This window comes from Capsicum annuum, chromosome 6 (genome assembly GCF_002878395.1).
Source record: "Capsicum annuum cultivar UCD-10X-F1 chromosome 6, UCD10Xv1.1, whole genome shotgun sequence".
NCBI lineage: Eukaryota > Viridiplantae > Streptophyta > Magnoliopsida > Solanales > Solanaceae > Capsicum > Capsicum annuum.
This window is the reverse complement of record NC_061116.1, coordinates 104,739,074-104,811,162: the sequence shown is the minus strand read 5'-3', so window position 1 is coordinate 104,811,162 and position 72,089 is coordinate 104,739,074. Positions and strand designations below refer to the sequence as shown.

At 36.0% G+C, this 72,089-nt stretch overlaps 2 protein-coding genes across 5 annotated transcripts; both read right to left on the bottom strand.

Moving 5' to 3' along the window:
- Window positions 1-18,020: 18,020 nt before the first annotated feature.
- LOC107873263 (delta-1-pyrroline-5-carboxylate synthase) lies at window positions 18,021-31,043 on the bottom strand. 4 transcript variants are annotated; one of them, XM_047414834.1, is made up of 21 exons: window positions 30,730-31,038; window positions 30,133-30,204; window positions 29,938-30,041; window positions 29,146-29,248; window positions 28,852-29,013; window positions 28,086-28,363; window positions 25,895-26,045; window positions 25,642-25,806; window positions 25,459-25,536; window positions 24,638-24,727; window positions 24,261-24,347; window positions 24,050-24,136; window positions 23,877-23,973; window positions 23,664-23,767; window positions 23,496-23,571; window positions 19,777-19,927; window positions 19,577-19,645; window positions 19,296-19,362; window positions 19,139-19,209; window positions 18,432-18,521; window positions 18,021-18,304 (listed from the first exon to the last, which is right to left on the bottom strand). In XM_047414834.1, the coding sequence occupies exons 1-20, from the start codon at window positions 30,946-30,948 to the stop codon at window positions 18,440-18,442; spliced, it is 2,313 nt and encodes a 770-aa protein (XP_047270790.1). In that variant the 5' UTR covers window positions 30,949-31,038; the 3' UTR covers window positions 18,021-18,304; window positions 18,432-18,439. The 4 variants fall into 4 exon arrangements, with proteins under 4 accessions (XP_047270790.1, XP_047270787.1, XP_047270788.1 ...); XM_047414831.1 differs by having other exon boundaries at window positions 28,086-28,375; window positions 30,730-31,036; XM_047414832.1 differs by having other exon boundaries at window positions 18,021-18,521; window positions 30,730-31,043.
- Window positions 31,044-32,616: 1,573 nt separating this feature from the next.
- On the bottom strand, window positions 32,617-37,108 carry LOC124899508 (glycine-rich RNA-binding protein 10-like). Its single transcript, XM_047414408.1, has 2 exons — window positions 37,040-37,108; window positions 32,617-32,940 (listed from the first exon to the last, which is right to left on the bottom strand). Exons 1-2 carry the CDS (start codon window positions 37,106-37,108, stop codon window positions 32,617-32,619), a joined length of 393 nt encoding a protein of 130 aa, XP_047270364.1.
- Between the last annotated feature and the right edge of the window lie 34,981 nt (window positions 37,109-72,089).

Genomic DNA, 72,089 nt, shown 5'->3' with positions numbered 1-72,089 from the left:
TACTTCATCTCAAAAAATACAAAAGTGAATAAACATAAACTTTTAATTATCTTATTTTGTCTAAGTTCTAATTAATTAAAATTCAAACGATCCCTAATAGTAATAGAAGAGGGAGTGAAAGGAGTTACAATTCATTGTCTCTCTTTTCAACTAAATACATTCATACAAGTGTAAACTATAAAATAGAAATACAAATAGAATTGCATTAATGAATAGAAAAATATAAATGATAGTGCGAATACTAATACAATAGTGATTGTGTTATTTTCATTATCATTCATGATTTATGCTCGACGTAATATTTTTAAAAAATACAAAAAAAAACATAAAATAGAACAAAAAAAGAAGAAAGAAAGAAAAAATTTAAAAAGAAAAAAATTCAAAAAAATTCAAAAAAAAAAAGGAGCTAGAGAAAAAAAAAAGAAAAAAGGAAAAAAAAAAAAACGAAAATAGGAAAAAGAAAGAAAAAACAAAAAGAAGGAAAAACACACAAAAGAAAAAAAAACTGAGGAAAAAGTACCAAAAAAAAGTTTTTTTTTTAAAAAAAAAGAAAAATGCGAAAAAGAAAAAAAAGAGCAAAAAGTACCTAAAAAAAAAAAAAAAAATTAAAAAAAAAAAGAAAAGAAAGAGAAATAAAAGTTAGAGATAAAAGAAAGTGAAAAAACGAAAAGAAAAAAGAAAACGAAAACAGAAAGGATAAAAAAATTGAAAAAATTTGCATGTAACTGCTCTCATTGTATTTATATTTTATATCAAATAAAATCGGTTGAGGCATTTACTACATATGATAATTTTGAAGTTAGATTATGGGTTCCTCCAATTTGCTAAAAGTTAGGCTATTTTTCGGAAGTTTTTCACCCTGAAAATATACATAAAAGTGAATTAAGTTATTAGAAGTTAATAATTGTGTTGACTAAAAATTTAAAATATTTTTATATATTTTCGCTAAAATATATATTAATAATTTGTCAAAATTAAACTCAAAAGGAAATTTCAAAGCTAATATCTTTTTAAAAAAATTTCACTTAATCTCATGAAAATAATTTTTTAAAATATACATAAGAGTGAAGTTAAGTTATTCGAAGTTAACAATAGTGTGAACTAAAACCTTAAAGTATTTCTCATATTATTTCACTGAAGTTTTTTAAACAGTTGATCAAAATTAAACTTAAAAAATTATCAAGTCAATTATTATTATTATTACTAATTGTTGTTGTTGTTGTTGTTGTTGTTGTTGTTGTTGTTGTTGTTGTTGTTGCTGCTGCTGCTGCTTATTCAAAATAAATTTAAGAAGTGAAAGTGAAATTGAGTTACAAGAAGTGCGAATTATAAAATATAAATACATAGACAAATTATAGCATACAAATACAAGTGAAAACTATAAAATGCAAATATAAATGCGAAATATAACATATAGATACAAGTGTGAACTATCATTTGTATTTTTTAATTATTGAAAAGGAACGATTGATTTTCTTTTTACAAATATTTATTTGTATTTATTTATTCGAGTTATATTTATTGATACAAATAAATACAATTTAAATTTTTATAAAAATACAATATGTATTTATATTTTTAGAATTGTTGGTTTCATTTGTTTGTAATTGTATTTGTATCAAGTGATATTTATTTACAAGTACGAATAATAATTTTGATATACAAATATAAAACAGTACATTTATATCAAATGATACATTGCATATTTATATATTTTAAAATCAAGAAAATATAATTAATGCATTTACTTGTTTGTATAGAAATACAAATGATAAATTGTACGTAATCACGGCTAAATACAATATGCAATCAACTTACAAATACAAATACAAAATAATTCTTTAAAAATAAAAAGACATCGACGAAAATAGAATACAAATACAAATATAATCTAAATATACAAATACAATAAAATCATAATACAAATATAATCCAATATAATATACAGTCAATTATAAAATACAAATACAAAACAGTTCTTTAAAATACTAGTGCGAATTATATAAAATACAAATGATGGTGCAAACTAACAAATACAAATACAAGTGCGAACTATAAAATACAAATATAAATGTGAACTACAAAATACAAATATAAGCGCGAACTTTAAAATACAAATACAAATATAGTTGTATTAATGAATACAAAAATATAAATGACGGTATGTTATGGTATTTACGTTATCATCAATGACTTGTGCTCGAGTAGTTATACTTTTTAAAAATACAAAAAATATAAAATAGAACAAAAAAATGATAAAGAAAATAAGTACAAGAAACAAAGAGAGAGAGATAGAAGAGAGAAAAAAAAATATAAAAAAATGAAAAAATAAAAATAGGAAAAATTAGAAAAAAGAAGAAGAAAAAATGAGGAAAACACGAAAAGAAGAAATATATAAAAAAAATAAAAAAAATGGGAATGTTTTTTACAAGACTAAATATGTAGTGTATTTATATTTTTATGAATACAAACCACTAAGTAAAAGTGAATACAACGGTTGTGCATCGAATACAACAGCTAAATGGTATTGTATTTATATTTTATATGAATACAAACTATTGATAAAATCGAATATAACGGACGTAAATTGAATACAACGGCTATAAATGATAATTATATAAAATATGGCTATAAAAGGTGAGTTTTCCAGTAAAATATATCTATTTTTGAAAACTCCCCTATTATTAAACTCCTACGATGAAATAAGCTGATTTTTGTGGCCCCAGTTTCACCAACTCCAGTTTTTGCCTTCCATCTGTTATCTTTTTTTTTGTTGATTAATTAATTATCGTTCTTTCATGATAAAGAGTAATTAACAAAATCAACAAAAGAAATAAAAGAAATAAAATAGCTTGTAAAGTATAAGTTGCATTACTTTATAGGAGTAATATGGTAAAAAAATTCTTAAAATATTATTAAAATTTAGATAATTTGAATCTCGAAAAAAATAATATGAGAGATATTTTAGGATAGAAATTAATACTACAATAATAACATATTTAGTGAATTTCCATAAAGTGGCATGAAAAAGGTAACGTGTGCACAGTCCATATCACTACCTCAGATGAGTGAAAAAATTACTTTCGATATGTACAGAAAATAATATTAAATGTACAACATTGAAAGAATATATATATGTGTGTGGAAAAATATGTTCTAATGACAAATTTGGAGATTAGTTAATTACGCACCTGAGAATATATCTTTAAAAATTACCTAATTATATATGATAGGAAGAACCACTTAAGTTCTTTCATTTTCAGTAACCAATTCCTAAAAATCAATGAGAAGTATGTTAGAGCATGCAAATTAGATCAATACGTACAAATAAAACCTTTATAATGCCTCGATTTATAAGATAATAATATAAAATAATATTAAATGTTACGAACATGACAATTAATAAATTAGAAGTATTGTCATGAGTGAAAATAAAGACTCATTAATTTTTATATTAAATAAATGAAAAAGTAGTAGTTGACACACCCATTTTTATATAATAATAAAAAATAGATAAATAAAAAAAATTATTAAATTTTTTTTAAAATATATAAATAGAAATCCTTTAAAAAAAAAGGTGTTACATCACTTTTTATTTAATCTAACTTTATTATTATCATATATAAATTTCTATAATTCAAAATAAAGCATTTTCATCTAAAACAAATGAAAAGATTATTATATGTGAATATTTCACACTATAACCAAAGGTCTTGCAATAAAAAGTAACAAAAAATAATGCACCAATTACTCAACAATACCTATTGTAAACATATAATTTTATTCGCCCCAAAAATTAATATTTCCACATTTATCTCTCCCTACCCTATCGCTACCTACCCCTATCCTACCCTATCTATTCCCTACTCCACCTAGCATCATCCAATCCTACCAACTAAACTTACACATCCACGTGCCCACTCCACTTTTTTCCAACAGCAAAACACAATTAACAATAGACTATACACTCTCATAATTTTTGGACAAACCATTACACACGAAAAAGGCTCTCCATTTTTTTTCTCCACAATACACAACAGAGAACTCACGCACACACAGATAATTCTCCATTTTTCCTTCCTCCATACACCCACACAACACACAAAAATCTCACCTATACACACACATATCTTTCCATCCAATTCACACACAACAATATTCACGTACACACAAACACACACAGACCTCTATTTCTGGGATTTTTCCATGGATTAAGCGCGCACACACACGTCTGAACAGTGAAGAAGACCAAGAAAAATCAGTGAGAGAACAAACGCAGGCGAGAGAGATTGAAATCGAGGAGTGAGGTGGCCGGAGAAAACACGAATCGAGAGAGTGAGACAGATCGGAGAGAGAGAGTGAAAACAAGGAGAGAAAGAGGGAAAACAGGTGGTGGTTGACTGTTCCGGCGATGTCTCACCGGAAAAACGTTACTGCCGCTCGGAATCTGATCTAATTCTTCCTTTTCTGTTCTTTTTGAGATCGTCGGAGTTCCATTAGCTCCGTCCCATTTTGAAAAATGCTGAAACGATGACAGTTACTCCGATTCCGGCGAGATTCATACAAGGTTAGTTGGAAATCGATGATTTGGAGTTCGAATTTGAGATCTTGTGTTGTGTTTGATTTCTATTCGGGTTTGCGGGTCGTTCATTGTGAGGTTTTTCGTCGTTTTCCAAATCTGTCCGGTTGAATTCGATATCGAGTTTGGAGTTGTTGGTTATCGAGGTTCAAATTGAGGCATTTCGGATGCGGTTCTATCTCCGATATATTGAAATCGACACTTGAGTTCCAATCCTTTTGACTCCCTCTTTTTGCTTTGTTTCGATTTAGGGCATTGATGTTATGATTGTGTGTTTTTGGTTATGATTGGATGATCTTGTTGATGTTCTATATTATTTATTCGTGAATAATTAATCATGGTATGAATTTGATGTTAGCATGAATTTGGATAATTGCTTTGTGTGAAAATTGACGTATAAGAGGAAATTCGGGGCAGAATTGAGAAATTGATAAAAAGGGTGAATTTGGATGAATTAAGATTCATTGATTTTGGTTTAATTTGGTTTAAGCATGAATGTTGTTGGAATGTGATAGTATTATGATAGGATGAAATTGGCATGTAAATGGTATGCTGGGTAGGCAAATTTAAGAATAACAATTTGTTGAGTGTTTGAATATGTGTGTGAATGATTTGTTCTATTTTATCGTTCAAAAATTGAAATTGTACTAATTTGATCGGGGAATGCCTTGAGGGATTTGTATTAATCTATTCGGGGAATGTCCCGAAGTATCATGTATGCGGAGGAGGCTCGTAATCTAGGCCCGAGACATCGGGTAAGGCATTGGGACATAGTTTTAGGATTAGCTTAGAATAGGATTTATATTTTTTGCATTTTTTTATTTTTGGACTGTATAATTGGACTGGACACAATATTTTGGATTTTTTTTGTGTGTTTGATTGATTGTTTATGTGTTTTTGCATGGTTTATACAGTTGTAATATCAAATTAGCCGATACGCTCCACCAAGCGATCGTGATCGAACCACGGGATCGAGGGGTGCCTAACACCTTCCCCTCGGTCAAAGAATTCTTTTAGCTGGAATCTCTGTTCGCAAACCAGTTTAAAAGAGAAATCATTTTGAAAAGGATTTTTCAAAGTGACTTGGCACACTGGATTATGCCAAGTGACGATTTTGAATAAAAAAATGTAAATAATCTTTTTTCTAAACAAATTTTATCTTTTGTCACTTTGATAATTAAAAACCCTTTCAAGCTTAAATATTATCTTTTTGGTTTAAAATGGGTGTGATAGTTTGCGAATCTGCTGGGAACATTTCAGAATTCGAGGTTATTTTTTGGAGTTGTATCGGCCTAGTTTGACATCATGGGTGTATAGATATTGTTTGTGTTATTATTCGTACCATTGTTGAGTGCCTACTTGCTACGTGTTTACAAATTTTCTTTATATGTTTTCGCTTTATATCTAGCATCATGTGCATAACCCGAGTCATTCTTTCTACAGCAAGTTCGTAGTATACATGCTGTACACGATCTCTAGTTGAGTCATCCTTATTTTAGAAGGGGGAGCCGTCAATGTTATGGAGTTGGTGGAAAGCTCTCGCAACCATTATTGACCATACGCTCCCCAAACAGCCTTGTTAGTGAAACCCAATGTAGGTCAATCTTTAGGACATGTTTATCTGCAATATATTAAAACATAGTGGAATCCATGTGGCCCTTTATAGGAGACTCACCTTTAAAGCATCCTTATGTGCTAATTGTTGTATTTTTAAGGGTCATTTGACAGATTGATTTGGGGAAAATATGTGTTAGAAGTAAAGTGTGTAGACAAAAAAAACTCAAAAAAAAAAAGAGAAAGAAAAAGTGAGTAGAAAAAAAAAAGAGTTTTGTAATTTTTGGAGTTCTTTATGACTTTAATTTTTTAAATTTCAAGATTCAAAAAGATCTTTTATGTTTTGCGCTCATTTTTTTTTTAAATCAAAAACACCAAAAGGTTTTCCTTTGTCTCATTTAGCAAGCATTCACAGTTCGAAAATTTTAAAAATATTTCTTTTTTAAATAGGAGATTTTTATAAAAGAAAATTCAAAAAAGATTGTTGAAGTTTTGTACAATTCATATAATGAAAATATCAAAAAGATTTTTCTTTCATAGTTGTTGATGTTGATTTTATGTGAAGTGTCTGAATAGAACCCCAAAAAGATTTTTTTCGTCTATCTTTGGTCGTGTCTCTTAAGTTACGGTTAATCTGTCAGTTAATCGTTAATTGTTCAATCTGGACGAACTATGCACCTTTGATTCTCCTCTCTCGGGGAATGAGATACGTAGGTAGCTTATTGTGGGTTCGGGGATCTTATTTGAAAAATCCAAAAAGATTTTTCACTCCTTATTAGAGTAGGTGTCATATACATTTCTAAAAGAAAATCATAAAAAGATTTTCCTTTAATAGCTTCAAGTCTCAGTTTGGTATGAAATTAAAAATCAAAAAACCCAAAAAGATTTTTCTTTGGTAATCATACGTTTCATTTTGTCTAGGGAGTTTAAACCTGAAAAATTCAAAAAGATTTTCGTTAATTTTTTTGATAGTTTATTATTTTCTTTTCTTCTTAAAGTTTCAAGAAAAAGAAAGAGAAAAAAGAAAAGAAAGAGAGTTTGATCGGCCATGTTATGCCAAAATTTCATGAACTACGCACACTTGATTCTCCTCTTTCGGGAGTGAGATACGTAGGTGCCCTTCTTGGGTTCAGTCAGAAAATCCCAAAGAGAAAAAGAGTCAACAAAAGAAGAAAAAAAGAAATTAGAATTAAGCAAAAAAAAATGAGTTGTTAGAACTACGCGTGACCTGATTCTCCTCTCTTGGGGTTGAGATACGTAGGCTGCCTTACTCCGAGCTCGGTCCAACCAAATAAACAATTTAGAATTGTCCAGTCAAAAGAAACAGGGGCATGAGTTAATTTTTATTATTTAAGTCGATTTCAAAAGTTGTAAGTCTCACCTTACTTCAAGTGTTGTTTGCGTCTCATGCCGTTCTTTTTTTCTAACCATATCCAAAAGTCAAGTTACAACCGAAGAAAGATCTTCAGATCAATCTTTGGAAATGTTAAGGCTAAGTATGCAATGGATGTGATGATACATTTGGGTACTACTTATCTTCTGCAGCACAAGGACCAGGAGAGAAATAAAAATGAGAGAGTATTATTGGTGAAAACCCTCATGGGCACCGTAAGACGACTATGAGTTGAGAAAAATGAAAATAAGAGAATCTCATTGGTGAAAAACCTCTCGATACCATAAGGCAATAGGGAGGTAATAAAAGAAAATGAGAGTCTTGTTGGCGAAAACCCTTTAAGCTGCCACTAGCTGAATGAGGTCTTCGAATGCAATTGGCCCAAGGAAGCAACTCAGTTTCAGGGTCATTAACTCAACAACAATTTGTGAGAGTTTTTGATGGAAATATCAGGCAGTTTAATTCGATATGCATGTCATAATCATTAGAGTTGACTGTCATTTTCAGATAAACTTTTCTTTCACTTTTTTCATAGGGGACATTCATTGTCATTTCTTTATTCTCAATAGTTATATTTTTATTTTCTTAGTCAGTTATCCAAATAAAACAAAAATTGTTGTAATTTTTCTCTAATCTTTGAGTCCAGTTCATGTCAAAACAAGTGGGAAATGATTTCAAAACTGGCTACCAGCTTCTTAACTTGCACAAAGCAAGACAAAAGGCTAGCACATGAAAGACACATGATCCTGAGCTGAAATAAGGCATGCAAAAGTTTTGTCAACAGATAAGTTTGAGAATTCAGGGAAATACCAAGGTTTAAAGGGTTCACTCAAGAAGCATGGCAAAGCAGAGATATTATGTTTATTTCAGAGTCACTATTAATAATCTGAGTTTGGGTCAATAACAACGGCAAAGTAGGGACAAGTGCTAGCAATCTGAAACAAAATGAAGGGAATGAACATTGGAGCAGGTGTCGGGATAGCCAAGTGCTGCAAGCCACCACTAAGTTTTTAGTTGACAAATTTTCTTTGTTGAAACAGGGGCAAATTTGTTTCACTTAATTCAGCGACCATTGGAAAAGCACATTCGTGAGAAATTTACTTTATGTTCAAGACCCTATTGGAAAATAGAAATTTACTTTATGTTCAGGATCCTCTTTGAAAATGGAAATTTACCTTATGTTCAGGACCCTCCTAAAAAATGGGAATTTACCTTATGTTCAGGACCCTCCTGAAAATTGAAAATTTACATTATGTTCAGAATCCTCCAGGAAAATGGGAATTTAATTTATGTTCAGAATCCTCCTGGAAAATGGGAATTTACTTTATGTTCAGGATCCTCCTGAAAAATGAGAATTTATTTTATGTTCAGGACCCTTATGAAAAATGAAAATTTACTTATGTTTAGGAGGGGGAAAATGAAAATTTATTTTATGTTCAGGACCCTCCTGAAAAATGAGAATTTACTTTAGTTCAGGACCTTTCTGAAAAATGAAAATTTACTTTATGTTCAGGATCCTCCTGGAAAATAAAAATTTATTTTATGTTCAGGACCCTCTTGAAAAATGAAAATTTACTTTATGTTCAGGACCCTCCTGGAAAATAGAAATTTACTTTATGTTCAAACCCTCCTGGAGAATGAGAATTTGTTTTATATTCAAGACTCTCCTGGAGAATGAGAATTTATTTTATGTTCAGGACTCTCTTGGAGAATGGGAATTTATTTTATGTTCAAGACCTCCTGGAGAATGAGAATTTATTTTATGTTCAGGACCCTCTTGGAAAATGGGATTTTACTTTGTGTTCAGTACCCTTCTGAAAAATGGAAATTTACTTCAGTTCAGGACTCTCCTGGAAAATGGGAATTTACTTTAGTTCAGGACCCTCCTGAAAAATGAGAATTTATTTTATGTTCAGGACTCTTCTGAAAAATGAGAATTTGCTTTATGTTCAGGACCCTACTGAAAAATGGGAATTTACTTCAGTTCAGGACCCTCTTGGAAAATGGGAATTTACTTTATGTTCAGAACCCTCCTGAAAAATGAAAATTTACTTTACGTTCAGGACCCTTCTAAAAAATGAGGCTTTATTTTCAGAAACGTTGAATCTTTCTTTGTCATAATCTTTGTTTGGTATAAATTTGTTCTAGTTTTGTTTTTGATATTAGGAGACCGCTTGAAGAACAGGATGACGAAACTGAAAGTCAGAAGCCTGCTTGAAGAATAAGGTAACAAAATTCCAAGTCAGGAGCCTGCTTGGAGAATAGGGTGAAAATTTTAAATTTAGGTTCAAGATCAGAAATACCACTAGCAGAACGTGGTCAGTTTTGAGTTCATCTCCAACACCAAATTTTGTATGGAGAAAAAATCTATTTCAAGTTCAATCGAAAGAAGATCGGATCTTTTGTCACTTTTGATAGCATCGTAGACCCGAGACAAGAATTGAGAGATGTTGTATAGATAAGCCTTTTGTAATTTCATTTATCTTTTTAACTTGTAATTTCATTTTGACGTAATGACAGGGCCGCAGATTGAAACCTCAGCGGGACCTTATTTGACTTTCCAAGTCGGTATAGTCCATCTCTTTTTTAACCCTGGAACTACATATGACTTGACTCTCTCATAACTTGGGATAGGTAGAATAGTCAAATCAAGACTCGGTTACCCTCTTTCATTGTGTTTCTTTTTTCTGAATAATGGTCGGTCAAAATTTTATCTTGTTATCTACTTCTTTGTCTGAAAACACTTTGTGTATACAAAGTGTATACATTCAAAGAGAGGCGTAACGTAGATACATAATTTTGTCCGCCCTAAACATTAATATGTACTCATTTATCTCTCTCTACCTTACCCTCCTACCTACCCCCTACCCTACCCCTACCTACCTCCTACTTTACCCCTACCTATTCCCTACTCCAGCTAACATCACCTATTCCTACCAACTAAACTTACACACTCACGAGCCCACTCCACTTTTCCAATAGCAACAACTCAATTAACAATAGACTACTGTCACGGGCCTAATTTTAGCCACGTGCGGACAGCTTAACACTCACAATATCGAGGCTAAACTTCAGTCCTAAACCGCCCTAAATTCGTCCCAAGAACTTTCGAACACTCACACGAACTCACGAGGAAATAGTAAGAAAGACACTCGGTTTTTGGGAGGCCCGAAGAGCCAATTTTCAGATTGTATTTCTTGAATATTTGAAGTGAATGATCTGCCCAAGAGGGCCTTTACAAGCTATATATAATGCCCCTTAGTCAAGGGATACAATTAATGCTAGTCAACATTACCCTATTTGGGCATACAAGCCATGAACAATTAGAAAGGGCTTTGTCTAGTATGCTGATTTTGTAGAGCAGTCACTGCTCAGCTGATCAAGGCTTCAAAACCCAATAAATGTTGACCCGAGCTTGTATTTTGACTTCCCAAAGATGCCCCCACGTTGGCCTTGTCCCGAGACGTTGAGGGAGCCCCGTCGGGTTCCGAAATGTGCCCAAAACGCACGGAATTGTGCCCAAAACGGGATGAATTTAATGGGTAGTGACGCGGTGCGTCACACTACACTCTCATAATTTTTGGACAAACCATTACACACGAAAAAGGCTCTCCATTTTTTTCTCCACAATACACAACAGAGAACACACGCACACAGATAATTCTCCATTTTTCCTTCTTCCATACACCCACACATCTTTCCATCCAATTCACACACAATAATATTCACGTACACAAACACACACAGACCTCCATTTCTGGGATTTTTCCATGGATTAAGCGCACACGCACACGTCTGAACAGTGACGAAGACTAAAAAAAATCAGTGAGAGAGACAAACGAAGGAGAGGGAGATTAAAATCGAGAATTAAGGTGGCAAGAGAAAACACGAAGAGAGAGAGAGATAAATCGGAGAGAAAGAGAGTAAAAACAAGGAGAGAAAGAGGAAAACATGGTGGTGGTTGACTGCTCCGGTGATGCCTCACCGGAAAAACGTTACTGCCGCTCAGAATCTGATTTAATTCTTTTTTTTTCTGTTCTTTTTTTAGCTCGTCGAAGTTTCATTAGTTCCGTCCCATTTCGAAAAATGTCAAAACGATGACAGTTACTTTGATTTCGGCGAGATTCATACAAGGTTGGTTGGAAATCGGTGATTTGGGGTTCGAATTTGAGATCTTGGGTTGTGTTTGATTTTTATTCGGGTTTGCGGGTCATTCATTGTGAGGCTTTTTGTCATTTTTCAAATTTATCCGATTGAATTCGATATTGAGTTTGGAGTTGTTGGTTATCGAGGTTCAAATTAAGGCATTTTGGACGTGCTTCTATCTCCGATATATTGAAATTAATACTTGAGGTCCAATCCTTTGACTCTCTCTTTTCGCTTTGTTTCGATTTGGTACATTGATGTTATGATTGTGTGTTGTTGGTTATAATTGGATGATCTTGTTGATGTTCAATATTGTTTATCCGTGAATAATTAATCATGGTATGAATTTGATGTTAGCATGGGTTTGGATAGTTGCTTTGTGTGAAAATTGACTTATAAGAGGAAATTCGGGGCGGAATTGAGAAATTGATAATAAGGGTGAATTTGGATGAATTAAGATTTATTGATTTTGGTTTAATTTGATTTTTGTATGATGTTGTTGGAACGTAATAGTATCATGATCGGATGAAATTGGTAGGCAAACGGTAGTCTGGGTAGGCAAATTTAAGAATAACAATTTGTTGAGTGTTTGAATATGTGTGTGAATGATTTGTTCTATTTTATCGCACAAAAATTGAAATTGTACTCATTTGGACGAGGAATGCCCCGAGGGATTTGTATTGATTTATCCGGGGAATGTCCTGAAGTATCTTGTACGCGGAGGAGGCTCGTGATCAAGGCCGAGGCATCGGATAAGGCATTGGGGTGTAGTTTTAGGCTTAGCTTAGAATAAGATTTATATTTTTTTGTATTTTTTCTATTTTTAGATTGTATAATTGAACTGGACACTATATTTTGAATTTGTTTTGTTTTGTTTTGTGTGTTTGATTGATTATTTTATGTGTTTTTGTGTGGTTTATACATTCGTAATATCAAATTAGTCGATATGCTCTACCAAGCGACTGTGGTCTAACCACGGAATCAAGGGGTGCCTAACACCTTTTCCTCGATCAACAGAATTCCTTAGCTGGAATCTCTGTTCGCAAATCTATTTAAAAGAGTCGAACCGTTTTGAAAAGAATTTTTTAGAAGTGACTTGGTACACAGAATTATGCCATAATCCTTTTTCTAAATAAATTTCATCTTTTGTCACTTTGATAATTAAAAACCCTTTCAAGCTGAAATATTATCTTTTTGGTTAAACATGGGAGTGACACCTATTTTGTAGTCTGCCTTCTCACCTCTTCTTCTTGTGTCACTATATTAACTTGTAGAAACTTCCAATACGTTCTATAACTTATTGTTATTATAATAATATATTTCTAAGTACTACTCACGGATAATATCTTATAGAGTTATAATATTCTCATCTTCCCCACTCCCTAAATAATGAACATTTTATTTAAAAAAAGTAATTGCGTAACAAAAATAACAAATATGACAAAAACAATAGTAATTAGGGAAAAGGCTAAACAAAAAGAAAAAGAAGAAAGAAACAACTGCGTACAAAGAAGAAGAGGAAAAAAATTCGTGCAGTGAAAAAATTGTTCTTTAATATCTATATTTTATAGTGATCCATATAATTTGTGACTTACATTGAACAATTAGAATTTAAAAAGTTAGATTGTAATTGTTATAAAATTGATATTGAGTGTTATTGAGAATTCACTAAGTCTTTTCATTTGTCAATTATTAAGCACAATAATTAAGTTATAATTAAGTAGAGAATGCAAATAGGTGGAGGTTTTTTTTTTTTTTATAATTATGAGATATAATTAGATATAATAATTATATGGTGAAGTCAACTAATTATGTTGACTATAGTCGTGACAAATTAAAATCCAATTTAATTATAACATAGATTGAACCAACATTTCTCAATTAGAAGTTAACTATTGTAATAACTAAAGTCGTGATAATTTGAGACTCAATTTATTTTTTATTAATTTGCAAGACTTAATTTAGTTGTGGATTTTTTAAAATGTTAAAAATATGAATCTATACCAAATTAACTATATAAATAGTCATAATGCTCCACATTATTAGAGTACTCCCTCCCCCTCCCCTTCTTTATATATTATTATATATAACAAGAGGGAGTTAACTCAGGCAACAGGTCAACATGTCTGTTTTTGTTATCTGCTTTAGTTGTTTCAATCATAATTTTAATAATATTTAATAAAAAATAAAATAGATATTTATGATGTGCCTACTTTAGCTGCTTTAACCTTAATTTTACTATATCGCCCCCAATTAATTCTAAATGTCATCTAAATATTAAAAACTAGTAATATTTAATAGAAAAATAAAATAGAAATAAAATAATAAATTAACTCTTGATATTTAAATTAACTTGACGTCTTATATGAGATCCACTTACTTTCTTTCACAAGTATGTTTTATGATAATTTTGCTATATCATTTCTAATTAGTTATTATAAGTCATTTAAGACTTGTTTGTTTCGCTGCTTCAATCGTTATTTTACTATATCACCCATAAGTAATTATTATGGTCGTTTAAGCCTTAAAATATATAAAATAATTCGAAACAATATAAAATAGACACAAATGATATGTCAACATAAAAAATTTGATTGACTGTTGAAATTATATTAGTGCACATAAATTGGGATGAAAGAGAGGAAGACATAAGAAGAGCCAACTTCAACATAGCTGCTTCTTGGAATTTAATGAAAAGTTGAGGGCACTTTAGTCTTTTTACAAGAAAAATCTGCTTAAAGAATTTGTCTTTTGTGCTATGTTAGTTGTATCTTATTAATAACTTTAAAAAATTCCACAATCTTCTATTTAACTACAGACCATGCCCTTAAAAATTTCACCTTATTCTATTTATTTACAAGTTTCCCCTCCAAGCTACATTTAAGTAGGTGGCCCCATAGTACTTTCCAACTTTTCATAGATTCAATTTAAATTATTTAAATTTAAATAATTTAATAATATAATAATTTTATCTTAATTAGTTGCAACTAAATATTTAAAGTAAATTAATTTTATTATTTTAATTGACTTTTATATTTAAAATTAATTTTTTTTACTTATTTATTTTAGTAAATTTAAATTTTAAAATTATTTTTCTTATATAGAAATACTATTATTTTAACTTAACTTTAAATTTTTAAAGTACAAAATTAATAAATTTAATTTAATTAAATAAATTCCTAATGAATATTTTCTTAAGATTTGTATTGAGTCAATATCTATCAAGTAAAAAAGAAAGAAAGAAAAATATATAATAAATTTTATTATTGTGAGAGATAAACATAATGCACTATTCAATAATGTTTAATAATATCATATTTTGTCTATGCAAAATATAGCATTTCGTATTTAATTAATATATTACACCGGTGAATTATCGATGATTACTATTGAATATAAAAAAAATTATGTTAATTTTTATAGGAGTAACATAATCAATCGCTCTTAATTAATTATTCTGAGTCATCTAAATATTAAAACAATTAATGATATTTAATAAAAAGATAAAATAGACATAAAATTCAAAATTAACTCTTGATGTTTTAAATTAAATTGTCGTCCTTGAAATGATGATCTATACCACCCATTATTATAAGTCATTTATGTATTAGAAAATTAAGAATAACAAAATGATATGCCAATATAAAAAATTTAATTGACTATCAAAATTATATTTGTGTCATATAAATTGGGACGGGACAGAGGAAGATATAAAACAACATATATTATTTGAAAATGAAATAAAAAGTACCGTAAATAACAGTAATTAATAAAATATTTAAAAAATTGAATGATTGCCAAAATTTTGTTTGTGCCGCATAAATTGAAACGAAGAGAGTATTCGTATTTTATTGAAAAAATTATGTAAAAAATATTATAAATCACATAATTAAAAATTTTAAAAATTAAAAAATATAAAATATTTGGCTGTCTCTCGAAATTATGTCATTGTCACTTAAATTGAAATAGAATAAAAAGTATTATAAATCACAATAATTAAAAACTTAAATTATGTTAATGATTAATTATCTAAATTCTATTTACGTCACGTAAATTGAAATAAAAAATATATATATTGGGCTCATGCTAGCACAGACTGTGCATATCTAGTTTATAAAAGAACAGTTAGAAATAGGCAAAGTATACAATAAAATTATAAAATACGAAGATCGCTGAATTATATGACTAGTAAACCAAGATCCACGTGGAGGTTCATTCCTTATTAGAAATTATACTAGTCTTTGTACCCGCGCTATGAGTTGTTCGTGTTAAAAAAATAATTATAAATAGGATTCCAACTCAATTTTTGTTTAATTCAAATTTAAAAATCACACCAGATAATAAGTGATAAGGATTAAAATTTAATTTTTCAAAATAAATAAATAAAAGAAATGATTTGAATATCATATTTATCATTATATTATAATATAAACATACTATTTTATTTATTGATTTAATTTGTTAAGAATTCAAAAAATAAAATCAAATTATATGTATTAATAATTAACCTAGCGGTGCTCGTGTGATTTTATAGGTTAGTTTTATTTATTATTCTTTTTGTCTTTTTTGTTTGTTGCAGATTTAAGAATTTTGTAGGTTAGTTTTTATTTAAATTTCATTATTTTATTTAAATTTTGTTTAAAATTTATTAAAATTTTATTCTCATGTAAATTTTATTAATTTCATTTACAATTTCTCGTGTAAATAAAAACTTTAAATTACATATGCAGTTAAAATAAAGTTAAGGCCTTTTAAAATTTAGATTTATTTAAATAATAAAATTCTTTAATTAAATTTTATTTTTTCATAATGGCATTTAATAGTTTTTGAAAAGTTATTTAAATTTTTAATAATGACAGTTAATACTTTTTAAAACGTTATTTTAATTTTAATTTTAAACTTATTAATACTGTTTTTTTATGGTGCTGACACGTGGCACTTTTTACTTCTCTTATTAGATATAAATACATTTTTTATCAAAAATAAAATGCAACTAGCAATCAGCATATGTATGAACACCAAAAATTACTTTATTTTCTTACTGAAAAAGGGTCAAAAATATCCTTAAACTATTTGAAATGGATCAATAATACCCTCCGTTTGTTTTTTGGCTCAAACTTTATTGATTTTTTAATCTCAAAAATACCCCTCCGTTAATTTTTTTGGCTTAAAAATATCCTTATCTCTAATGAAATGCCACCAAACATGCCACGTGGATTAAAAAGGTAACTTAGTCAATCTATGTCAGCATACATGTGAAAAATTACTCCATTTAATCCATCTAACCATCAACCCAAGTTTGTCTATTTAAAATATCCAACCTCCCCCATACTAAAAAAAAAAGCGATAGGAAAAAATTGAAGAATTTGATTACTTATTTTTCATGTGATGGGTTCAGATATTCTGGATCGATCAAGGCAAAAGATGAGGAAATAATCAGGTCCTCAAATTGTTACTCAAAAGAATCGGGTCAATCCTAGACAATTGGATCCTCAAATAGTCGGTCCAATTTTCAAGAGCTCGGATTGCTACTGGATTTCTTATCTGAATCTGTCTAATGAGGAAACTGATTGTAGTGAGAGGAATGATGATTCGAAGGCAAAATTGAATTGTCGAGAGAGGAAGTTTAGTGTCAATGTAGGAAAATCACAAGTTGATAAGGTCAAGAATTACTAGAGTGAGTCTCATAACTTTGAAAATGTTAATAATAGAATGGAAGGCCGTGACAGAGATGATCTGAGGAAAAAAATTGAAGAATTGAATTTTGCCTTTTGGATCGTGTTGAATTTTTAAATAGAATAAAAATGATGGTTAAATGAATTAAATGGAGTGATTTTTCATGTGTACGCCAACGTGGACTGATTAAATGATTTTTTTATTCACATGGCGTGCTTCATGGAATTCCGCTAGAGAGAAGGGTATTTTTAAGTCAAAAAAGCAACGAGGGGCATTTTTGAGCCCAAAAAAAATAAACACATGGATATTTATGAGCCAAAAAACTAACAAGGGGTATTTTTGATTCATTTTCAATAGTTTTAAGGATATTTTTGATTCTTTTCCGAATTAATTTTGAGGTATTAGTAATACACACCTCAATAGACAATAGAGTGTATAACTAATGCAAGCGTCAGTTATACATAAGGTAAAAAAAATATACCAAACAAAATAATACTAATACACATTAAACTAATGCATGTATTAACTTTCCAATACACTCTACCAAACGATATGTTTTTTTTAAAGGTTGCTAGTGCACGCTAATTACTTTACAAATAACCTGACAATGCTGAAATAGTTTAACATTGTCGGTGCACATAAATTAACTCTTGAGATTACAAAGTGGAAATATGAAAGATGATAACATCATAAAGAACTAGTATTAAATTTCGCCAACATAATGAAACTCAACATATTTATTCTTGGGATGCAGATTTCTAAGTTTTAATAATAACTAACCGGAAGCACTTAATGAGACAAATTTGGCAGCTAATTCACTAGAGCACCCAAGTCATAATGATCTACTAAACCAACTTCATTAACGTCTGCTAATTACAAAAATTATTTCGCCCAGCAGTAAGTTGTCCTCCTGCCGCTGGTTCCTCTTTCTTGCCATTATAAATCAATATCCACAGCTGAAACACTTGTAATCCCAGGATAAGCATCAAAAAGCGCTTTACCAAATCCAAGTGTACATAACGCATCTTTATCCAGATCCAGAGGAGGAGGATAATAATAACAAAAATAATAATACTTGCATACATTTACCCTCAAGCCTCCAGATTAAGGTCTTTGTGAGTGTAGACAATTTCTTTATCACCATCAACAACTTGTCCAGAACCCCTTGCAAGCCTACAGAAAAAAGGGAATATATCATTGCGTCAGTGTACCGAATAGAACTTCAGTTCAAAAGTGAATCAGAAAATGGTAATATCAGTTTAGCTTCCAGTCTTAAAATACCAAGCAGAAACTAAAATTTTGCATCTCCATATTCCTACAAACCTATTAAAACCAGCTTAAGTATAACTCAAGTAGCTATATAATTGGACCTATAGATTGCTTTGGAATAAACTCGGACTAAACTCAAAGAGCTATATGATCGGACCAATCGATTGCTTTGGACTAAACTCCAATAGCTATATAATCAGACCTAGCGATCGTTCCCATCAATCAATCATAAGACTTACAGTAATACAACCAAGTAGCCAAACCTTCAGTGAGGAATCCTATCAAGAACGAATCAAAAAAATGGTGCTCAAAAAACCAATGCGTACTGACTATTCAGTTACCTTCGTCAAAAAAAAAAAAAAAATGCGTACTGACTATTTATTTCTAGTAAAAGTACACAATGTTTTTCTCAAGGCAAATGTCTCAAGAGGAGTTCACAGATATAACTTGTATTTAAAACAGCATAACTGCCAGAAAGAGAAGTAATTTGACTCAAATTCAGATAATTATTAGCATGATACCATCTAGTTGTCAGCAATCCCTCGACTCCAACTGGACCACGAGCATGAATGCGACTTGTACTAATCCCCACCTATTCAGCCAAAAACAATCAAGTTATGTTGCACTGCGAAACAAAGATAGCAAACATACAATCTGGATCTATAGATCATCTTATACCTCTGCACCAAGTCCAAAGCGGAACCCATCACTAAATCTTGTGCTTGCATTATGAAGTACAGCAGCACTGAAAATTGAACAAAACGTTAAGAAGATCAAATATCATATAAAATGTTTCTCACATTAACAGCTCAAGTGAGTAGCAATACGTATGGTTTCGGAAACTTGTGAAATCCTAGACGTCAAGTATACAATGTTTCAAGAAACTACAAGTTCAGGAGGTTGAACAAAAACATGCAGAGCAATATCAAAATAAAGCAGGCAGTGGCATGTATGTATACCTGTCAACTTGACGTAAAAACAGTTCAGCAACTTCTTTGTCTTCAGTAATGATACTATCAGTGTGAGCACTGTCAATGATTGAGGTAGAACCACATAAGCATTTTGCAATCGCATAAAAGAGATTCAAATAAAATAAATTGAAATTGACATATACAACAGCCTTAATAATTGAATAGTTTTGAGAAATGTAATAACTTGCCTGCCATGACGATGTATGTGATCTATTGCAGCATTCACATCTTCAACAATTTCCACAGTACAAGCCAGTGCACCATATTCATGATGGAAGGAATTTGCTTCAGGAATATTAAGCACACAGCTAGCTTTAGGTCCACCAAACAAAGAAACACCTGCAAATGATGCAGACATCATTTTACATATCTTTGTATCTATAAAATGTGCTTTCAGGCAAAACAATTGGACAAAATACTAGCATTTGGTAGATTTGTAAAGAGTTAACACCTGAGTTATAACTTTTCACGAGTTTCATATCCCAACTATCAGTTATTCCATTTTCCTATTTTAACTATCACCATCTATGTATTAAAATACACCTAGTTGAGAAGATAGTGATAGTTCTGGTGGAACAGGGAACAACTGATAGTTAGCCTAGATAGCTTCGAGGTGTCCTTCAATACATAGATGGTAATAGTTCAGGTTGGAAAAGGAACAACTGATATCTGGAGGGTGAAACTCGCAAAAAAGTGATAGTTCAAGTGTACTTTTGACCATTAACTCATTTTTAAAACACATGACCAACTTGTATGCTGGTGAAAGATACAAGCTTGAATTCATGCTTGTATGTGGTTAAAATCTATATAATCCCTAGCAATTTACAGCTAAAGATTTATAGGAAAATACCATTATCTGAAAAATACTATAAAGAATATACACTATAAGTTCAGTTTACAGTTTCATCTGAGAATGCAAGAACACAAAAGTATAATTATCAAATCCTTCAAAGACCGGTCAAATAAACTGCCAAGAAAATTCTAATTAAAAACAGTAAATAGTAAGTTCAGTAATATATAAATTTCATGTCAAGTTGGTGAAAGTTGGACCGATAGATGATAGCCATATACATGTACAAATCCTAAGTACTTTGAAATCTTTAATTTTACAGTGAGATTTTTTTTGAAATTGAGTTTTACAATGAGATTTAGAGGATCTCTACAACAACATACGCAGTATATTCGCACAAAGTGGGGTATTTAGAGGATCTCTAGATTTATAGAAACCTAATATGTCCAAAAAAGATAAATTACTAGGTATTGGAACGAAATTAACCTTAACAACAACATACCCAATATATTTCCACAAAGTGGGATCTGGGGAGGAAGGGTTAAAGTGTACACACAATAGAAAGATACAAGAAACAAGATACCGATAGATTCATACTATAAACTACAAGAATTACCAACAACACCAAAACACCATGAACGAGAAACTACAAGACGAATGCATAACACTATGACTACAGGCACAACTACACACAAAGCACTCCTCCCTACTAGTAAGGATGCACTCCTCCCCACTAACTCTCTACCCTAATCCGCATCCTCCACACCTTCATATCAAGGATCATGTCTTCCGCAAGCTGCAACTGCTTCATGTCATGACTAATCACCTCCCTCCAATATTTCTTTGGCCTATCTTTACCCCGCATGAAACCATTCATAGCCAGCCCCTCACACCTCTATACTGGGGCATCCTGGCACCTCCTCATCATATGTCTGAACCATCTCAACCTCACTTCCTGCATCTTGTCTTCCCTCGAAGCCACTTCCATCTTCTATCGAATAATCTCATTTCTAAATCTATCTCTCCTAATAAGTTCACATATTCATCGCAACATTCTCATCTCCGCCACCTTCCACTTTTGGATGTGGAAGTTCTTAACTGACCAACACTCCGCTCCATACAACATAGCCAATCAGATTGTCACTGTATAGAACTTATCTTTAAGCTTAGGAGGCACCTTCTTATTACACAAGACTCCCTACACGAGCCTCCACTTCAGCCACCCTGTACCAATACAATGTATGACATCCTCGTCAATCTCCCCATTCCCCTGAATCATAGACCCAAGACCCAAGATACTTGAAACTACATCTTTTCTAAAAGGCCTGAGAATCTAACTTCACTACCACGTCTGCCTTATGTGTCAAATCACTGAACTTATATTTCAAGTACTCCGTCTTGATCCTGATCAACCTAAACCCTTTAGACTCGAGGTCTGTCTCCAAACCTCCAACTTACCATTAACTCCTCCTCAAGTCTCGAAAATTAGCACTACAACATCAACAAATAATATACACCAAGGCACCTCTCCTTAAATGTGTCGTGTCAATACATCCATCACCAAGGCAAATAAAAACAGGACTAAAAGTCAACCCCTGGTACAACCCCATCAAATCAGAAAAGTTCTCTGAATCTCTTCCTACAATCCTCACACACGTCTTCGCTCTATCATACATGTCTTGAATCGACCTAGTGTATGCCACGTGCACAACTCTAGCCTCCAAGCACCACAACATAACCTTACTGGTACTTTGTCGTGGGCTTCTTAAGCTATTGATGAACATCATGTGCAAGTCCTTTCTCTCCCTATACTGCTCCACTAGTCTCCTCATGAGGTGAATGGCCTTTGTAGTCGAGCGGCCAGACATGAAACCGAACTGATTCTCAAAAATTATCACAATCCTCCTTGACTTTAACTCTACCGCCATTTCCCAACCTTCCTAGTATGACTCAACAACTTGATACCTATATAGTTGTTGCAACTCTGTATGTCCGCTTGTTATTATATAATGGAATCATCGTACTCCATCTCCAAGTTTTGGGCATCTTCACCGTTCTAGAAATGATGTTAAACAACCTTGTCAGCACTCCAAACCTGCCCCGTCAGTACTCTTCCAAAAATACACCGAAATTTCGCCTGGCCCAGTGGTTGTACCCCTACGCATCCTACAAATAGCCCCCTTGACCTCCTCAACCTTAATACGCCTACAATAACCATAATCACGACTCCTCTCTGAGTGTTCAAAATCCCCCAACACGAAACCTTTGTCCCCCTCATTATTTAAAAGTTCATGGAAAGAAGATTGTCACCTCCTGTTAGTGAGGGTGTCCTCTACCAACATTTCGTCATCCCCTCCCTTGACAACAACATACCTAGTATATTCCCACATAGTGGGGTCTGGGGAGGGTAAAGTGTGTCCTCCCCTTAAATAAATCAAAATAGGTAAAGATGATTCGTATAGCAGACAGTTCATTAAATTAGCCTCAATAGAGCAGAGTAGAAACACAGGATTCATATATTTGACAGTTCACGTATGAATGACAATCATGAGTGTCTCCAACTATTTTGGGATGAGATGAGTTGATCGATTGAACTGCGAACAATAGAGATCCAAACATCCTAAAGCTAAAAGTTGAAATACTAAAAAGCAAATATGACATGAAACTACATAGAGAACTACAACCAGTGAGAAACACTTTGAAACATAAATGAATGAAGGAAGAAGAGCCTTGATCTGAGATATAAAATAAATAAAGTAATTAATGAAAGTAAAGGATTGGCTCTGGGAGGCACGACAAAGGATGGATTGGTTTTGTATCCACAAAATAAAGGTTAAAACAAAAAAATTAGAAGAATGCTCAAATCATACAGAATAACAAATCAGACGACACAGTGCACATACTGCAAAATACATTCCATAGATGAGATTTAGTAATAACAGCCACTTAAAGTAGAAAAAGAAAAGGAAGAAGTAATAAATTACAGAATAACAATCAAGAAAACATGTCACTACCAAACTTACCTTCAGAATCTTTATTGCTTGCTTAAAGCTAAGAGGCCAAACAGAACTCATTTAGAAGCTTAAATGTACAAGGAGTTTGCAGAAGAAGCATCACCTTTTTCTTGAAGTTCCAGAATCAGGTCATTAAGACCTCCAGTTTGCACCAAATCCTTATGAACGAGAAGTGTTTCCTATAAACAGAAGTAATTAAACAAATGACGTTAAAGATGTGTCTTACAAGATGATACTGGACATTGTATTAGGACAAAATATTACAAATTACCATTGCATTGCAGGCAGCGGGATAATCTGTTTTTGCATCCAAAACAATACGTTTGGCCATATCCAAGTCAGCAGACTTATCAATGAAAACGTGGCAAATACCATCTGGAAGAAAATGTAGCAGCTTCACCATCTTAGCACGCTTTCTAATAAAGAAGCAAATTGTGCATATAGCATGTAAAAATTGTAAATAATTGCAATGAGATATAATTACCAGCATGCCCAAGAACAGGAATTTTTGTTGCAGCTTTTATTTGTGAAACAAGTTTATTGCTACCTCTTGGTATAACAAGATCAATTACATCATCAAGCTGGGGCAGAGGGAAGAAAAAGATCAGAGCCAAACTCACATCTCATGTACACTTCCATTTGATATATAAAATGTACCTTAAGCAATTCAGGGATCTCTTCCCTAGACGTCACTAACCCAATAAGTTTTTCACCAACACTTGGAGGAATAGATGAGGTAATCACCTGATATAAAAGGAGGAAACCAGAAAAGTAAAGTAGAACAGGTTAAAAGATGTATATTACCAAGTGGAAGTTGAAACACCACAGAAAAATGGTCTGAGAAGACATATTATATTCTCGATTGAACCTTGTGTAAAATTGCATTTGATTTTTTGGCCTCCTTCCCTCCTTTCAACAAGAGGCCATTCCCACTTCGGACTGCTAGAGAAGCTATCTGCTCCACAAATAGTGTATAAGGGTTGGTGAACTTGTGAGAAATAAACCAAGGATAGACAATTCAAGCATCTATTGGCTCCAATATAAAATGGACCATAACCTCACCCCCTGGCATGAAGAAAAAGACAAGCTGCTGCACAAGTACCATGAAAATCCAAGCACTCCATTTTCTTTTTCCTTTTTGATAGGATTTTGTAATTTAAAAAAGAACTAAGGGACGCATGTAACTGGCATGCAGTATAACTTCCTGACAACAAAAAAAGTAAAATATTTTCAACCCCTGCTTACCTGTACCAGTGCATCTGGTCGCGACTCAAATATAATCAGGAGAACACCTAGCGGAGATGATGTTTTCTCCAATATTATTCCATCAGCAAGCTAGATAAGACAATAACATTCCAAAAGTCAAGATTACATCCAAGAATGAATTCAAAGATAAATCAGTGATCAAGTTTTCAAGTCATAAATGGATGCACTTTATCAGTATTCCCTAAATTCCAACTTGACCAAGCGTTTCCATGGTTAAAGATACAATAGAGTAAAGAATAATTTGTCTATGCCATTTGATTTCCATAAACAACATTTTTAGCTTTTCAGGTGTACAATTAGTGACAAAGAACCAGAGGACCAAGGAAAATTTAGTTCAATACTAAATTATTTGTAGCTACTTTTAGGCAGCCTTTAAGCAACCAAAATAAGCTTGAGGTGCGTGAAAGCCACTGCCTGGATCCATTCAAAAAGTTTTCGATAAAGAAAATGGGATAGATTGGAAAATGAGACCGATACTATTTTCTATTCACTGCTAGTCTTTGGGTTGTTCTATTCCTGCTCTAAGTCAAAGATAAATATACACTCTCTTAACCCACTCTACGATACAGCTATTATCCTATCCACTATATTGTCTGATCCAACTACGTTGTCCAGGCTTCAGAAAGTTATTTCATAAGAAGCTATTTCAACATAAACCTCTGCAAACTAATCTGTGCTCGTAATTTCAACAAAAGCAATCTTATTATACAAATAATGATATCTGGTTTATTCACCTCGTCATTTCACAAGTCATAATGTTAAAAGTTCACTAGGTAGTGCCCGAAAAGCAAGATTCTTACCTCCGTCCTCTTTAAAATGCGGCCAACTGGCTCATCCATGTTAGCAAGCACACGGACTGAGTTTGCAAGACTTGAAATCTATATATAGTTTCAGCAAGAATACTAAAATAAGTATGTGATCATGCAGTGAAAATAATTTACACGACACTATCTACCATAAGTCATAAGTGAGCAATGTCTTACTTTTCCAGGCTTCAAAGCTAACCGAGATATCAAAGACTTCTCATATCCAGCTTGTTGAGCAGCAGCCACATCAGCTTCATTTTCAGCCAGGATTTCTTCTTCTTTTGCTTCCAGTGCATCAGCTATATCTAGCAAAATTTTACTCCTTTCTTGAGAAGAGAGGGCCTGAAGTTAAAGGAAGAAATAGTTAGAAGCCACATCCATGCAGCTCTACTGCAATTTATTAAATTTAGATGTCCTCTAGATATAATACCTGAAGCCGCCTGGCACATTCCCTTGCAGAAACTGCCATCTCTCGAGCATCAACATCTCCTGTTGATGCCCATTTAATGGCTTCACGATGAAAGAGAGTGCCAACACATTCTCCATCTAGTGCTTTAATGATATTATTGTTGGCGAAGCCACTTGATTCACAGAGAGAGAGAGAGAGAGGCAATCAACAAGAGTTGACATATAGAAAGCAACACAAACAGTGAGCGACCAAAACATTACATCAAATAGGTTGAAGAGAAATGTTTTGCTAAATACAACATGCATCCATCAGTTACTGATTTGTGTTCATTGTCAACTGGACAAATTTTGTGATTACAAGCATCTGGTTCTGCTCTCACCTTTAAAAACTCATTATGCCTATTAATGTAAATAGATAAAGTTCATCATAAAATTGTTAAATTTACTAGCTTATCTTTGTGACGTTTGATGCAGAGGCAGATCTATGATGTTAATTTGGGTTCAATAGCACCCATCATGTTTGGCTTAGACAGTAAGAATATATCTTAATTAGCTCAACATGGCCCACAAATTTTCTGTCAACTCTAAGTTACCTTTCAGGAAAAAAAAAGAAAGAAAAAGAACCTCTCAACTCTATCACTCCCAGAACTAAGGATTGGACTCACAAATTCCAAGAAGTAGATAGATAGATATCCACCCAGGGACAGCAAAGACGGGAACCAGAAAATACTGACTGATAGTTTTACAGAATGAGCATTGAGGAGGTGTTTTTACCACTTCTATAATAAGCAAAATCTGAATACTACGCACACGTCTAGAAGATGAAGGTAGTGGAGATGAGAATGCTCAGATGGATGTGCGGGCATACTAGGAGAGACAGGATTAAGAATAAGTTCGACATGGCTTCCTGGCGGACAAGATGAGGATGCAAAGGGGCATGTGAAGAGGAGGTGCAGAGGCGTGGAAGCTTGGATATAGCAAGTTGTGGGAGCGGTAGAGGTAGGACATAGAAGAACTGAGGGAGGTGATTAGACGGGACATAACACATCTTCAGCTTACTGAGGGCATGACCCTAGAGAGGAATGTTTGGAGGTTGAGGGTTAAGAAAGAAAGGCAGCAGATAGACGTGTGTTGTAAACTTGTGGAACTTATATGAGGAGAGGCAGAGAGCTAGTCTCATCTTCTCCTTATATAGGAGTTGTACCTAGTATTCACATAGTATCTTAGTCTTCAATTTTACTACTACATGTTCCTTCGTTTCATTGCTGATCTTGGTATTTTGTTGTCGTTATTTTTCTTTCTATGCTGAGGGTCTGTCGAAAAGAATCTCTCTTACCTCAAAAGGTATTGGTGTGTTAACACTACCCTCCCCAGACCCCACATGTGGATTGCACTAGGTATGTTAATGTTTTTCTCCTTTCTATCTTGCTTTGATTATGCTTCATTTGAGCTGTGGGTCTATCAGAACAGCTCTCTATCATACAAAGGTAGTGGTAAGGTCTAAGTACATCCTACCCTTCCAGTCTACGCTTGTGGTATCACACACACACACACACACATATACACATGCATATGTGAATCCCAGGAAAGTATATATATTAACTCTTGAACCTATTATTTCTTTTTTTGATAAAGAAAAAGAAAAGAAAATATAGGTTCAATAGTTAATATCTATACTTTTGTAGGATTTTCAAAAACTCATTACTTTGAAGCCACTTCAATCCTTGATCCCACTGATTTGATGGTAGCATCACCTCTTTCATGGAAAAATTGCAGGGGAGAATTTGGTCCACCTTATTAGCAATTAATGCAACCATTATTAAACAAGACCGAGAACAAAGCCATACCATGCCCTCGTGCGAAAGTAATGACGATTGCCATGAAGGACCACTAGGGGCCTGGTTTGTCCTTCATCCAGCAAGAACCCTAACCCATTAATTATTTTATTTTTTTGTCAATACATCAAGCAGAAGCTTCCAATAGTGTAGAACTTCTTAACCACCTCTGCCTGACCAAAAGAGAAATCTCAAAGCTTTCTATCATCAAATTACAACTTTGGATCATGAGTTTTTGGGGTCAATCAATGCAAATCCTTAAAATAACATAATAGCTACCACTCATATGCACAAGCTTCTATACCCTGATTGAAAGCTAAAAGTTCAACTAATGTAAGAGTTTACAATGTCAGAATTTTGTAAGTACTAATATCATACCTAGTTATCACAACAGGAATGCCAGCATAAGCTGCATACACAGCAGCTTTTACCTTGGCAGTCATACCCCCTCTTCCCACTCTAGACTTGTCTCCAAAAGTAATCAATCCCTCGTGCTTCTCCTTAACGTATGTATGAATTAGCTCTGATTGTGGATCGCTTGGAGGGCCAGTGTAAAGACCGTCTACGTCACTCAACAAAACAAGAAGATCAGCTTTTAGCTCCAAAGCCAATAGAGCTGCCAAACTGTCATTATCCCAAAAGATTCCAGAAGAATCCTGCAAGGAGAGCTAAAACTGTCATTATTAAGACAAACATGAACCTAGAAGAACAAAAATGGAAGAATTTCAACACCTATTATCTGTGGACACTTGCTAAAAGTTGAAATCAAATCACATCAAGGCAAAGCTGAAGATCAAACAAAATCAACTTGATATTTTGGACCATAAAGTAAAAGAAACCAATTTATAGAAGGGTACATGTGACGTGAATAATAAAGTAATAAAACAACATCCAAATAAAGAGAATACGTGTAACTCATGGTCTCAGACATATCAATGATCAAGCAGGTTCCAGAGGATCTATACTTGAAAAAGTTGAACAAACATTTCTCAAGATTTGAGAGTTGCACTCTTGGTTAGTAGGTCTTAGACACAAGTTAGCAAGTCTGTTTTATTCTCATAAAATTCATTATTGAACTACTAGCAAAGGAACTCTTATAGAAAGCTCCAGATACAGCAAGTACAGTATTTAAAAAAAATGGTACCTCATAAGGAGCTTTCCGCGTGCTGATAGCATCGTTCTCGTTAAATATAGGTACAACTTTTAGACAGAGCAATGAGTTTACAGTTTCATTGAGTTGTCTCCTAAAGTCTGGATCTCTAAAGTCATTATCAGTCACCATAAGCTGAGCTGAGGTTACATCCAACTGTATAAAGGTGAGAAACAAAGAGGAAGGTCAATATACAACCCTTGAGCAAATAAGGAATGACTCCGACAAACAAAATGAGGTATTACACCGTACAGATATACATAGAAGTTCGAAAAACCAAGCTTTTACCTGACTGAACAACGTATCATACAGAGCCATGAGGCCATTCTGACCTACAGCCGCACAAGCCTTGCCGTCAAGATCACCTTGAGGCTTTTGAAGGTCAGCAAAGCTGAAAATATGGAAACTTTCCAAGGATTAGTAAACATACTTTCAAGGGAACCTAGACCTCAACAAACTGGACTTGACGGACTAGCTGACTTCCCATCCCTATATGGAATTTGTCTAAGGCAAGTTTCACAACGAACTCTTTTCGAGTTCAACCAGCAGCTATCGGATCGGACATTACAAGTCCCAATTAGCTATTCAGTACTTAGAAAATCGCATTTGAAATGCGCATAATGGATCAGACTTGCTTGATATTTTAAAGTAGTATTTTGATAATGCCAAAATGTAAAATATTATCATTTGCTTCTTGACGACAAGGATAATACATACAACAAACAAAATCAGATGTATAACTTTCTGGTCTACTCTTGGTAGAGTTATGTCCATAATTTAGGCAGCTAACACAATATATTTCTTTATCATCAGAACATTTTTAATACAATAGGCAAAGATTATATCAGATGTCTTTTAATGCAGTAGGAAGAGATGATCATCCATGAAATAGACTGCTCTATACATGTTAGCACTTTAGTAAGAGGTCCTCATTCAACCATATCACTTAACATGGGCCATACACAAACTTTTTAATGATACCAAAAGTTGCATTTAACTTAAAAAGGTTGTACAGCTATTTGAATAGGAATTTATAACCCAAAGAGCACATCTTTTCGTCAGTAATAGCAAAGCAGAAACCTGCTATTAATGAGCTTCCTATATCGAAGCCGCTGACGGCCAACACCAACAGCACCTGAGGTCACCAATATAACTTCAAAGCCTTGAGAGGTAAGTTCCCGAATCTGTAAGTAGTTTGTGAGCACACATAGTAACATCTGATACAAAGAAACTATTTAATCCACATAGTGGAAATTGAGCAAATATAAGATCCACCTGCTCACACAGTGACCCCATTCTTCCAAGTGCTAATCTTCCGTCACCTCGAGTCACGACCGCAGTTCCAACCTTTGGAAAAGACATAACACATTCTTACAAAGAGAACTAAATCTATTTAATAACAGAGATTACGAAAAAAAAAAAAGATGGTAAACCAAACATAACATCTTACATCTGACAGCTAGCCGTCAATGATGTGTGCGAAAATCATGGAAAGCCAAGGTCGAAAAACCAGCGAGACGGAAAAATGTTTAGACGATATTTTTACCATCTGATTAAAGCTTAGTGGCCAGGGCGCCCAAGTTGGCAAAGAAACCACAGTTCTCAAAAAAGGAAAAGGGTAACATGAAAAATAGCTAACGAGTGAAACTACTAAGCAAAAAGGAAGGAAATTACGACCTTTTTTTTTCCAAACTAGCAAAGGAAAACGAAGCAGAATAGCCACTATTACTGAACACTAACAATTTTTTTTTAAAAAAGAGGACAATAGGAATTGATAGAGAAATTTTAAATTAGAATTCGTGGGAAAAGAAGGATCAGGGAGAAAAGAACGCGGAATGAGACACCAATACAAAAAAGAAAGAACAAAAGTACCTTGATAATTATTCGTTTGACGTCCTTAACAAATGCCCGAGCAGGATCAGCAGAATCCATAGTAAAAAGATACGATAGAGAAACAAAAGACAGAATAACGGCGTAATGCGGAGAGTCCTTAAACCCGCTAAGCACAAAATGTTGAATCCTCCTAAGTCCTATGTTTCTGGGTTTACCTAGTGCTTTGTAGATTAGAAGAGATGGAAGATATCTACCCATCCATACTTATATATAAACACAAATTGATCCCTCAGGTAGATTGAGGGGTGGAGAAACCGTAGGACACACACATAGGTTAATTTGTCGCCTTTTTTATTTTATTATATATATATATATATATATATATATATATATTGTGTGGCGCTGTCAATAGAGCAATTACGGTATGCCACGTCTAAGGGTAATCCTGGAAATTTGACAGGAACAAATCAGCAGAAAAATATGGTCTTCCCCACGTTCTGGCCTTATTATTCGCTGCTTCAATCAAAACCAAGTCAGGACAAATTAGGTCAGTGACTTGTCTCTTCCTCACGAGTTTTCGCAAATTATTTTTTTCTTTTTTTATTTATTTCATCTCAAGCACAACCATATACAAAATTACAAATTGCATGTGAAAATGAAAGGTAAACAAACAAAAACACTTCATGTGCTTACTGATTGGAGTCATAACCACTCTTATCAATCCAAATACTATTTTCTTAGTCCATCAATTAAACATATTCTTTAACACACACTAAACGTATTGTAATTTTGAAACTGTGATTGCAAAGTTCAATAATTATTAAAATATAGTATATTTTACGTATATACCTTTATTATATCTCGAAAAAATTTTGTTCACTTGAATTGAACATCATAGCAGTCTCATATTCGTTTAATCCACGTAGGTAACTTTGCATCATTTAAAGAATTGGTGATGTCCATTAAAAATATTGATCATATTTTTTTAGAGTTTTTGTAAATGTTAAAAATTTGTAAAAAATATTTTTGAAATTATTTTCCAACAAAATACTTCCTAACAACTTGGCCAACAAAAAGTTTTCCTGAAAAATTGACAAAGTTTTACGGGAGAAATTTTATAACAGTTAGGGGTCGTTCGGTAGAGTGTATAAGATAATACTGAATAGGTTGTATTAGTAATGTTGGGATTAATAGTGCAGAGATTAGTAATACTGAAATTATTTTTTATGCAGTGTTTGATTTGATGTATTGAAAATAATATGTATTGTTATATTTTAAAAAGAATATTGTTTGTTTACAAAAATACCCTTTGACATATTATAACTTTGTGCATTTTCTTTGCAAAACTTTATTATTCTTTTTTAAAAATAAAAATAAAAAGTAAAAATATAACTAATTGTTTACTTTGGAATTTTTTAGATTCAATCATTTACTTACAAATATTTTTTTGTTATCTCTTTTTTATTTGTTCATTATTTTTTTGTTGTTTCCACTTTATGATGTTTTTAAGTTGGAGGGAGATACATGTAATTTTTGAATGAGACAGTAAAATTATTATTAACATAAATTTGTGTTTTGTAAAGTGTTAAAACTAATTAGAAAAATTATTTTTATTTATGAATATCCTATTTACAAAATTAAAGCTTGTATGCAATCATGCAATTTATTTTCAAATTTTGACCAATAAGTCTTTTTTAAGTTAATAGAGTAGTCTTTCTCCCTACCCTCTCTCTCTCGCTCGCCCCGGTCCCCGGCCCCCGTCGCCGTCGCCGTCGCCGACCGTCGGCGCCGACCCGACTCGACCTCCGGTCCCCAGCGCCGACCTCCGGCGCCGCTCTAACGACTCTCTTTCTCTCTCTCCCTACCCTCTCTCCCTCTCTCTCGCCCCGGTCCCCGGCCCCCGTCGCCGTCGCCGACCTTCGGCGCCTACCGCCGGCCCCGACCTCCGGTCCCCGGCGCCGACCCCCGTCGCCGCTCCCCGCCACCCCGACCTCCGGTCCCCGACTCCGGTTCCAAGCTGTTCCCTCCCTCCCGCTGTTCATAGCCCCCCCCCCCCCCCCTTTTCTGTCCATACCCCCCCGGTGGGGTACACCAGCCCCCCCCCCACCTCGGCCTCCAGCCAGCCGCCGCTTGATCTCCAGCCGCCAACTCGGTCTCCAATAGTCGAAGCTCGGTCTTCAGCCGCAGCTCCATCTCAGCACCGGAATCCCCCGGAAGCCGGTCAACACTGGGATTGGTTTCCGGCTTTGTCTACAAGCGTAATCCGGTGACTTCTAACCTTTGTTATTTCGTTATTTCATATTTCATTTTATTTCATTATTTCATATTTTATTCTTCGTATTATGCTAGTAGTAGCCCCTGTACCTTGACTTGTGTGGGATTTGTGGATATTGTCTGTTGTCTGTTGTTGCTGTTGCTGTGGTCGTTTCTTGCACTGCTTTGGACTGGGTTATCGGCTGGGAATCTGTATTTGGGGCTGTGGATGTTGAGTCCAGTGGTGTTTGCCCCCTAATTGAGTATAGTTTTGTTTCGAGAGTATTTCTTTGAATTTGTGTGAGCCTTGTATTTCTTGCTGCTGCTTTGATACTACCATCGTGTATATCTTTATATTTTCTTATACTTTTGTGTAGTTGTGGCTGTGGGCGGTAATGGGTGGATAGGGTCATGTCCGAGGGGGTTGGGGCGTGGGGCCGTTGTGGGGGCGGGGGATGAGGAGAGGGCGGGAGTGGGAGGGAGGCCAAGGTTTGGCCGCGCGGGGGGGGGGGGGGGGGGGGGTAGTGGAGGGCGTGTGGATAGTGACGGTAGGCTGAGGGTTGGGTCTTGGAATATAGGGACCCTTCAGGGTAAGTCCATAGAGCTTGTGAAGATTCTTAGGAAGAGTAGGATCAACATTGCGTGTGTTCAAGAGACCAAGTGGGTAGGGTCTAAGGCTAGAGATGTGGATGGTTACAAGCTGTGGTACTCTGGGAGCGAGAGGCGTAGGAATGGAGTTGACATCTTAGTAGATGAAGAGCTTAGAGGTCAGGTAGTAGAGGTGAAGAGGATCAACGATAGGTTGATGACTATTAAGTTGGTCATTCGGGGGTTTACCCTGAACGTGTGTAGTGCTTATGCGCCGCAAGTGGGATAGGAGGGGGAGGAGAAGATGCGGTTTTGGGAGGCTTTGGAGGAGGTGGTGAAAGGCGTGCCTAGTTCGGAGAAGATTGTTGTAGCAGGGGATTTCAATGGGCACATCGGGGCGTTACCGGGAGGCTTTGGTGATGTGCACGGTGGTTTTGGTTTTGGGGAGAGAAATGAAGAGGGGGCTACCCTATTGGAGTTTGCGAGGTCCTTTGGGCTGGTGGTGGTGAACTCGGGCTTCCCGAAGAAGGACGAGTACCTGATCACCTTTCGAAGCGCGATAGCCAAGACCCAGATTGACTTTTTGTTGCTTAGGAAAGGGGATAGGGCGTTGTGTAAGGACTGTAAAGTCATCCCGAGTGAGAATCTTTCGACCCAACATAGGCTCTTGGATATGGATTTGGGTATAAAGAAGAATAGAAAGAGGAGGAGTAAGGAGTGTAGACCTAGAATTAAGTGGGGCGACCTGACGCCAGTAAATGCGTGGGAGATAGGGGAGAGGTTGGCGGGAATGGGGGTGTGGGAGTGTAGGGGGGACGTGGATAGTATGTGGGACAGAGCGGCAAGGTGTATCAGGGAGAATGCAAGTGAGGTGTTGGGTGTTTCTAGGGGCCGGGCCGGGCACCATCGGGGGGATTGGTGGTGGAATGAAGAGGTGGAGAAGAAAGTGGGGACCAAGAAAGGGGCGTATGCTAAGTTGGTGGAGAGTAAGGACGAAGAGGAGAAGCGGGTAAACAGGAAAGAGTACAAGCTAGCGAGAAAGGAGGCTAAGTCAGCAGTCACGGTAGCTAAGACGGCCGCTTTTGAGAGCTTGTATGTAGGGTTACAGGGGAGAGGAGGGGAGAAAAAGTTGTTTAGACTCGCTAAGGCTAGGGAGAGGAAGGGTCGTGACCTCGATCAGGTGAGGTGCATTAAGGGGGAGGGCGGTGGAGTGTTGGTGGAGGACGGCCACATTAAGAATAGATGGCAGTCGTACTTTCATAGGCTCTTGAATGACGAAGGGGATAGAGCTATTGTGTTAGGGGAACTGGAGCACTCAGAGGAGTGTCGGGATTTTAGCTATTGTAGACGTTTTAAGGTAGAAGAGGTTAGACAGGCTGTTCGCAGGATGTGAAGGGGTAGGGCGACGGGGCCGGATGAGATACCGGTGGAGTTTTGGAAGTTCGTTGAAGAGGCTGGTGTAAGGTGGTTGACTGGATTGTTTAATGAAATCTCCAGGACGGCAAAGATGCCCGAGGCTTGGAGGTGGAGTACCATGATCCCTCTCTATAAGAATAAGGGGGACATTCAGAGTTGCAATAACTATAGGGGGATTAAGTTATTGAGTCACTCTATGAAGATCTGGGAGAGAGTGGTCGAGGTGAGGCTGAGACGGATAGTGTCTATTTCGGAAAACCAGTTTGGATTTATGCCCGTCCGCTCGACGACGGAGGCAATCCACCTGGTACGGAGGTTGGTGGAGCAGTATAGGAAAAGGAAGAAGGATCTGCACATGGTGTTTATCGACCTGGAAAAGGCTTACGACAAAGTCCCCGGGGAGGTGCTTTGGAGATGCTTGGAGGTGAGTGGAGTACCTCTGGCATATATCAGAGCAATTAAGGATATGTATGATGGGGCGAAAACCCAGGTGAGGACGGCGGGAGGAGACTCAGAGCATTTCACTGTCCTGACAGGATTGCATCAGAGATCTACTCTTAGTTCCTTTTTGTTTGCGTTGGTGATGGATGTGTTGACGCGGCGTATTCAAGGGAAGGTGCCGTGGTGTATGCTTTTTGCAGACGATGTAGTTCTGATAGATGAGACTCGAGGGGGTGTGAATGACAAATTAGAGGTGTGGAGGCAAACTCTTAAGTCTAAAGGGTTCAGGGTGAGCAGAAGTAAGACAGAGTATGTGGAATACAAGTTTAATGATGTGAGGCGGGAGAATGAGGTAGTAGTGAAGCTGGAAGCACAGGAGGTATGTAAGAGGGATAATTTCAAGTATCTTGGGTCCGTGATCCAGAGTAACGGTGAGATTGACGAGGATGTCTCGCACCGTATTGGGGCGGGATGGATGAAGTGGAAGTTCGCGTCGGGGGTGCTGTGTGATAAGAAGGTGCCGCCCAAGCTTAAAGGCAAATTCTACAGGGTGGTAGTCCGTCCGGCCTTGTTGTATGGAGCGGAGTGTTGGCCAGTTAAGAACTCCCACATCCAAAAAATGAAGGTGGCAGAAATGCGGATGTTGCGCTGGATGTGTGGGCTGACTAGAGGGGATAAAGTTCGGAATGAGACTATCAGGGAGAAGGTTGGTGTGACTTCAGTGGAGTGCAAGATGCGGGAAGCCCGATTGAGATGGTTCGGACACGTGAAGAGGAGGGGCATGGATGCCCCGGTCCGTAGGTGTGAGAGGTTACCGTTGGATGGTTTTAGGCGGGGTAGGGGTAGGCCGAAGAAGTACTGGGGTGAGGTGATTAGGTAGGACATGGAGCAGTTACAGCTCACCGAGGACATGACCCTGGATAGGAAGGTCTGGAGGACGCGAATTAGGGCAGAGGACTAGGGCCAGTTTGGGTCGCTAGTGTAGGGAATTACTTGGTGGGGGTTTTATTCCTGTTATGATTCCGTGTTCCGTGTTCCATGTTTTATTACGAATCTGTGTGCTTTTCTCTGCTTTCCTCTGTTTTATATTACTTATGGGTGCCGTATTTATGTTATGTAATCTGCTTCTGTGCTTTACTATGTGTTTGTCTGGTATCTCGTGCCTTGAGCCGGGGGTCTATTGGAAATAGCCTTTCTACTTCTTTAGAGGTAGAGGTATGGACTGCGTACATCTTACCCCCCCCAGACCCCACTAGGTGGGAATACACTGGGTTTGTTGTTGTTGTTGTTGTAGAGTAGTTTTTTGTGACTAAAATTATTTGGAGGGATATTATTATCTTGATAAATTGAAAAGAAATAACTCACATTGAATAAATTGAAAAAATTTAGAAAAAAAATTAAAGAAATTTGAGGGCGTTTTTATCTTGACACATATTTATCCATAGATTGTAATCCATGATTTACTAATCTCACCAAATTGGGTGTATTAGTTATACACCCTATAATATTATGTATGATGTATAACTAATTCATGTATTAGTTATACATAGCTTCAAAATTACTACCAAACAATGTATTAAGTAATCCCACCATTTAATTCATTGATTGTGAAAATAATCCACCTACCAAACGGGTCCTTATGGAAACTAACAAATGCACCACTGAATTTTTCACCATTTTCCTCCCTATTCTCCATTGGTACTTCTCCTTTCTTTTTCATTTTTTTATTCCCTACAGCCAATTTTCTGCAAATTGAAATTTGGTTTTCATCAGATTATCACTTTACTCTAACATTTCATGGGATCCTTTTTTTAGGCTTTCTGCCAGTTTAATTCCTATACCAAAAAGTAGTTGCTCATTATGTAATTTTTCTGAATTAAATAATTTTTTGCAAATATATTTATTGTTAAATATTTTCGAGGCTTGACAATTTTTCCTAAAAGCTTGTATGACATCAAAACTATGAATCTTTTGCATAAAGACATGAGGTTGTAATCTTTACAGATCTGATCTATGAATATTCATTACTGTTTTAAAATTAAGCAAAAAGAGTAATAGTATGATGCAAGAAAATGAACAAGAAATGAGAGAGACATAAGACGAGAGCTTATCTTATTCTTTCAAGTGTTTTTGTGTATAAAATATAAAATTCTATGCCTCTATTTATAATCTTCATAGAATCATACAAAATATTGCCATAACATAACATAAATAAAAATATTATAAGGAAAGTTAAAGGGTGTGAGAGTTAGTGTGAAGTAATGGAGGATTAGCTACATATCATGAAGAAGATGAGTGAAAATGACTTAATTCCTAAGAGTTATATAACATTTTATATTATCACACTTCCTCTTAATGTTCATAGAAAATGTTTCTCGTTAAAATCTAATTAAAAAAATCCTAGTAAAAGAAAAAAAGTACACACATCTTTAATACGCATAATTTGTTGCCTTATTAAAAACCTTGCCAGGAAAATTCAGTAGGATAAAACCTTGATTAAGAAAAAAGAGTACAACACATTTTATACTCCTTTGATTAAAACATCACTTAATTCTATAATAATTTCGTGCAATCTCATATGTTAGCTTTATCGATACCGATATTGACAGTGTATCACTATGATCAAATCACATTCATGAAGATATTGCATTCTTGAACTCATCCTGATATATTCTTGATAATCACTTTGTTCGCTACCTTATTGTCGGAAGCAAATTGCTCATTCAGCTTGTTCCTAGCAATTTTCAAGTTGCGGACACTTTCATTTGCATGATAATAAATTGACTATCTTGTAGAATAACATGATATGATATGATATGATATGATAATGTTTCTACATGCAAACGGATTACTTTCTTCAGATCAAGCTTCATATAAATCATATAATTTTTCTGCACTTTCATGATCAACATTCCCTTGACAATATTGATTAGAAATAATAAATTCATATTAATATTTGATTTCATCCAAATCCATATAAAAATGAAATTATGTCTTTTTTACACATTAAAAAAATATTATCTCATGTCAGGATACATATGTGCACCAACTGCACCAATACATGGTACTTTCTAACCACTTTATAAGATCGAAACAGATCTTTCTTTATGATAAGTGATCTCTCAATCATTGGGATATTCAATAGACCGAATCTCCTTTAAATCCTTAATGGATTTTTCTATAACATTTATCGTTTATCTAGATATGACAGTCATTAGTTATACGCATTTAAGTTTTCCATATATTGCCAGATTTTTTTTAAAAAACTTATTGTATTCACCATAGGAGGACACATCTCCAAACATTAATGCTAGGACTTTTGCAAATAACCATTATGCCTCAAGGCACAAGTCGTACTTTATATCTTACGATTTTACTATTCGCACAATCACTTATTTGTACCTTATTGACATTATACCTTAGTGTATGGACAAATTCAAAACATCACTTTTTAAGTGAAATATAATATACCTGAATTGTGTATTTTATCTATCCACACTATTTGACAGATTTAAATTCAAGATTCTCATTACTATTTATAATGGTAAGCGCTACATTATACCAAAAATACTTTGACGGTTATTTGATATATGTTTCAATAAGACATAACTTATTGAGATCTCTTTGTTTTATTAGTTCCAGGTACCTGTCACGACACGAACCAGGGCCTGTCCGTGACGAGCATTTCGAACCATGAAGGCCCGAAACACCCCTATCTGTCTGGTCATCATGCACCTAATTCATATGATCAAAGTAATGCGGAAGAAGCACAATAATTCGGAAACATGGTCATAAATATGAAAAGAAACAATAACAGGGAAATAAGGTTTCCCCTAACATCAATCAACCTCTAAACAACCGTCTGCGAAAATCTCTAACAAATGACTGAGTCAAGTAACCATATATAAACTGGGACAAGGCCCCTAGTAGACCCCAAAACTGAATATAAGATAAAAAGAATACAGGACATAAGACCTTTTGAAATATAGAAGGCTCACCACTTGTCTCTGCAACTCTGTCTGAATGATCTACTGATTCTCTTGACCCCTAGACCGGGCCTCTGAACCTGAGAGGTTGAATAGGGGAGGGGGTCAGCACAAAAGTACTGGCACGCAAAGATATCAAAACAAAACATAATATTTTTACAAAATATAGTTGAGAGCCATTATAAAGCAATTTCGTATCAAATCATTTGAAAACACATGGGCGTAATGCAATAGTTTCTCAACAACAATGAAATGCAACTGAGCTAGGTGGAATACCCTACATAATTTACACCAACTGTCTAACCTCGGTTGCCGCCGAGATTAGAGTATAAGTGAGGGAGAGACACACAAGATCACGTAGCATATTGTCTCGACCCAATGGTAGTGCCCAAGATCACTTAGCCCGGGCTCCTACCTATAGTCCCAATTTGGAAATGACATAAAGTCAAGTACATAAGATCACTTAGCCTGGTACCAAATCTCCGTGTCGGCAAACACATTTTCCAACGATGAGTTCTTACACTTAAACGCCTTCTTCGGGCATCCACCTATCTCATGTAAAATCAATACATTCGAATTTTATCTGATTCAGTCACATATCATATTCTATAGGGTATCGTCATACCCGACTTGCAAGTCATCAATATCACTTCCACATATGCATTATCATGTAAAAACCAAGGTGTTTCTTCATTTACAAGTGGTAAACAATATTTATTTCAAATTCATGCTCTCTTTTGTTGGTCACAATATGATATGGGGTATCAAGACATTATCATAGGAATTTGAAAGCAATTTATCATTCATATTTATCAAACTTCCATGGAAAATCTCAAATCACATATGCATGGTTTCAACCATTGAAGTATATAGGCAAACAATTCCCATGACATAAAAAAAAACGACTTAGAAATCATATTGAAAGCAAGTTATTAGAATTTGATTGAAAACCCCCATTTAAAAGCATGCATGTTCATAAAAATACACCCATGAGATTTTAGGATAACACCACGTACCTTTATTTCCAAGGATAATAGATGTTTCTTGAAGCTTGCGGATTGGTGATTCCAAATATATAATTATCTTTGAAAATCTACGATCGAATCTTGAACTATTTGGGTTTTTATTTTGAAACCCTAAGGAGAATCTTTGAGCACTTTTGATGAATGGAGGTGTATTTTGGGGTCCTTGGAACTGAATTTCGTGTTTTCGGGCTAAGTAAGGGTGGAAAAGGACCACTTTGTCCCCAAAACGGAGTGTTTAAGTCACTTGAATTCTTTACATAGGCGCCGCCCATCGCATTGCCTATATTTACATAGGCACCGCCCAGGCTATCACCTATGTTTACATAGGCGCCGCCTAGGCTATTGCCTATGCTTTCCAGTGGCCATGGGCGATTGGTTAGGCGACGCATATCACTTTGAAAGGCCATAACTTCTTGCTCGGGTGTCGGATTTTAGCAAAATTGGTATCGTTGGAAAGCTAACTCGAATACCTATCATTTTACACATAGTAGGCTTTCTAATTAGACATATACAGAGAGTTATGGTCGATGGAAGCTGACACACTTTACAAAGTCCACTAAAACTTAGTCGATAGAAATAGTTTCAACTCATCCATGAGTTGAAGGACCTCTATGGTCTAAATTCAAGATTGAATGGATTCACATGCTACATAAATAATTAACATGTCGTATTGGCATAGGATTTTATGCTTTGGGATTATCAACGCATCGAAATCATGGTCTATATTGTAGCCTAAAATGCGGGGTGTTACATTATCCCCCCTTAGGATCATTCATCCCTGAATGATGATGCGGGACATAGACAGACACGATTTCAAGCATAATAAAGGACTAGGAAAGATAAGATAGAAATAATACCTTCTGTCTCATCCTCCATCGAAGCAAACAAATTGGGATATCTAATTCTCATGTCATCTTCTGACTCCCAAGTTGCTCATTCGACTTTCTGATTTCTCCATAGTACCTTTACAGAGGCTATCTCTTTGCTCCTCAGCTTTCGAACTTGGCGATCTAAAATTTCAACGGCTCTTCCTCGTAAAACAAGGAGTCTGTCACTTTGATACCCTCTACTGGTAATACCATAAAATGATCTCCAATGCATTTCTTCAACATGGATACATGGAATATCGGATGGACGGAACCCAAACTTGCAAGCAATTCTAGCTCATATACAACTGTACCAATCTTTTTCAGAATCTGATATGGCTCTACATAGCGAGGGTTTAATTTATCCCTTTTCCAAATCGCATAACTCCTTTCATAGGAGAAACCTTGAGAAACACCCAATCTCCAACTTCAAACTCTAGTTCTCTTCTCCGAACATTGGCATAGGACTTCTGATGACTCTGAGTAGTCTTGAGTCATTCTCTAGTGATCTTCACTTTCTCCATCGCCTAATGAACAAGATCAAGCCCATACAACTGAGTCTCACCCACTTCATACCATCCTATCGGAGACCTACATCTTCTCTCATACAAAGCCTCAAAAAGAGCCATCTTGATACTGGCATGGTAATTATTATTGTAAGCAAATTCAATCAGTGGCAGGTGATCTACCCAACTGCCTTTGAAATCAATAACGCATGCCCTCAACATATATTCGAGGGTCTAAATGGTACGCTCAGCTTGCCCATCCATCTGAGGGTGGAAAGCTATGCTCAAATTCACTTGTGTACCTAAAACCTTCTGAAAAAATCTCCAGAACTGAGATGAAAACTGCATACCTCTATCAGATATAATGGACACTGGTGCCCCATGCAATCGAACTATCTCCTTAATGTAAATCTTAGCATAAACCTCTCCTGAATAATTAGTCCTTACAGGCAAAAAGTGGGCTGACTTTGTCAACCGATCTACAATCACCCATCTAGAATCATACTAGTTTCGAGATCTCGAAAGTCCTGTAATAAAGTCCATGTTTATCATCTCCCACTTCCATAAAGGTAGCTCTATCTCTTGGGAAGTACCACCTGGCCTCATATGTTCTACCTTCACTTGTTGACAGTTCAAACGCTTAGATACAAAATCAGCTACATCACGTTTCATGTTATTCCACCAATACAAGGTTTTCAGATCATGGTACATCTTAGTAGATCCTGGGTGAATGACATACCTCAAAGTGTGTGCCTCATTAAGGATTCTTTCCCATAGCCCATCAATATTCAGAACGCACAACCTACCCTGGAATCTCAGAATACCATCACCACCAATTTTAAACGACATAACCTTTTGTTGATCCACATATTTCTTGATTTGCATTAAGATGGGATCTTCAACCTGCTTCTCCTTAACTTCAGCACAAAGGGATGACTTAGCTAACTCATTAATAATCACCCCTCCATCTTTGGAATTTAAGAGTCGCACTCCCAGATTTGCAAGGCGGTGAATATCCTTCACCATCTCTTTCTTTCCTTCTTCTACATGAGAAAGGCTGCCCATAGATAACCTGCTGAGGGCATCGGCTACAACATTTGCCTTGCCCGGATGGTAATGTAGACTTATATCATAGTCTTTCAAAAGCTCCATCCAAAGCCTCTACCTGAGGTTCAATTCTTTCTGTGAGAAAACATACTGCAAACTCTTATGGTTAGTATAAATATCAACATGCACTCCATAGAGATAGTGCCTCCAGATTTTAAGTGCAAACACCACGGCTGCTAACTCCAAGTCATGAGTGGAGTAATTGTGCTCATGCACCTTTAACTGCCTAGATGCATAAGCTATTACCTTACCACGCTGCATCAATACACAACCAAGTCCCACATGGGACGCATCATAATAAACCACAAAATCATCTACACCCTCAGGAAGGGTCAAAATAGGAGCAGTAGTCAGCTTGTTCTTCAACTTCTCAAAACTATTTTCAGACAAGTCAGACCACACAAACTTCATCTTTTTCTAAGTCAGTTTAGTAAGCGGAGCAGCTATGAAAGAAAAACTCTCTATGAACCTTCTGTAATACCCCGCCAAACCCAAGAAACCCAAATATCGGTTGGAGTCATGGGTCTGGGCCATTTTCTCACTGCTTCAACTTTTTGGGGATCCACTCGTATCCCGTCACTGGACACATTATTCCTCAGGAAGGCAATAACATCTAACCAGAATTCACACTTAGAAAATTTGGCATACAGCTGATGATCCTTAAGGGTCTGAAGAATAATTCAAAGGTGATTGGCGTGATCCTCTTTACTCTTAGAATAGATCAGAATATCATCAATAAATACAATGACGAACAAGTCAATAAACTAACGGAACACTCTATTCATAAGATCCATGAAGGCTGCAGGGGCATTAGTCAACTCGAAGGACATGACTAGAAATTCGTAGTGACCATATCGAGTTCGGAAGGTTGTCTTGGGTATGTCTGACTCCCTAACTTTCAACTGATGATAACCCGAACGAAGGTCTATTTTTGAAAAACACTTGGCACCCTGAAGCTGGTCAAAAAGGTCGTCAATCCTAGGAAGAGGATATTTATTTTTAATCGTGACCTTATTCAACTGACGGTAGTCTATGCACATTCGAAGGGACCCATCCTTCTTTTGCACGAAGAGCACGGGTGCACCCCATGGGGAAATACTAGGATGAATAAAACCTTTGTCTAGGAGGTTTGTAAGCTATTCCTTTAACTTCTTTAGTTCTGCGGGAGCCATTCTATATGGCGGAATAGAAATAGGATGAGTGTCTGGCAACACATCAATACCAAAATCTATCTCTCTATCAGGGGGTGTCCCTAGGAGATCTTTGGGAAAGACTTATGGGAATTCATTCACTACAGGGACTAACTGTAAAGGAAGGTTTTCAACTTTTAAATCTTTTACTCGGACTAGATGATACATACAATCTTTGGAGATAAGCTTTCAGGCTCTAAGATAAGAGATAAAGTGACTCTAGGTTCCACAGAACTCCCTGCCCATATAATTGGTGTCTTATTCGGGAAAAAAAACATGACCTTTTGGGTTCTGCAATCAAGGGTGGCATAACACGAATGGAGCCAGTCCATCCAAAGGATAACATCAAAATCTATCATATCCAGTTCTATAAGGTCTGCCACAGTTTACCTACTATGAATAGACATGACACAATTTCTATATACCCTTCTAGCAACAACTGAATCACCTACAGGAGTTGAAACAGAGAAAGGTTGTACAATAACTTCGGGCTCAAACCCAAAACCAACAGCCATATAAGGGGTCACATAAGATAAAGTAGACCCGGGATTAAACAATACATAAACATCAAGAGAAAAGATTTGTAACATACCGGTGACAACATCTGGTGAAGCTTCCAATTCCTGGGGGTTAGTCAAAGAATATAATCGATTGTGACCGCTCCCGACAACTGAAGGGGCACCCTTAGGAAAAGAAGCTGTGGAGGCAGCTTGGGACTTAGCCCCCCTTACCCCCATATTTTCTCCAGCAGAAGGACAATTTCTCTGAAGGTGACCCACTTTGCCACAAGTATAGCAGTTTCTCCCCTCAAACCAGCACTTTTCTAGATGATTCCTTCCGTAAACCTCACACCGCAAATAAGTTCGATGCTGCTGGGATATACTGCCCTGAGACTGTGTGCTTAGAGCTTTGGATCCATGAGGAGTCTGAAAACTCTGAGTTAGTCTGTCTGTTGGTGGTCTGGGTGCTGGGGCGCTGGTTGCTGACTGTGCATTATTCCAAAACTTCTTCTTGTTCGACCACTTATTACCCCAGTTACCACTCTGTAGCTGACTCTGGTGCTGGTCCGCAGGTCTAGCTCTCTTAGCCTGTTTGTCTTTCTATCTAGATTCAACAATCTTTTTCTTCTTCTCTTCCACCTACTGCATATGAATGGTCAGTCGAGAAAAGTCTAACTCCTTATTAAACATAGTCCCCTAGCACTCAAGTACCAGGTTATCAGCAGGGCCAGATGCAAATTTCCTCATCCTGGCTCTCATATTACTAGTCAACTGTGGTGCATAGCAGGCTAGTTTATTAAACTTCAAAGTGTACTCCTGGACACTCATACTGCCCTGCTTCAGATTCATAAACTCTTCTGCTTTGGTCTCCCTCAATTCCATATGATAGAATCAATCAAGAAAAACTTCCACAAATTCGCCCCAAACTGTGGGCTCAGCACTTTCACCTTTTGCATCTTCCTAGTCGGCATACCACTAATTCACAACGTCCTTGAGCTAATAAGTTGCTAGCTCCACCCCTTCAACCTCATCCACATGCATCACCTTAAAGATCTTTTCCATCTCATCCACGAACACCTATGGATCTTCCTCCACCTTGGTGCTAGTGAACTTAGGTGGGTTTATCTTTATGAAATGTCCAACTCTAGTAGCCTCATACATAACAGATGCAGACCCAACATCTTCCAATCGTTGAGCCTGGTTAGCTACCAGCTGTGTCAACATATGAATAGATCATCTAAATTCTGCATTTGAAATATCTTCGTGAGCAGTTGGGGGACAGTTGGCATTAGTCTGCGGAGCTCGAGGTGGACTGGTCAGGACTGGAGGGACTCTGGAGTAGGGACACATTCTGGAGTGTGACCCCTGTTATGGGTCAGCATCCCATGGGTGGGACGGACCTCATCTGCCTGAGTATTCTGATTAATGATACGATGTGGAAACATAACTGTGTTTTTGAAACACAAATGATCATTGATTAGGGGACAGTTCAGACTCTGAAGCACGTACTAAATCACAAAGAAGGGAAATATTTCCTAAAAGCCTAGTAGCCCCCTACTTATAAGTGTGGTGCACTACACACCCATAAATAAGACTCTACCCGACGCGATTTTGCAGACACCCTGGGACCATGAACTGTGCTTTGATACCAAGTTTGTCACGACCCAAAACAGGGCCTGGCCATGATGAGAATTTCAAACCATGAAGGCTCGAAATACCCCTATGTGTCTGGTCATCATGCACCTAATTCATTTGATCAAAGTAATGTGGAAGAAGCATAATAATTCAAAAACATGGTCATAAATATGAAAAGAAACAATTACAGGGAAATAAGGTTTCCCCCAACATCAATCAACCTCTAAATAACTGTCTGCAAAAATATCTAATAAATAACTGAGTCAAGTAACCGTATATAAACTGGAACAAGGACCCTAGTAGACCCCAAAACTGAATATAAGATAAAAAGACTGCAGGACATAAGACCTTCCGAAACATAGAAGGCTCACCACTTGTCTCTGCAACTCTGTCTGAATGATCTACTGATTCTCTTGACCCCTAGACTGGGTCTTTGCACCTAAGAGGTTGAGAGGGGAGGTGGTCAGCACAAAAGTACTGGCATGCAGAGATATCAAAACAAAACATAATATTTTTACAAAATATAGTTGAGATCCATTATAAAGCAATTTCGTATCAAATCATTTGAAAACACATGGGCGTAATGCAATAGTTTCTCAACAACAATGAAATCCAAATGAGCTAGGTGGAATACCCTACATAATTTACACTAACTGTCTAACCTCGATTGCCACCGAGATTAGAGTATAAGTGAGGAAGAGACACACAAGATCATATAGCATGGTGTCTCGACCCAATGGTAGTGCCCAAGATCACTTAGCCCGGGCTCCTACTTATAGTCCCAATTTAGGAATGACATAAAGTTAAGTACACAAGATCACTTAGCCTGGTACCAAATCTCCCTGTTGGCAAAAATGTTTTCCAGCGATGAGCCCTTATACTTAAATGCTTTCTTTGGGCATCCACCTTTCTCATGTAAAATCAATGCATTTAAAATTTTTCTGATTCAATCACATATCATATTCTGTAGGGTATTATCATACCCGACTTGTAAGTCATTAATATCACTTCCACATATGCATTATCATGTAAAAACCAAGGTGTTTCTTCATTTACAAGTGGTGAACAATATTTATTTCAAATTTATGTTCTCTTTTATTGGTCACAATATGATATGGGGTATCAAGACATTATCATGGGAATTTGAAAGAAATTTATCATTCATATTTATCAAACTTCTATGGAAAATCTTAAATCATATATGCATGGTGTCAACCAATGAAGTATACAGGCAAACAATTCCCATGACATAAAAAAACGACTTAGAAATCATATTAAAATCAAGTTATTAGCATTTGATTGAAAACCCCCATTTAAAAGCATGCATGTTCATAAAAATACACCCATGAGATTTTAGGATAACACCACGTACCTCTATTTCCAAGGATAATAGATGTTTCTTGAAGCTTGCGGATTGGTGATTCCAAATATGTAATTATCGTTGAAAACCTACGGTCGAATCTTGAACTATTTGGGTTTTTATTTTGAAACCCTAAGGAGAATTTTTGAGCACTTTTGATGAATGTAGGTGTATTTTGGGGTCCTTGGAACTGAATTTCGTGTTTTAGGGCTAAGTAAGGGTGGAAAAGGACCGCTTTGTCCCCAAAATGGAGTGTTTAAGTCACTTGAATTCTTTACATAGGCACCGCCCATCCCATTGCCTATGTTTACAGAGGTGCCGCCTAAGCTATCGCCTATGTTTACATAGGCGCTGCCTAGGCTATCACCTATGTTTATGTAGGCCCCGCCTAGGCTATTGCCTATGCTTTCTAGTGGCCATGGGCGATTGGTTAGGCAACACATATCACTTTGAAAGGCCATAACTTCTTGCTCGGGTGTCAGATTTTAGTAAAATTGGTATCATTGGAAAGATAACTCGAATACCCATCATTTGACATATAGTAGGCTTTCTAATTCGACATATAAATAGATTTATGGTCGATGGAATCTGACATACTTTACAACGTCCACTAAAACTTAGTCGATAGAAATAGTTTCAACTCGTCCATGAGTTGAAGGACCTCTATGGTCTAAATTCAAGGTTGAATGGATTCACATGCTACACAAATAATTAACATGCCATATTGGCATAGGATTTTATGCTTCGGGATTATCAACGCATTGATATCATTGTCTATATTGTAGCCCAAAATGTGGGGCGTTACAGTACCTGAACCTTTGCTAAGATTTTATGAAATGTTATGTCATGGTGCTCTTTTAAAGCACTTGCCATATCATCAATACCATTTTGATCATTTACTTCTCGTCTTCTTTAAGAAATTTTACCTTTGGAACCAATTGGTCTATCACATTTCAGGAGTGCCATAGACTCTGTCCTTCAAGGATTTTCATTAGAGCATTTATAGTTGAGTTATAACATAGGGTTACTCTGGCAATTAACTTGTAATATTTTGCAAATCATGAATTATATCTTGAACTTCGAGTTCACTATTTTTATATGAGAATCTAGATAATTCATTTCATATATTTCAGTTATAATCATACCTCCCCCTAACGTTAGAAAATTTAACATTACCCCAACCTTATTTTGGAATCTATTTTTTTGTGTGGTAGATGTTGCATATTCAAATTTTTAGATGAATTTATTTGGTTACTGACTATCATAACTCGATTTATGAGTTATGATGGCACCTACTTTATTCCTTCAGTAGGTAAGCCAAACCGTAGCCCAAAGCTATAAGCAATAGTTTGGTGAAAAAATGTCCTAAAAGCAAAAAATTAATAATGAAAGACTTATACTAATAACAAGGCAATGAATATAGTTTAAAAGATAAACAAAGCATCAACTACCGTCTCATGACCTAGTAGTGTCAGTACAAGAGCTACTATAAATGAAATATACTAAAATAGTCAAATACAATATATCTTAAAAATTGAAAAGCTAGACATAGACAATAGAAGGAAAATGGCGTAACTCCGACTCCGAGAGCTCACCTATTTCTAAAATTAACTCAGCATGAATGTCACGTCAGTGGTGGCTACTAGTACTCAAATCCGCATAAAAAATATACAAAAGTGTAGTATGAGTACTAAAACCATGGGTACTCTGTTGGTATCATCAACTGACTGAGTTAAATCATGATATAAATATAATAACATATAAGAGAAAATAAACTAAGTCAAGGTAAGAGGGCAAGTTTGAAAATAAGCACTAACACTGTAAATAAATAGCTGAAACAGATATAATAATGAAAGAAAGTATATTTAATACTACAAAACTAGCCCTCATAAGCCAGCAAGTGAAAAAATAAATGGCCCAACATAGGTCTCTATAAGCTCAGATGATGTAATCAAAGAAAGTAAATAATCAAAGATTTATTACTTTACCAAATATCAGCTATAACCAATCCATACCTTATCATATCATACATAAATCTCAATGCCTGATTTGAATTGAAACTTATATCATCATCATAACATCCTCAATAGTATCAACATCATAACATCATTGGCCGAACATAAATCAGAAGCATTATCAATATCATCATTAATTACCGGACTTGAACCAGAACTTATATTATCAATACCATATTAAATGCTGAACTTTAGCCTAAAATCATATCAATAAACCATATCAATAATCCATATGGTTTTATCCAGATTATCACCAACTCCCAAATACCAAAGTGCTTAATCTCTTCAAAGTTCCAAAATAAGCATTTCAAAGGATATAACATGCATATAAAGGTCTACAAAAGCTAACACAAGTCTTAATCTAAGGTGGATCGGAAGGCCAACTTTTAATCCCTGAAATCCATTTTAGGAAAATTCTATCCTAAACTAGGCTAGGGTATCTAAATTCATTTTAGATGTTAAATAAGACAAGAATAAAAAGGCTATTTGTGATTAGACGTAATATGAAATAGTTACAGTTTACTAAGGACATGACCCTAGATAGAAAGGTATGGAGGATGCGAATTAGGTTAGAATGCTAGTGTGCGTGGATGAGTCATAGCCAGTAGTTAGAAGAGCTTTGGTGTAGCCGGATGATAGTCTTAGGTTTGTGTTCATAGGTTGAAGTTGCTAGTTAGGAGGGTAAGGGGGTGGTCGGTGCCTTTGGTTTGTTAGTGTATGGTATTACTTTATGGGTGTCTTATTTTTGTTATTCCATCTTGTTTCATATTTTATTATGACTTTGTTTACTGTTCTTTGTCTTGAACCGAGAGTTTATCGAAAATAACCTTTCAACTTCTTCAAAGGTAGTGGTATGGACTGCGTACATTTTACCCTTCCCAGATGTAACGCCCCAAGATCCCATCCCAAGACGTTACACGGTGCTTATGACTCCAAAGGACCATAAGCTAACCCTTTACTGATATCTGTACCTGAACACTGCATAATATCTAAAATAAATGTGGAAACTAGCCATAAGGTTCAACACATCTATGAATACTCAAATTACAGAAAACTGAATACTAATACATCTAATATCTTTTTGAAAAGCCTTTAAACTGTCTAAATTGTGGAGTTGATGGGACATATCCCCAACTAACTCCATTTACTGAAATTATAAATAAAGTATGATGCCATAATAGTAAATTAAGATTCGTCCTCGAAAGAAGAGGACTCACCGCTATGACTACTACTGCTGACTGGGATTGAACTATTGAGGAAACTCTGGGTCCTGTGTCTCTGAACCTATGGTGCCAAATAAAATACCATAGCGCAAATACGTCAGTACAGGGATATACTGAGTATGTAGACGGGGTAAGGCTAAATGCAAGGGCTCATGCATGAACAATATCTAAACTGAATAATCATGAAATTGTCACACGAGAACACATACATGAATGCACAAACCATAATTACAATCATCATAACTCTAAATATTGAAAATCGAATACCACTTTACTGCAGACTAAAATCACTACTGACATTGAGATACTGAATCACTGACTCATTTGATACTGATAACTGAGGATTTGAATGCACTTATATCAAGGAATGAATTCTGATCTTTACTGCTGTCGACTGACAAGATTGGAGATCAACCTATCTAACAGATGATTTCAAAAACTATTATTAATGATAAGAAATATAAATATATCTAAATCTGACAACAAGGATACTCAATAAAATGTTAGACTGTGAATCAAGCCTGTCTGGCAGCATATCTTTGAATATGATATCAAAAAATTGTATATGAGACTAAGCCTATCTGACGGGATGGTCCATGAATCAATGAAACTATCTGAGTTCCTCATAATGATAGATGACTCTATTTAACAATCCTGATTTCTGAAGATTGATACTGAAACTAAAACTATCGGAAGTAGTTACTTAACCGACATGCCCCAACCTACCACAGGTGGGGTCCAACCTATAACCCCTGCTGAAAGGGTGTCAATACCGTGCCACGAGTAAATCCCTCTCTCTAGTCAATCCTCTCTAGCGGGTGACCCTTACCAGGCAGTCGACCTAAGGCACTATAATAGTTAAACACTCTCTCTCTAGAGGTGACAACCTTTTCTTGATGATGACTCCTGTATCCTGCGCTGGCTACGCAGTTTTGGATGTCAGGGATTACTACTAATGACTCCAGCCTCTTTCGCTGACAGAAGGAGCTGCCATCCCTTCCTTCGCTCGGTGCTAGTTTCTACTCCCAACTGAAAGACTCTAAACTGAATTCTTAACTAAACAAAACTGAACTGAATCTGATACTGATCATGTTTCTCAAAAGATCTGACTGAGTTATGCTGAGATCATTTGGTTCTATGTCTAATAAAATTCTATTAGATCACGAAATCTGACTGATGATACAGAGCTTGAATAGATTATTCAAATCACTTCTAAGATTAGAATTGAATACTTGAGTACTATTAGATCTGAGCTAATTTCAGGACTGAGGTTAGATTACTAGCGATAAGGAGATTACAGAGATAACTGAGATTACTGAGCTTTCTTAAGTTCTGCAATTGTCTGAGGGTACAGAGTTCGATAGTTCACTGAGTGCTGAGAATCATGGCTCGATTGAAATTATCAAGAGACTGACACGGGCTCTAGACAACAGCTCTATTGTCGGGTATAAATACCCCTAGGACTCGATAACATAAAAGTAAAGCATAACCATTCTTGACTAGTCATCACCACAATCATTCATTCATTATCACAAGCATTTATTCATCATCACAATCATTCATGTATCATCACAACCCTTAAAGCATCTTCATAATCTTTAAAGCATCTCTTCATGTAATTAGGAATCATTTCATATGTTCATTCCCACAATCATTAAGACATCACCTCAAGTATTTAAGGATCACAATGTCTGTTTATCATCACAGTCGCCAAAGGGTCACTTAAAGCATTTCAGAATCATAATCACATAATAACGTAGGGGAAAATATGCTACTAGATCATACTCTATTCAACAAAGTCTTACCCTGATACTTCATACTTATATCAATCTTGACATGTATTTGGATATCACATGGTTCGGGGAAACTTCATAGTATCACATATCAACTCACTTGCTAACTACTTGGCATGTATTAAAAGCTTAGGATATATCAAAGAGCACATAATTGGGGGAATTTACCACTATCTTATCTTAACTTACTCGCTAAGGTCTTTCAATAACCACTAGACATGTACGGTTTTACACCTACTTAGGGATTTCACACTATCATAGAACCATTCATTCATTAAGGCATTTTATCAAACACTAGGCATGCATGGACTAACTCACAACTTGGGGTTTCATCTTCAACATACTATACTAGTCCTTGTACTTCACCTAAGATTTTATCAAACCTATAGGGAACATGATTCACTTATTTAACCATTTCTACACCCAAATGTCATGAACACATCACATAGAAAACAACTTCAAGAGGGTTTATCACAAACATCACATGAATTCCACATACTAGGGTCAAAGCTCATAAATATTATAAACAAATATGAATCAAAACTCAACATCAGCTGGAACATCAATTTCAACTCACATGAATCATTAACAACTCATAAACATAAAATCTTTGAGTTTTAGAAAAGTGTACTTGAGCTTCTTGGATGAAAGGGACCCAAGAATCAACATCTACATACCTGGGAAAACTCTTTCTTGATAGACTTTGGAGATATTCTTGATTTACTCTTGATTTCTTCCTTGATTTTTGTTGAAGAAGAAGAGAGGATTTAATTTTTTTGAAACCCTAGTTTTTGGAGTAGAAGAGAAAAAATGAGGTTGAGATCCCTTAATTGGGTATTTATAGAGGCTAGGGAAAAGGGGAAAAGACCAAAAAATCCTTGGAATTAAGCTGAAAATCCCCAATTTTACATTCTGTTGCGACACACCATAATCGTGCCAGTTAACTGGAATTGGACAATTAGGAAACTGCATGACGGCGCGACGTGGTGGAAATCGCATTGCCCCCTAGGTTGCAAACTGGAACTATACCACGATGTGGTGGAATTGCGAAGTTTCACTTGAATTTGAAAATTGCCATTTTGGCTGGCTCCACGATGCGCTAAGGTGTGAGGTGGCACACTGTCTCATTAAAATGACTCTAACTCTTCACCCGAGTGTCCAATTTGGGCAAATTTTATATCGATGGAAAGCTTATTCAATGGTATACATTAAAAAAAGTAGAAATTAGGGAAATTACATATGATTCAAAGTAATTCATATTTATGAAGATATTTCTGAATCTTTTAGACTCGGATTTTACTTTACTGAATACGCTCTAAGGCTCAGACTGGAAGAGGACTATGCGGGGTATTACACCAGACCCCACTACGTGGGAATATACTAGGCTTGTTGTTGTTATAAATAAGCCACAAATAGTTATAATATAGAAATTTTACCTAAAATATGAGCAACTAAGTCAATTATGCCTAATATAAAAATTTAAAATAGCCTAAACAATCCAATAATTCAAACATTATCAACAATACCTCTATCACTGAAATTTCATCCCATATCTATCATAATATCATAATTATACTATAAAATAGCTTATTCTATGAACAAGTTAAACCTAGATGTAATGACCCTCCAGGTTTTCTATATTTTCACTCTTTTAAGTTTTTAGACATTCTTATAAGTGCCCAAGTCATTTATGACTTGCTGGAACTGCCAGTTTGATTATCGAATAGTTCATTTGGTTTTTAGAGCCAGTTCAATATTTTGAAGTCTTCGTTGGTTCAAATTGGCTATTGGGTAAAAACTTCAATCAAACGACCTTGTATGCTAATTCTAATAGTTTCAACAGCTCCAAAATATCAATTTTAGGTTAGGAGGACCCTTGATTTGGTACCAAGGCTCCAGACTCATTTTGTGCTACTGGGCATAAGTTAAAAAAATAATAAGTGGGTATGAGACCTACTTTTCACTGAAACAATCTTGAATGAAAATTTTAATTACACCATTAAGTCCAGAGCATAAAATTTAATAGGGCAGTATAATTCGTTTACGTATACAAAATTTTGAATGAATCTTAAGGGGTTGGTGAAAGTCTGAATTGATTATGGAGCTTCATCTGGAGCCGACTGCTTAGCGATCAGGTTGGCCCAGTAAGGCATTGCTTAAACGGCTCCCTTACCGCTTAAGTGGTAGCCGCTAAAGCAGTAAATGACCTGCTAAAGTGGTACCTGTTAAAGCGACACTAGGTCACTTAAATGGTGATTGCTTAAGCGGCTCAGTCTCCACTTAAGCGGTACCCAAATACCCAGGGAGGGTATAAATATCCAACTTAGCTCAATTTTTTTCCATTTTCATCTATTCTCTAGAGTATTAAACCCTAGAAAGTGGAAAAACTTGTAGACTTATTTACGTATGTTGAACACTTAGTAGTGCTTATTATGGGACTTTGAGGAGATTGAATACTTAATGAGTATGCTAGTTTGGTATTTGGGAGTTGGTGCTAATTTCTGGTAGAACCTGGTGGTCTATTGATATGGTTGATTAATGTGATTATTGATATGGCTTATAGATGTGATTATTAATGTGGTTAATGGATATGATTACTAATATGGCTTATAGATATAGTTATTGGAATGACTTAATAGATATGATATCATTATGGTTTATAAACGTGGTTATTAGTATGACCTGTGGATATGGTTCTTGGTTTGATGTATAGATACGAGTAAAGGAATGGTTTATTGACATGGTTATTTGATGTTGTTATTGGTATGGTTTGTTGAGGTAGTTTATTGATTTGGCATATTGGTACGGTTTATTGGTACAGTTTATAAATATGAGTTTTGATTCAAGTCCGACAATTGATGATGATATTTATAATATGAGTTTTGGTTCAATCCCGCTACATAATGTTATGATGATGATACTATTGAGGATTTTCTAATGATAATGATATGAGTTTTGATTCACATTTGGCAAATGATGTTATTATGATAATACTATTGGGGATGTTATGATGATAATTATATGAGTTTTGGTTTGAGTCCGGCATTAAAAGTTAGGTATGATATGATAAGGTATGGATGGTCTGATGGCTATGGTTGATATTTGGTAGAATTATGGATCTTCAATCATTTATTTCTCTTGATTGTACCCTCTAGGCTTATGGGGGTCTGCGTTGGGTTATTACTTTTTTTGCACTTATTGGCTTATGGGGCCAATCTTGTAGTTATAGTAGTATAATTTTTACATTACAATTCTGTATTTATTTATGTACAATAGTGTTGGAGCGTATTTCCAAGTTTGTCTCGTTTACCTTGACTTAGCTTATTTTATCTTGTATTTTTTCATATTTGTATCATGATTTAGCTTAGTCGGCCGATGATGACTACTGAGTACTCATGATTTTAGTAGTCATACTGCACTTCTATACCTTTTTGGTGCAGATCCGAGTCTAGTTGCTTCCATTAGCATGATGCTCGTGTAGGGTTGATTACAGAGATTAGGTGAGCTTTTGTAGTTAGAGTTACCCCCTTTCCTTCTATTTTTTAATATCTAGTCTTTCATTTTTGAGATGGATTGTATTTGACTATTCAGTTCTTATAGTTCATTTGCAGTAGCTCTTGTACTGACATTACTAAGTCTTGGGATGATTTTTGCCCTTCCAGCTTTCTATCAGATTGTTATGACTACTTTACTATTGTTTTAACTCTTTAAATGTTGATTTTTAACTTTTAGGCTATTTTCTACCAAGTTATCCTATTATGTGTAGCTCTGAGCTATGGTTTGGCTTACCTAATAGTGGGAAAAAGTAGGTATTAGCATGAAATATAAATCGGATCATGACAAATTAGTATCAGAGCCTAGGTTTCACCAGTATTGTTAGTACAAGAGCAAGTGTCCAGTAGAGTCTCATGGATCAAAATAATAATGTCCATTTCTTATCTTCAGGAGGCTATAGGACATTCTTAGGAGTTCTTCACTTCTTTCACTCATTTCGTGCTTAGAGTCTAAGTTGGTTTCTAAAGTATTTCTTTAATTTTTCTTTTTCAAGATGGTTAGGACACGTACTACTGCTACACAAAATGAGGGTCCTGAGATCAAACCTAGGGATCCTTTTGCTATTCGTGGATAACCTAGAGGTCATGGATAAAACAGGGAGGTGTCCCCAGCCAAGGGCCATGATAGGGGGCCTTTACCTGACCCTATTTTTGCTCCTAAGCCAAAAATTCTTCTGCTTCGGCCTGCGGTGGGCTAGGGACCAACCTAGGCTCCATCGAGGTTTATCTCTTCTTCAGTCTTTAGGGATACTTTGGTTCAGCTTTTGGGATTGGTTGGTGGTACACTACCTAATTTTTCTCATACTATGGATCTGGTTGGCATTACAGGGAGGATGCAGCCTGTAGCTGCAACTCCCAGAGTTGAGTTTCTTTCTGTACTAGCGGTTGCCTAATCGGTAGTTGCCCAGAATATAGTTTCTCAATTGGTGGTTGCCTAATTTTCTATGTCTGCTAAGAAATAGAAGATATTGGGTAGGTTTTTGAGATTGACCCCACCTAGATTTTCTGGTATACCAGGCGAAGATATGTATGAGTTCTTGATTGCATGTAAGGTCAGGCTCCATAATTTAGGACTAGTTGGGACTTATGGGTATGGATTGCATTACTCTTCATTTGAACTTGGCAACTCGACATTAGTGGAGAGTTCATCTTAATTCCAAACTAGCTAGATCTCTCCCTTGACATGGACTCTATTCTCTAAGATCTTCTTAGAGAAGTTTATGCCTTGAAGTCTTAAGGATCATTTGAGAGATTAGTTCTCGAGGTTGGAGTAGGACTCCATGACTATTGTAGAGTATGAGGCACAATTTCATGAGTTGGCTAGGCATGCTACTTCCATTCTGACTACTGAGTATAGTAGAGTTCATTTCTTTGTTTGAGGATTGAGACTTCCTTTTCGCATGTCTACATAGAGTTTGGTTATTGTGGGTAGGTCTTTTGTTGAGGTTTTTGATCATGCTCAGGTTATGGAGGAGATGCATCACGAGGCCTAAGAGGGAAACAATAAGAGGTCGTGATATCAGGGTAGTTTTAGTGGGAGCGATAGTGGGTCATAGTTTAGAGGTAGTGGTTCTTAGGAAAGGTACCCTCCACGTCAGCCGTATTAGCATCAGGGTCAGTCTACTAGGCTCGTTCGTGTCACACTTTAGATTAATAATTGAGGCTAGTCTAGTTTCAGTGATCATCCTAGCTAGGGTTGTGGACAGTATTTGAGGAGTTCATCTTCAAGTTATTGTAGTCATGGTGGTTATTTTCGGTCAGTTGGATCTTCTGGATTTAGTGCAGCACCTAGGGCATGTTATATTTTGGGAGTTTTTGGTCATTTCTCGAGAGAGTGCCCCAGTCGTGGAATGATTATTCCTTTAGCTCAAAGTGTTCCTCTAATTCGGGCAGTATATCCCCCATCTAAAGGTGGTATACATGATCATAGGAGTGGTTCCTAGGGTACTCGTAAAGGTTCTTAGGAAAGTAGGAAGTAGGTCAGTCAGGAGCTCAGCCAGGTGAAAGGCATGGTCAGTTATAGGCTGTACTTGCTAGGCCCGAGGCTAAGTCTTCTAGATTCTGTTATAACAAGTACGATCTTGGTGTGTCGTTAGTTGGCTTTTGCTTTATTCGATTTGGGATCCACTTATTCTTATGTGTCTACTTATTATGCCCCACGATTAGAATTATCTTGGAATTCATTATCTGTGCCATTATGCGTATCTACTCCAGTGGATGATTCTTTAGTAGTGGATTAAGTTTATAGATCATGTCTTGTAACTGTTCGAGATTTTGATGCTCAGGCTGATCTTATTGTGTTAGATATGATAAATTTTGATGTGATTTTGGGCATGGACTGTTATCTCACTATTATGCAGTCCTGGATTGTTTTCCCAAGACTGTTACCTTAGCCATGCTTGTCATACCCTCTGTCGTGTGGCAGAGAGCTATTAGTTATGAGCTGATGGGGATTGTTTCTTATATTCTTGTTAGGAGACTTATTTTTGTGAGTCTTATCTCTCTTATATTCATGTTTTTAGTGTGGAGAGTCTGTCACTTAACTCTATTCTTATAGTTTGTGAGTTTTTGGATGTTTTCCTTACCGATTTACCTGGTCTTCCTCCCGAGCTTGATGTAGAGTTCGTTATTGATCTTTAGCTAGTCACCCTACCTATTTTTATGGAACCTTACCATATGGCTCCTACCGAGATTAAGGAGCTGAATTCTTAACTTTAGGATTTTCTTGGTAAGGGTTTCATTAGACTGAGTGTGTCTCCTTGAGGAGCTCCTATGTTGTTTATGAAAAAGAAAGATGGTTCCATGTTTATGTGTATTGATTATAGGCAGCTTAATAAGGGACGGTGAAGAACCTTTATGCTATGCCTCACATTGATGATTTGTTTGACTAGCTTCAGGGAGCAGCAATGTTCTTTAAAACTGATTTGAGGTCCAGTTACCATCAATTAAGGATTTTAGAACCCATTATGGTCATTATGAGTTTCTAGTGATGTCTTTTGGGTTGACCAACACCCCAACCACTTTTATGAATTTGATGAATCACGTGTTAAGGCCTTATTTGGATTCTTTTGTGATCTTGTGCATTGACGACATCTTTTGTATTCGAGAAGTAGAGAGGAACATATGCAACATTTGAGGATTGTGCTCCAGACTTTGAGAGATCATGTGATTTTTGCCAAATTCTCTAAGTGTGAGTTTTGGCTAGAGTCGCTGTCGTTCCTTAGGCATGTGGTGTCTAAGAATAGGATTATGGTAGATCCAATAATGATCAAGGCTATTCGTGATTAGGATAGGCCTACTTTTCCGTCTGAGGTTCGTAGCTTCACTGGTTTGTCTTGTTGGTATAGATGGTTCGTTGAGAGTATTGCTACTATTGCAGCACCTATGACCAAATTAACTCGGGAGAAGGTTCCTTTCTGATGGTTCGAAGAGTGTAAGTCAAGATTTGAAAAGCTTAAAAAATCTCACTTCAGCTCTTATTTTTGCTCTTCTTGTTAAGGGTGAGGGATTCACTGTGTATTGTAATGCTTCTGGTGTTGGTTTGGGTTGTGTGTTAATGTAGCAGGGTCATGTAATTACTTATGCATCATAAGAGTTAAAGGTGTATGAGTGCAACAACCCCACTCATGATTTGGAGTTGGCGTAAGTAGTTTTCACGCTTAAGATTTGGAGGCATTATCTTTATGGTGTGCATTGTGAGATCTTCACAAATAATCATAGTCTTCAGCATCTTATGACCCAAAGAGAGCTTAATTCTAGGCAGCGTAGATAGATGGAGTTACTTAAGTATTATAACATCTCTATCTTGTATCATCCGATAAAGACGAACATTATAATAGACGCATTGAGCTGGACGACAGTGTGTAATACCCCATAAGATCCTAGAGAAGTTCCCAATTAGTCATCACATGTTTAAAACGTCCCCAAAGAAATTATTCCACACTAAGTACAAGTGTCATGAGCATTTTGACACCCTTAATATTTTGAACATTTTATTTTTGGCCTTCCTGTGTGTCAAAACATTGATTCTTTAGCTTGAACTATGTTTAGGAATGTTAAAAGGGTCATCCAGGAGACTTTCAAAAATTTTGGAGGAGATTCGGGGTAATTTTAGACCACGGGGCAGTGTACCTCTACGATTTCAATGTGTCACGGAGGCAAGCCTCCGTGATAGGCAGCGTGTCACAGAGGTTGGCCTCCGCAATAGGCTCTGTACCACGTCGCAGTGTAAAAAGCCATGTAATTACTTAACACTTAAGGGGTTTTTGGTTTTTTTCTTCCCTATAAATACCCAATTCACGACCTATAACCCCAAATAAGCATAATTTTCCCTCTTCTCAATCGTTTATCAACATTCATACCTCTTTCACTTTCATGAACAACAAGGCTAGTGTTTCATCCACAAATTCATTCCCCATGTCCCTTAGTCTAAGTTCCCTTCAAGAAGTCGAGCAAATCCAGGTATGTGGGGTTTGAACAAGGATACTCTTTCATCCTTGTTCCCCAAAGCCTTGGTTTTTGCAATTAAATTTATGTGGTTTTCAGTTAGGATGCATACCCAATTTTCATGTTTATGAGATTATAGTATTGTTATGTGATTTAAAAGTTTAGTTTGCACAAGAGTTTACCTTTACACATACTTTTACTTGCATGATTGCTATTATGAGATGAATTTCATTATTTTGACATGAAGTTTGGTATTTTTGATAAAAGGATTCTTAGTCACCAAGTGACATCCAGGGGGTACCTTTGGGATGCTACAGACTTGGTATCAGAGCCTAAGGTTGTAAAGAGTCCTAGGGAGTTTGAAAAACTGCATTACGTAGTCTTGATCATGGGTGTTAAGTGCACCACACTTAAGAGCAAGAGGGCACGCAAAGTATTAGGAACTATCCCTTCTTTCATGATATCTATCATGATTTAAAGTTATTGTTATCTATACTAATTTGTGTTTTCACGTGATATAGATGCCTCCTTGAAAAGTTTATGTAGGTAGAAATGGTAATCATCCAGCCCCACCACCATCTGTCGACCCTCTGAATGAAAATTTCTCACATGCAGGGTTTTGGGCTGCGTTTCAAGTGTTAACTTAGATTGTGAATGCAAATGTTCAAGGAAACCGGCCAGAAATAGTCCTACTTTAGTAGAATGGTAATTTAGCTACAACCAAAGTTTGGGATGTTACGAGGATGAATCCACCCGAGTTCCTTGGGTTGAAGGTGAATGAGGACCCTTAGTTCTTAGTTGATAAGGTGAAAAAGATTACCAAAATTTTGCATGTTACGAGGAAAGTGTGGAATTGTCTTTTTATCAATGGAAGGATGTTTCTTATGATTGGGTTAACATGTGGAAGGATAGTAGAGGTGAGAGTGCAACTCCTAAAATTGGGATATGTTTGAAACCGTATTTCTCATGAGTTAAGAGAGGATAAGTAGAGGAGTTTATGAACCTGAGGTAGGGCTCTATGTCGATTAAGCAGTATTGCCTTAAGTTCACTCAGCTAGCTAAGTTTGCACCAGCACTGTTGCTAGATTCTAGAGCTCGAATGAGTAAGTTTGTCACTGGTGTGTCTGATTTGGTAGTTAAGGAGTGTAGGACGGCCATGTTGATTGGCAATATGGATATTGTTCATTTGATAAACCATGCTCAGCAGATTGAGAAAGAAAAGTTAAAGGAATAAGAGAGAAGGAAACAGAGGGCTAGGACTGGATAATTTAGGTTTAGTCAGTAGAAGGCATGAGTGGGAAATCGTCCTCAGTATCAGGGCCACTCATTAGCACCCGCACCATCCTCAGTTAATACCTTTACACCTAGAACTAACCAAGATCAGTGGGGTGGAGCTCTGACTTCTAGATCCCTAGGTAGTTGACCCACCAGACCCAGGTCCTTGTCGTAATGGGCGTCCCAGGTCTAATTGGGACTGGAGACCACCCCTGTTACCCATCCCAACCTCCAGTCGCCTGCCCTGAGTTGGCTAAATTTTGAACATATAACAAGATAGCATAACTAGACAAGGACTGACCATGGGATAGGTCTATTCCTTGACTAACCCTACCAAGTCATCCCATCCATCAAACCATACCAACCAAACCAATACCGAACCACGGGCCATAAACAAGGCCATAACCAAAGGAGATCCAAAACATAACCAAATAAGTTCCATTAATAATTAAATAATCCCAAAACGAAATACTATAGAACAACCAATAATATTGTTAATTGATATCATCCCCAATAACAATATCAATGCTAAGGCTGATACCACTACCGAACCCACCAATTTTAACACAGCAGTACCAACAAAGCCTCTAACCAAAAGAATACCAAAAATTCGGTTGGGACATGCCCCCAACCATAGCCAGAACCAATATCCATAAAAAGTCAAAGTATGAAATAACATCCATGAAATTGAGCTTTTCGAATAGATAGAAGCTCACCATTTTAGTCCAAATTCTCAGCCCAAAGTCTGAATTGCTAAGAAGAAGGAGTGGAATGGCCGGTCCTGCATCACGTGGGGATACAGTGCTCGAAGATGGATTAACAGGTGAACACTAGCATGAACTCAGGATAAATACAAAATAATTCCATTTATAAAACCAAGTAAAAACTATCCATATGCACACAACTATACATATATATATATATAACCATGTCGGGAAAGGGAACCGGGTTTAGTATACCATTAAAACCTTTACTTGGGCTGTGTTGCTTGCCGTTCAAAACCACCCATAGGCTATATAGGTTCATCTTCCCCTGCTGAAAGGGCCCAGTGTATGAAGCCACACAACCAAGGAAGTAAACCTGGGGTGACTAGTACATCCTCCAAAATATATAGTGTGACATCATGCACACGATCACTAGGACCAAACCTCACATCGACAAATATAAATTTCTAGGTTAGATCCCCCGGGACCTCCACCTTCTACGACTTTGCTACACATCCCTCCTTTAAGCCCAATTAAAACCATTACCAAGCAACCAACCAAACCATTAACCATTTATTAACCATGTTTATTAGATAATGGTATCGTCATACCGACCATAACTTGCAAGTATTGTCCTTAGCCAAACCTTTTTAAGATCAATAGATTTCTATGTACCCATAGATCATATTCAATAAAAACCATGGCCACCAAGGCCTTTCCAATCCATTTAAAACCATTTAAATTATTCATATCATTTAGGGTTCTATTACCAAGTTTAAACCATGCAGAAGTTCCATTAAAAAACCAATATTATAGTAAAAACATTGTTATTGTCATTTTATCAAATACATTGGGGGCATAGTATTTCATAAACCAAAGTCCATTACCAAAGAACTATTCCCATGCAACCAATTATCCAAAACCACTATTAAAGCATATAAAATCACAATTAAAACATGGGGAAACCATAACCAAGCATTTATATCCAAAACCCCCAAATCATATTGGAAAACCCAAAAGCATACAACATTTAAATCATGAAAATATTGTATAAAGCCATGTCTTTAGTTAGAACTAACAATGATATGCCTTAAACCAAGATGATGATGGAGAGAAATTACCAAGCCAAGTAGCAATTTACTCCTTAAGATGAAACCCTACCTTCCTATGCCCAAGAACTCTACAGAGGATTTCAAAGTGTTTTCCAAGTTTTTAAGAATAGAATAATAGGTCAAATAACCTCCGCGGAGAAATATAAGTCATGGGACCTTAGTAGGATAAGTGGGGAAATATCCAGATTGCCTTCATATAAATTGCATTAAATTCCCGACATAGGGTATGACTGACTCTAATGAGTCGTACCCATCCTGTACGAGTGGTACCCATCTTTCATACCTTAGGATTTCCCTCTTGGACCCAACACTATCCAAGGTATAACACACTTAAACCCAAGTCATATTTAAGTGTTTGACTAGTATCCATAAATCATACCCCTGGCAGGATAAAATCTAGGAGGTTTGAACACTGACCACCTTACGAGTACTAGGTATGAATCGTACCCTGGCTTATGGCTCATGTTAAGCCACTCATACTCAGATCCAACTTAAGCTACCAAGTATAAGGTTAAGTGAAGGAACCAAATGATCTGTATCCACCAGTATGACTCGTACCACCAAGTCATACCTTTTCCAGTAACCAAAATCCATTCCACCAACCAACATTGATCAGCATACGATTGGACCATACCACCCATTCCCAAGTGTATGAATCATTCCCCTAAGTCGTATCTTGCCTAGAAACCAGAAATCAAGGAAATTTCTAAGGTCCAAAAACCAGGGTGTTTTAGTAGAGTGGTTGGGAGGCCTAGTTATCCAGCCTGCGCAATGTGTGGTAAGACCCATCTAGGTGAGCACTTTCTAGGTATATGTGGTTATTATGGGTGTGATAATATGGGCAAAAGGTCAAGTAATATCTTTATAATAATTAGGGATGCTCGTCTTTAGACTTAGTCCACAAATTCAGCAATTCAGTTAGGCTGCCCAACTCCAAAATAGGGTGTGTCATCCAGTATCAGTGGTGGACAGCATCAAAATCAGTTTTATGCTATACCATCTCATCAGGAGTAAGAGAGTTCCCAAGATATTATCACTGGTATGCTCTGTGCCTTTCATCATAATGTTTTTATTTTGCTAGACCTAAGGTTAATCCTCTCTTTTGTGATCCTATTTATTTTTGTAAATTTTGGAGTGAGTCCCAAAAGTCTTTATGAACCCTTCTTAGTTTCCACTCCAGTGGGTGAATCAGTTATCACTAGATGAGTATATAGAAAGTCCTCTATTACTGTCCTTCATAGGGTCATATTTATACATTTAATAGAGTTAAATATGATAGATTTTGATGTTATTCTAAGCATGGATTGGATACATTCATGCTATGCATCAGTCAAATGTCACTCTCGAGTAGTGATGTTTTAGTTTCTTAATGAGTTAGTCCTAGAGTGGAAGGCTAGTTCATTCTCTCCCAAAGGCCATTTCATCTCTTCTCTTAAATCTAATAGAAAAAGGTCTTATCTACCTCCTAGTTTGAATTAAAGATACTAATTCTGAAGCCCCAACCATTCTGTCAGTCCATGCAGTAAATAAATTTTCAGAGGTCTTTCCAGAGCATTTACCTGGGGTACCTCCTAATAGAGAAATAGAGTATGGGATTGATCTCCTTTCCAATACGTAGCCTATCTTCATTTATCCCTATCGTATGGCTCTGGCCGAGCTTAAGGAATTGAAAGAGCATCTTAAGGACCTCTTAGATAAGGGGTTCATTAGACTTAGTATTTTTTCATGGGGCGCTTCAGTTCTATTCATGCACAAGAAGGATGGCACACTCATAATGTGTATAGACTACAAACAGTTAAACAAGGTCAACATCAAGAATAAGTACCCCATTTATAGGATTGATAATTTATTTGATCTGTTTTAGGGATTCCGTTGATTTTTGAAGATTGATCTTAGGTTGGGGTACCACCAGTTGAAGGTCAGGGAATGTGACATCCCAAAGACTGCTTTCAGAACCCGGTATGGTCATTTTAAGTTCGTGGTTATCTCATTTGGGCTAACAAATTTTCCTACAGCCTTTGTGGATTTGATGAACAGGGTCTTCAAGTAGTACTTGGACATGTTTGTTATTGAATTCATATATGACATTCTTGTTTATTCTCGAAGTGAAGAGGACCATGCGGACCATTTGAGAACCATGTTGCAGACCCTTAAGGATCGTCAGCTGTATGCAAAGTTTAGTAAGTGGGAATTTTGGTTGGAGTTTGTTTCATTTTTGGGTCATGTTATTTCGAGGGTTAGTGTTCACGTGGACTCTAAGAAAATAAATATAGTGAAGCACTGGCCAAGACCCATTACTCCATTCAATTTTAGAGCTTTCTAGGTTTAGCTAGTTACTATAAGAGATTTGTTGAGGGTTTTTCCTTAATAGCTACACCATTGACTAAGTTGACTCAAAAGAAGGTAGAGTTCATATGGTTAGATAAATATGAGAAGAGTTTCAAAAGATGAAGGATAGACTGACTTCAGCTTAGTGTTAGCCTTGTCGGAGGGTTTGAATGGATTAGTGGTGTATTGTGATGCTTCCAGAGTAGTCTTAGGTTATGTTTTGATGCAAAATGAGAGGGTAATATCCTATGCCTCAAAATAGCTTAAAAACAACAAAAAGTATTATCCAAACCATAATTTAGAGTTAACAACTGTTTTGTTTGCTTTTAAGATTTGGAGGCACTACTTATATGGTATGCATGTTGATATTTTCATTGATCATAAGAGTCTCCAGTATGTATTTATGCAAAGGATGTTGAATTTTTACCTGAAAAGGTGGTTGGAATTGTTAAAAGATTATGACATGAATGTGCTTTACCATCCGGGTAAGGCAAATATGGTGGTAAATACGCTGAATAGGTTGTCTATAGATAGTATGGCTCATGTGAATAAAGAGGAGCAGGAATTGGCTAAGGAAATATATAGATTAGCTTGTTTGGGTATATGTCTGCTTGATATGGATGATGAGGGAGTAGTATATGGATGATGAGGGAGTAGTGGTCCAGAATGATTTTGAATCATTCTTAGTGATGGAAATGAAGGATAAGCAACATAGTGATCCCATACTTAGCCAGATATTGGATGCAGTTAGCAACAAAAGGTTGAGGCTTTCTCCTAGAGGGGAGATAGTGTTTTTATTTATCAAGGCCGACTTTGTATTCTGCATATAGAAGGGCTGAAAGAAAGGATATTAGTAGAGGCTCATAGTTCATAGCATTTGATTTACCCCAGTGCTACTAAGATGTACCGTGACTTGCAGGAAATTTATTGGTGGAATGGAATTACGAGGGATATAGCAGAGTTTATAGCCAAGTATCCTAACTGTCAGAAGGTAAAGATTGAGCATTAAAGACCTGGAGGTACACTTTAGGATATTGGCATTCCTACTTAGAAGTGAAAGGTCATTAATGTGGATTTTGTTACTAGACTTCTTCGTATATTATCATGGATCGAATGAACAAATCAGCCCATTCTTACCTATTAAGACTTTATATACAACAGAAGATTATGCTAAGATTTATATTCGCAAATTAGTAAGACTCAAAGGGATTCCCTTGTCCATTATTTCAGGCTGAGGCAAATAATTCACTTCCAATTTTGGCAATCATTTTAGAAAGACCTTGGTACGTAGGGGAAGCTTAGTATGACTTTCATCCATAGACAAATAGTCAGGATAAGCGTACAATTCATACATTGGAAGATATGTTGAGAGCGTATGTGATGGACTTTTAGGAAAGCGCTGATGATCATTTACCTTTGATTGAGTTTGCCTATAATAATAGTTATTATGCTAGTATTCAAATAGCTCTGTTATAAGCATTGTACGAGTGTAGATACCGATCACCAATAGGTTGGTTCAAAGTTGGCGAAGCAGCCTTGTTTGGGACGGATTATATTCTCGAAGTTATGGAAAAATTCCAGTTGATTCGTGAAAGATTGATGATTGCTCAGAGTTGCCTGAAATCATATACAGATGTAAAGAAGAGAGAACTCAAGTTTGAAGTGGGTGATTGGGTACTATTAAAGGTGTCACCCATTAAAATGATAATGAGATTTGAAAAGAAAGGAAAGCTAAGTCCTAAATTTATTGGTCCGTATGAAGAAAAAAGGTGTGTTGGAGAGGCTGATTACGAGTTAGACCTTCCGCCAGAGTTAGCCGATGTCCATCTATTTTTCCATGTCTCGATGCTAAAGAAGTTCATTAGGTATCATTCCTTTGTAGTCCCCCTAGAGAGTATTAGAGTAAAGTATAACTTGTCCTATGAGGAAATTTCGATCGAAATTCTTGATAGGCAGGTCCGAAGGCTAAGAAATAAGGATATTGCATCAATAAAGGTTCTTTGGAGAAACTAGTTGGTTGAAGGAGAAACTTGGGTAGCCTAAGCAGACATAAAGACCAAGTACCCTGATCTCTTTACCTCCGATTCAGTCCTTACTGAAGGTAAATGATTTCTCTTTAGCAGATTCTTTATCTCTCATACCATCTATGTATCTTCATATCATATCATGCGTTCCTAAGTTGTTAAGTATGTGTATTAGTTGTAAATTTAATTAGCAGCTCAGTATGGAAATGTCAGTTTTTCCCCGAAATTCTCACCATAGATAGTTTCATTCATAGATGAATGATCCCAAGAGGGAGATATTATAATCCTTACAAGATCATTGACAAATTTTGAATTAGTCGTCACGTGATCAAAAGGTCTTCAAATTAATTATTCCATACTAAGTACAAGTGTAATGAGATCTTTGACACCCTCAATATTTCAAACATTTTACTTTTGGCCTTTCTGTGTTCGAAACATTTATTTTTTTTGGCTTGAAATATGTTTAGGAATGTTAAAAGTGTCATCCAGGAGAGTTTCAGAATTTTTAGAGGAGGTTCAAGGTAATTTTGGACCATGAGGCAGTGTGCCTCTGTAATTTTGATGTGTCACGGAGGCCAGGCTCTGTGATAGGTAGTGTCACAGAGGTCGACCTCCGCGATATGTATCGTGCCACACTGCAGTGTAAAATATTGTGAAGTCACTTAAGGCTTAAGGGCTTTTTGATCTTTTTCTTCTCTTTAAACACCCGATTCATGACCTATAACCCAAATAAACATAATTTTCTCTCTTCTCAATCAGTTATCAACATTCATCCCTCTTTCACTTTCAAGAACAATTAGGGTTGGGTTTATTTCACAAATTCATCTCCTAAGTCCCCAATTCCAAGTTTCCTTCAAGAAGTCTAGCAAATCCAGGTATGTGGGGTTTGAACAAGGATACTCTTTCATCCTTAGACCCAAAAGCTTTGGGTTTTGCAATTAAATTTATGAGGTTTTCAATTAGGGTGCATACCCAATTTTCTTATTTCTGAGATTATGGTATTATCATGTGATTCAAAAGTTTAATTTTCACAAGAATTTACCTTTACACATGCTTTTACTTGCATGATTGTTATTATGAAATAAATTTCATTATTTTGACATGAAGTTTGATATTTTTGATGAGAGGATTCTATGAGATTATGACTGATTTAAAGTTTAAGCATAAGTTACTAAGGTTATAAGAAGTTTAAGCTTATAAGCACAAGTTACAAGTATTACATCATGATTAAAGTTTATCTTGATCCTATGATCTACGATAAAACATGAAATCTACAAATTTTCTTATGAATATGATTTAAGTAAGAGACACATAGTTGGTTTTCAGTTTATAAACCCATATGCTATTTTAAGATGGATTTGATAAGTATGAGCATATAAGCATATGTTTTGGGAGTAGTATTAGCACTGAGAGGGAATATGAGTTTGGCGCATCCTATTCTCTAAAAACTATGTGCCACCATAGGTTTATATTTAGGGGCCTAGCCAGAGAGTGTCCCCTCCTTTACCCAATATAGGCTAAGTATAGTGATATTTAAGTTAAGTTTCCATTCTGATGGCAAAGGTAGAACAGCTCTCCCTAATGTGGGTAAGACATTGGACTCCATGATAGCTCACATGGTTTATGTTGGTTATAAGAATCTCCAACAAAAGTTAATATTTCAGAAACTAAGTATAATGACATACTAATATTATCAGATTATGCTTTATTATTCATGCATTATGATTTTTCAGCTTTCATTATTATTCATGATCAAGGTGAGTCCCTTTACACTTAGCGTATATATTTTGAAAGTATGTTCAGGTTAAGTTTTACTTATTACATTCACCCCACATACTCAGTACATTCTTGAAGTACCGACCCACATATATGTATATGTGCTACATTGTTTCATAATGTAGGTTTTGATATTCGTCCCCAGTAACACGATTGATGTTGGGAGTATTTATGCACTTTAGTGTTATCATCTTAGCTTATTTAGCCTTATTTTGCGGTAAATTTGTCTAATTTATGTGTATATAATGATATAAATAAGAATATAAGTGTTTAAGTATGTGGTCACAAGGTTTAAAAGTCTTTTAAAAGAAGTTTAGGTTCAAATTGATCATCTAGAGTCCAGATGAGAAAACTAGTTTCATTGGCTTGGGCTAGGCATTGTTATAGTCTATCGTGATGGATTTTAGTGTGTCTAATGAGTTCCTTATGATTTAAATGTGTGATTATATAATATAAAACTTGTTTATAATGTACAAGAGTCAATTTAATCAAGCCAAGAGCCAACTAAATAAGCTAGCGATTAATAGGACTAGACTAGGCTTAGCTTGAGTTTCTAGTTCATCGCTATGAATTGTTTGTTATGTTGAGCTCTAATACATGGTATTTATCACGTAGTATGCTTGGTGAGTTAATTTTTAGGATACATGGAAGATTCAAAAGTTGTAAATTAAGTAGAAACAACACCATAAGGAGTGGGATGGAAGACAAAAGGAAAAGGCAAAATAAACGGAAGGAGTGCATTCCAGTGAGCCAGGGCAATTTGAAGGCTACGCCCCCTTTAGACCACTGGATTGTATCAGGATATGACTCACTTATCCCATGGGGCTACTCCAGGTGGCACCTTCTCTACTCCCATGGTCCAGAACAGGCGGCGCATGGCCTATTTATACACGATAATTTTTCCCCACCTATAAATACAATACTTAAACACTTTGTTTAACACCTTGGATGGTTTTGAAACTTTGAGAGGGGATGGAAAATACTTCAATTAGGATTTTTATTCTTTTACTTTTGCTTTTTAATGGATTTTATCATGTATTTATTTATCTTGATTACGACTATGTCCATGAGTGGCTAAATGCCCCCTTTCTGGGGTTAAGGCCATGAACATGTTTACTTTCACTTTGAATTAAGTTTGATTGGATTTTTTTTATCATATTTGGTAGTTTTTTTTTTCCTTTTTTAAATATTTGAAGGAGTATCTAATCTTAGAATACATATATTGTCGACCTTATGATCTTGAAAAAGAGAATAGAAAGATAGAACGTGGGGATAAATAGAGTAATGTTCTTATTCTTTTATGAAATAAGGAATTTGAATTAGAGACTAGGATAGAGATATAACTATGTACCTTTCTTGGTTCACATGTAGGATGATATCTTCATGAATTTAATTGTATTATTACATCTCCGCTCAATGATGTAGTTGTAATGTTCAAGTTAGGTAGACGATTAGAGGTCAATAGACCATGATCATGCGATAAACCCTACGAATCAACAACCATGATAAGTAGTCTAACTAATGAAGTTCAATGGCGTAGTATGATTGTTCGTAATCCTTAACCTTGGATCTATATCCATTGATTGTTCAAAGTCATTACTTTTCTGCATTAGTTTATTTACTTTTAGTTTACAACTCTAAAACTCTGTTAGTTGCGTAATATCAATAGTTACACTAGAAGTATATAGTTGTTAAAACAAGTCCCTATGGGATTGATATTCGTCTTTATTTGAGGCCACTGTATTACTTAGCGAGACCATATACACTTGCGTGTGCGCTTGGGTGCAATAAGTTTTTGGCGCTGTTGTCGGGGACTTGTAAATACGAACCTATCTAATTTTTCATTTTTCTATATTGAATTTTATATAGTTTAGTTTATTTTAGTTTATTTTAGTTTTTTTATCACACTTCTTGACATGGTAGCTAGGATAGATGGTTTTTGAGGGACAATGATTCTTGTCATTTTTGTGGAGGACCCCATCAAGAGGCTTTTTGTCTAGATTTTGATGGAAGCATTTTGAGGGGACCTGCTTGTTTCTGACTTGTGGTGCAGACAATAAGTTGGTGTGTCGTTTGTGGAAATATGTATCACTCTGCAGATATGTGTGGTTCTAATCCTGATTCAGTCATGTTTGTGGGTAATGCTTAAAAGACAACTAGGGAGGTAGATGCAGAGTTGACTACCCAACTGACTGGATACAAAGTTTTTGATAATTTGAGAAAGTCTGAGTACTTGAAAACTAAAGTCGTTGACTAAGTTAAGGAGATACCACCAC

Coding starts and splice junctions, on each gene's coding strand:
- LOC107873263 (XM_047414831.1), bottom strand. CDS start 30,948: ATGGGTAGATATCTTCCATCTCTTCTAATCTACAAAGCACTAGGTAAA. Junction 25,537..25,641: donor TAGCTTTGAAGCCTGGAAAA/GTAAGACATTGC, acceptor AACTATATATAG/ATTTCAAGTCTTGCAAACTC. Junction 19,210..19,295: donor GCTTTGGACTTGGTGCAGAG/GTATAAGATGAT, acceptor TTGGCTGAATAG/GTGGGGATTAGTACAAGTCG.
- LOC124899508 (XM_047414408.1), bottom strand. CDS start 37,108: ATGAAAAAGAAAGGAGAAGTACCAATGGAGAATAGGGAGGAAAATGGT. Junction 32,941..37,039: donor AAAAATTCAGTGGTGCATTT/GTTAGTTTCCAT, acceptor TTACGCTTGTAG/ACAAAGCCGGAAACCAATCC.